This window comes from Paramormyrops kingsleyae, chromosome 9, assembly GCF_048594095.1.
Source record: "Paramormyrops kingsleyae isolate MSU_618 chromosome 9, PKINGS_0.4, whole genome shotgun sequence".
In the NCBI taxonomy this organism is placed as follows: Eukaryota; Metazoa; Chordata; class Actinopteri; order Osteoglossiformes; family Mormyridae; genus Paramormyrops; species Paramormyrops kingsleyae.
Window position 1 is genome coordinate 35,782,296 of NC_132805.1, and position 65,276 is coordinate 35,847,571.

The 65,276-nt window shown below is 43.7% G+C and overlaps 4 protein-coding genes and 1 long non-coding RNA gene across 12 annotated transcripts; 3 read left to right on the forward strand and 2 right to left on the reverse strand.

Annotated features, from left to right (window-relative positions):
* Positions 1-6,967: 6,967 nt before the first annotated feature.
* Positions 6,968-12,874, forward strand: LOC111843778 (thyrotropin-releasing hormone receptor-like). Of its 2 annotated transcripts, none has more exons than XM_023811632.2 (3): positions 6,968-7,225; positions 7,440-8,293; positions 9,431-12,874. In XM_023811632.2, exons 2-3 carry the CDS (start codon positions 7,508-7,510, stop codon positions 9,836-9,838), a joined length of 1,194 nt encoding a protein of 397 aa, XP_023667400.2. In that variant the 5' UTR covers positions 6,968-7,225; positions 7,440-7,507; the 3' UTR covers positions 9,839-12,874. The 2 variants fall into 2 exon arrangements, with proteins under 2 accessions (XP_023667400.2, XP_023667391.2); XM_023811623.2 differs by having other exon boundaries at positions 6,969-7,225; positions 7,343-8,293.
* A 1,347-nt stretch (positions 12,875-14,221) lies between these two features.
* LOC111843922 (uncharacterized) lies at positions 14,222-43,213 on the reverse strand. 3 transcript variants are annotated; one of them, XR_011993169.1, is made up of 5 exons: positions 43,142-43,213; positions 39,624-39,693; positions 39,342-39,434; positions 36,910-36,983; positions 14,222-14,599 (listed from the first exon to the last, which is right to left on the reverse strand). It is a non-coding gene; the product is annotated as an uncharacterized lncRNA (long non-coding RNA). The 3 variants fall into 3 exon arrangements; XR_011993167.1 differs by lacking the exon at positions 14,222-14,599 and adding an exon at positions 24,055-24,719; XR_011993168.1 differs by lacking the exon at positions 14,222-14,599 and adding an exon at positions 35,021-35,840.
* LOC111843909 (transcription and mRNA export factor ENY2) lies at positions 41,287-42,883 on the forward strand. 2 transcript variants are annotated; one of them, XM_023811898.2, is made up of 5 exons: positions 41,287-41,434; positions 41,875-41,949; positions 42,102-42,172; positions 42,308-42,382; positions 42,630-42,883. In XM_023811898.2, the coding sequence occupies exons 1-5, from the start codon at positions 41,409-41,411 to the stop codon at positions 42,704-42,706; spliced, it is 324 nt and encodes a 107-aa protein (XP_023667666.1). In that variant the 5' UTR covers positions 41,287-41,408; the 3' UTR covers positions 42,707-42,883. The 2 variants fall into 2 exon arrangements, with proteins under 2 accessions (XP_023667666.1, XP_023667674.1); XM_023811906.2 differs by lacking the exon at positions 41,287-41,434 and adding an exon at positions 41,444-41,645.
* A 335-nt stretch (positions 43,214-43,548) lies between the features above and the next one.
* Positions 43,549-50,159, forward strand: LOC111845988 (receptor-binding cancer antigen expressed on SiSo cells-like). 3 transcript variants are annotated; one of them, XM_023815794.2, is made up of 7 exons: positions 43,549-43,684; positions 44,463-44,557; positions 44,779-44,857; positions 45,267-45,428; positions 45,627-45,734; positions 46,598-46,689; positions 48,987-50,159. In XM_023815794.2, exons 2-7 carry the CDS (start codon positions 44,475-44,477, stop codon positions 49,102-49,104), a joined length of 642 nt encoding a protein of 213 aa, XP_023671562.2. In that variant the 5' UTR covers positions 43,549-43,684; positions 44,463-44,474; the 3' UTR covers positions 49,105-50,159. The 3 variants fall into 3 exon arrangements, with proteins under 3 accessions (XP_023671562.2, XP_023671554.2, XP_023671546.2); XM_023815786.2 differs by having other exon boundaries at positions 43,550-43,866; XM_023815778.2 differs by having other exon boundaries at positions 43,550-43,831.
* Positions 50,160-52,930: 2,771 nt separating this feature from the next.
* Positions 52,931-63,782, reverse strand: LOC111843024 (syntabulin-like). 2 transcript variants are annotated; one of them, XM_023810342.2, is made up of 8 exons: positions 63,521-63,782; positions 58,471-58,510; positions 58,052-58,208; positions 57,518-57,670; positions 56,630-56,723; positions 56,240-56,374; positions 54,354-54,497; positions 52,931-54,235 (listed from the first exon to the last, which is right to left on the reverse strand). In XM_023810342.2, the coding sequence occupies exons 2-8, from the start codon at positions 58,492-58,494 to the stop codon at positions 53,362-53,364; spliced, it is 1,581 nt and encodes a 526-aa protein (XP_023666110.2). In that variant the 5' UTR covers positions 58,495-58,510; positions 63,521-63,782; the 3' UTR covers positions 52,931-53,361. The 2 variants fall into 2 exon arrangements, with proteins under 2 accessions (XP_023666110.2, XP_023666037.2); XM_023810269.2 differs by lacking the exon at positions 63,521-63,782 and having other exon boundaries at positions 58,471-58,745.
* Positions 63,783-65,276: the final 1,494 nt, after the last annotated feature.

Genomic DNA, 65,276 nt, shown 5'->3' on the forward strand with positions numbered 1-65,276 from the left:
AATCTCATGTCCCCCATACCACAGGCAACCTGAACTTCATTACATTTCATGGTCAACATTGCATGCTTGAAGACAAGAGAAAGTTTAATGTTGTTTTACGTTGTTTTATGTGACAAACTCTAAATTTATTTTTTTTGTTTAATCTTGGACTAATTTGAACTAATGTAACCTAATCCAAAGTTTTTTAGTGACAGATATCTGGCAAATTCACTCACTAGAGCTTACATGCTTACTGGAATGAAAGGGAATGGACGGGCAGGCGGACGGATAGACAGAGAGACAGACAGACAGACAGACAGATAGATAGATAGATAGATAGATAGATAGATAGATAGATAGATAGATAAGATAATTCAGGTAATATTAAAAATATGATGAAGCATTAAGAAAACGAGCATTAACATTAATAATCTTCAGTATAAGACTTCATGAACGCTAGTTGGGAATGTGTATGAGAACCCAAAGCCATTCCTCAGATGGCGACTCATCCCACATTACAACATGGCACCCGCCCCCCCCCCCCCCCTGCTCCCCCCCGCCCACTACCCAGGACTACATCTTCTTTTTTTAAAACCTGTGATATCAACCTTTTCTGCATCCCCTTTCCAAAAACAGAATGCTGCTCCTTTCTCCAGCATCACATACTGAACAGAAGATGCATAAAGATGGCCTGCAGGGGGGGGGGGGCATGCCCATTTCCACAGCCCTTCTGCTCCCAATGGCTGACCTGCCATTATTCTGCTTCTGAGTCACTCACCAGGTGCTTCATTTTATAAATGAGGTACTTTTTAAAAATCCTAATCTAAATGGTAAGGTGTCCATTTGGTGGCTGCTGCCCAGTTCATCCTCTTCGCTCCCAGCTTCATACCATATGAACCAATAGCAGAATTCCAGTAGCCAAAACCCCAAAAAAATCTGCCAGAATTTTAGTTCTGAAGACATATTAGTTCTGTTTTTCGTAATTATAGCAATGATTATAACAATGACACATATTGCTTGGTGTAATACCATGTTATATTTCTTTTTTAACAAAGTGGGAACACTATATGACTACACTGGTTAGCTGTAGGGTTTGCTCCAGTCTGGGTGAGGAATAAATCGATCACACAGAGGAAATGAAACAGTTAACTAGGAGTAAGGGGTTTACCAGAGATGGGGGAGGGGGTACAAACAAAGAAGAGCCCATCTGGCTTTAGCGAGGGGGGGCACAGTGAGCAGGCAATGTATGAGCTTCAGGTCTCCAGATGGGTCAGAAGGTCAAGCTCAGTTGGAGTGGGGCTGGGGGGGGGCCTGAGAGATTCATCATTCTACAACGTTTCATTAATCAGGACATCCCATAAACAGGCTGCCAATGCATTACAGCTGCAGAAGACTCTCATATCGCTCATTGTACTTAAAATGGTCTGGGTTAGACTGCCACATGCAGAAGATATCAGCACAAAACTGACAAATGAAATGCAAATGACTACAGGTAGACTCTGGTATAGATGCTAGTGACACTAGTTTCCGTGGCAACATGACGTTCTGTCCCTGAGTAGCGAGAGTGCACGTGGAAGGGTGTGAGATGCGTCTTTCGGGAGGGTTCACATTCTGAGTGCTGAAGATGCCTCTATGCCACTTCCAGGTTCACTAGAAGATGTTGCATGTTAACATCAGCTCAGTAACACAGGAGCATCAGAAGCATTTTGAATGTGGGGGGGACACACTGGCGGGGGGTCTGGGGACCCTCCCCCAGAAATTTTTTAATGAATTAGATGCCTTTTCGTGCAAAACCCAGAGTGGTCTTTCAGTGGTATGTGTATTCTCATATCGGTCAAGTGGAATGGATTCTTTCGCAAAGCAATAGAAACAGCACTGGGTGAACTAATATTTTATGTTAATTGTGGGGGGGTCCAAACGAATAATTATGAAATGTGAGGGGAACACTTCCCCCTCAGATTTAATGGCGGCAACACCCAAGCAGTAACATGTCATGAAAAATGCTATTATATCAGATTTGAACGACCATTGGAACAGTTTAACAGCCTTATCATAACTCCAGTTATGAGACAAAGATATTACCAAGGATTTAGCGGCCTCTACACTGCCCCCTCCTGGATGAGCCAACCATGTTCTCAAGTCTAATAATATGCTGTAAACAGGGCCACGTATTTCCTTCCCACACAGCGCACCACCAACAGGTGACATAGGCGATCGCCTAGGGTGCCATTTGATAAGGGGCTGCAAAAGACTGAGTGAAAAATCAAGAGAAATACTTCTGGTTGCATTTTCATGATGTTACCGTTTTTTACAGTAGTTTTAATTTTTCGTTTACACTTTTCTCGTGAAACAGACGCGTGTTAGCTAGTTAGCAGTCAGTGCTACTGAAAAGATTTTAATGTAAATGATTTGACAAAATGTGTTAATTGCTGGTCTTTGGGGGGTGGGATACTCAGCAGAATGTGGCCTAGGGCACCAGAACACCCGATGGGGGGTTACGCAGCACTTCTATGGATCCAATGCTTGTATTTGTCAAGGTCTGTAGATATAATTAATATATTAAACTATATTCAACTTTAAGATTAAAACACATAGAAATTCATTCGTTATTAATAATGTCGTGGAATGGTATGAAATAACCCGTGCAATAGCCTCCACATCCAGAAGAGGGCAGTAATTCTGTTCTTGGGGATCGGCATCCTATACAACAGGAAACCTATGACGGAACTAATAATAATATGCTTAACGTCAAAGGCAGCTTGGGTTTTTGTGGGTTATTTGATTTAAATAATTGAATTCGACTTTCGAATCTTGCTAAAATACAGATATCGCAATTGAAATGATATATGGGGTTAAATATGGTTGGTTATCTAATTTATTTTTTAACGATTCGTTCTCTGATTCTTTATGAATGACCGGGCCCCGTGTTTGGGGCTGACGCTCGGGAACTCCGGGCTTCACGAACGCCGCAGCGGAGCCCAGAGGCGAAAGCACCCCTAGAAAAACGATAACATGCGATAGACAATGAAAGCGGCTCAGAGAACCTCTTTAGTCGTAGCTGGAGGAAATTAACGCATTAAAACTTTCAAAGTTTTAACAGCAGACAGGGCCACCTTCCGGCTGTGGCGGCTTCCTCGGGGAGCCTCATTCCTGCCGCTGGTTTAGGCCATATTCTAACGGCCCTGCCGACACGGTAATGCTGCGCTTAAATTATACTTTTAAAAAATTAGGCAGTTAGGTGGCGATGGAGTAATTAAATCCGCAGTGAGGGGGAGGCAGAGTCGATAATCTCATCCAGCGTGGGGCTGAACATTTTAGCTCCTTAAACTGTGGGGATGTTTTCAATAAAACGAAGTGAAATTAAGATTAGCATTCACTCTGTGGTTTTACGGGACCCCGGTGGTATTACGGCCCTGGCTGAATCTTATCATTTACTATATATACTTATTATTTACCTACTATTCTGTTGCAGTTAATGCATTATCAAATGGGTTGCATTAAGATACATACGTATTACGTCACGATTTGTGCGTAGCGGCCATTCTACCGGGGAATGTTGGCGACGTCCGTCGCACAGATGCATTAAGTCCTGTATTTCTTTTCAATATTAAAGAAAGTTTCATATAAACTAAATGTATAGCGAGTGCTCAGGACTATGAAAAGCTGCATTTTGTTAAGGCAAATGGGACAGGCATTTCTAAGTATCATTCTATCACACAGTTAACCATAAAGTGTAAATGCAGGCGCAATGAGGCGCAGTAACGCTTTATTAAATGATCATAATGCGTGAATTGCCAGCTTTGTCTTACAGTGGGGTGCCGAACATAAACTCAAAGAAACCGTTATTTAGATATACACTCAAAAAAATACAACGGGGACCATGCAGCGACTGCGACGCAGATGATATATGCAACGTCCAGTTCACCATGCAGTCGGTTCTCCCTTTTACACAAACTCAGTGGCGTTAAAAACTCCCACGTTTAGATGATAGAAATTAACTTTGTCCTTAGAAACGAAACTAGCCTGATTTATCGCCAATGAAGGCTTCCATATATGACACCACAAGATGCCACTGCATGCCTGAGCATGTACGTTGAAATTAACTTAATTTAGAATGCCACTAGCCTTAGGAGGCTAGCGAGTTCATTTACAAGTTCTAGAGCACAGCACTGCTGTTTGCTAATCGTCCTATACTGACATTCAGTCAGCAATATATGCCTATTTTACTGCATATACTAATAGGCAATTTGCGCCGGTCACCAAAGCAGCTTCTTTCCTTGGAATAATGCCAAGGATGGCGATATAGGCTGTATTTAAAAGTCTGTGCCACTTCTTGACAGTATCGTCGTTCAAGTTCTTTTGATCGATGGCTCTTAACCAAGTTTTCCGGCAGGTCTTCGGTCTCTTTGCCTTGATTTATACGATCCGAAGGTAAACAAAAGAAACTTAGATTCGGGGTTTTCTTGCTGCTGCACCCCGGGCCGCCGCCTCGTTTTCATTTATGCGTACCTTGGACAATGACGTCATCTTAATACGATCCCTAAATAAAGGGGGCCTAGCCTTGTGCCGTAATCCCCACGTTTCATGTAAATCTCCTAGTTGTTTCGACACGTTGCAGCGAGGTACGTTTATCCGACCCCGCTGTGACCATCCTGATGGACACCCCTTATTTGTTAAAGGCAGACTATAGTGGTGGTCATTGCTCTTCATTGCTGGAGCACGATTCTCATGAACAGTGCCGCTGGCAGGAGCCAAATGCAAAGACCACATCTAATGAGCTGATGCAAACAACAGATGTAGTGCATTTTCATTCAGATAGATACGTCTGGTCAGTTAAAAGGTTATGGGAACATATCACATATCAGAGTTAGACAGTTTTTTCCCCCTTATGACACTGTGCTGATGTCAGCTGTAATGACAGCAGAACTGGGGGGGATTGCGGTTCAGCCCTACACTGTCATGATGACAAAGCAAGTCCCCAGCTCCCCTGCAGCATTAATGAGACAGACCCCCAGAAAGGTCTGGCAGTGGTGACACCCTAAGGCGTCGCACTGAGACCCCCAGGGAGGCTGCCTGGGGTGGGTGGAGGGGCAGGGGACCCAGATCTCTGTGCTGTAGTGTGGAATGACAGAGGTGGTGCCAGGGAATGCTGAAGGGGCAACATGCACACTGATGCACCATGATCATGCAGCAGAAGGGGTCTTGTCTGGTGTTCTTTGAAAGTTTTAATGAACTACCAGTTGTACCCCATAGCTGTAGTTAAATGTACCTCTTAGTCTAATTTACGGTACAGACATGGACTTGGAGGAACATCCCAAGGTACCAACAACACTAATATACCGCCAATGGTACAAAAATGTTCCCCAGAGTCCATTTCTGTATATTTACCTAAAGGTAAGGGTACAGCCCCAGAGACAAGTCAAAATTATAAATTGGTTCTCTTTTTTCTGACAGTGTGTCCCTAAGCACTTGCTGTCTCCTCCCATACAAACACTTGCCTTTTTATGGCGTTTCCAGCTCAGTTTGGTGACTTTACTTGACCCTCCCGCTAATCTCCAGTTCACGGCTCTTCTTGTAACCTCATTGTCACCATATGATCCAGGAAGCCTTTTCCCTTCTGTGTCTGGTATTTGTATCTTTTATATTGCCACCTAAGTCAGTTCCATTGGTTTTCCACATTAGAATAAGTAGTGTGTATATTCTGTGTATGTAAATTAGTCTTAAATCATTTTGGAATTAATTAACCTTTTTTGAAATGGACCACCTTTTATTTGTTATCCTACCATTGTCCTTGCAAATGAAAGTATTTGAGAACCTAGCTTATTTTTAGCGTAATCATGTCAAACTATCCTTTGATAAACAGTACACTTATAATACTTTAACAAGTACCAACGGCTGTTATCTGCTAGAAACATTTTATGTAACCACCAGGGACACCTAAACAAAGCCTCGGCAGAGTTAAATAACATTACTCTTGTTTTTCCATACAAGCATAAACACTTCAAAACATTATCAGCAGCGAAAAGGGCGTTTAAATGTTTTGTATTGTGCTCTTGAAGATACGAAGCTGTATCATGCGATACGTGTTTCTGAAACATTTCATTCGAAAGCATAAACGCGGCATAAACACTTTGGTCAGTTTCTAAGGGCGATAAGTTGGTAATGAGGATCCATTTCAGATCCTGCCCTCCTATTATGTCAATATTAGTATTTTCTGGGGCTAAACCCGCAACAGCCTGCATTTTTTGACTTCCAGTATAATGAAACAGATTTGTATTCAATCATTCTCGTAGCATACACATCTAGCAGTTGGGATATTTGTACTGTCTGTTGAATCTGCCATGCATTAAGCAGGCGTGCTATTTTCAGCATCTGGGAATGAAGAATATCAGAATCCAGCTGAGATGTTCCTCCCCTTGGCTTTGTGTATGTGTAATGGCTCACACACCGTTAATCTTGACCTGTCACTGTCCTGTCTGTGAAAACGTTTCATACCACGTAGGTTCGCAGGTGCTGTGGTGGTTGTGCATGACGCAGGATAAACTTCAGCCCTTTCTGATCAGTGTTTGGTGTTTTTGCTTCTGTGCACTTGAGGCACCAATAGTATATCCAGTCGTGTAAATGGGCAAAAAATCCACCACCATTTAAATAAAACAATGTAAATTTAAACGAATAACATGCTGTGTATCAGGCACGTTTTCCACTTTATATACTTGGAAAAATAGTACACTAAGTGCTAATGTGATTACAGCTTCACGGCAAACGATCGATTTCCATGAATGTAACTATATGTAAATATGTAACCGCTACACAATGTTCAAAACACATGCATGCAAAATTGCTCGTTTTTATTTGTTAAGGGAAACTGTTTTAGTATATCAGCAGTAAAATCTGTTTCTTTTACGCAAAATTACTTTGCAGTAGCTTAATTAGTAGTAGTGTTAAACTGTCGGTCGAAGGTCTGTGCTGTGTATGTATGGGGATTTTGCGTGATGTGATTTCTCTCGGGACGTAGGTGATCCTTACTGATGCATGTCCCACGCCTCTGCGCGCTGGTTGCAACCCATCGCAACAAACAGCTGCTCAGGAGGGACCCCGAGGAGCTCCACTGGCAGCGTCTCTGCGCATTCAGCGCTGCTGCAGCACCGAGTCCGGCTGCGCGAACTTTATCCGCCGCCTCACTCCACTTTTAGTTGGGGATATTTATATGATGTGCACTGTTGATTTTTAAGGTGTCAAACGTGACGTAAGTAAAATTCTTACTTTTAAAAGCGGATCATATATGGTTTCTGTTTAAACTTGGATTTATATATTGTATTAAGTATTTTAGTGAAGTTTTTTTTATTACTATTATTGAACACAGCGAAACCAGGACCAAGGGTGCTCAGAATGACGAACGTATGTTTAACTTTTGTTTCTATTTGAAATGCTTCCTGGAAATTATATGTTTTTTAAAGAAGAAACGACGTGGGAAAATGGAACGTTATTTTTCATTGAAATTTTTCTGAAAGCACCGCGTGAGAAAGAAATGCAGAACATCACCGCAGCCGAAGGCAATCAGACATTCATGACCTGGACCGAGAACAGCACCGAATTCAAAGTGGTAAGCGTCCTCTTGGTAGCCCTGATCTGTGCTGTTGGCATCATAGGCAACATCATGGTGATCTTGGTGGTCCTCACTACCAAACACATGCGGACTCCCACTAACTGCTACCTGGTGAGCCTGGCCGTGGCTGACCTTATGGTGCTGACGACCGCCGGACTGCCCAATATCACTGAAAACCTGTACGGGGGGCACTGGATGTATGGCTACCTTGGCTGTCTCTGCATTACCTATTTCCAGTACCTGGGAATCAACGCTTCCTCCTGTTCCATCACCGCCTTCACGATCGAGAGGTACATTGCCATCTGTCACCCGATGAAAGCCCAGTTTCTGTGCACTCTCTCACGGGCCAAAAGGATCACTGTGGTCGTCTGGGCTCTTACTTCTCTTTACTGCGTCATGTGGTTTTATCTGGCCGACACTAAAGAATACTTTAATGGAAGTGTCACCATAGTTAAATGCGAGTACAAAATCCCGCGGAACCTGTACTTGCCCATATATTTTGCCGATTATGCGGTCTTTTACGTCTTTCCTTTGATTTTGGCCACTATTTTGTACGGGCTGATTGCAAGGATACTTTTCCTAAACCCACTCCCTTCGGATCCCAAGGAAAATGTCAAAAAGTGGAATAGAGAGTCATCCAAGAGAAACAAGATCACTTTGAAAAACTCAAACTGTTCCGGTAGCAATACGGCGGCCTCCCGTAGGCAGGTAAAGTGATGTTTTTAATAAACAATATTTGTTTAATGTGTTGGCTTGATGAATTAAACAGAATCATGTTCCATATAGGTAGCTTTTGCAATGCAGGTATATATGACAAAACTCTCATGCGAACGCCGAGGAAAATATGGTTATCGAAATAGGTCTATTCCCAGAAAAAATAACTGGAACATCTGCAATTGTAGGCTGGGTATATGGATTGTTTGTTGACCAAAGTCGCATTAAATATATCTGACCAGCAAAAAAGCCACTTTATACATTCCAAAATGTAAGCTTTAATAATTATTCATAATTTTTATAATATGTGTATCAATTAATAGCGACTTCCATTGATTGAACTGTGAGTGCTGTAGGGTACCTGAGCAAATACCTCTTACAAGATCATTCCTTTGAATGAGTATCTGCGAGGAGCTGAAGGAATGTATAAAACTCAGCGTGATTCAGCGTGTAGCACAACGCGGGAAGTGTCTTCATCATGATAACCAACGCTCCCCAAAGCATTAACGCCACCTTTAAACGATGTGATTTACACAGGTCTAATTGAACCGGAGTCTCAACACATAAATATTCACCGTCTCGTCGCCCATTTAATTTCGCCCATTTATAATATTGTGTTTTCTTATAATTATTGTTCGCCCTGTAATAGGAAACGCTTCGATGCGCCGCAGCTTTAATTCCCAGCTTGTCAGTTAAATTGTGTTTGTTGTTGGTGTTTAATGACAATAATTAAAAATCGATTCGTTTTATGGCAGCTACACTACTTGGCAGGAAAAAATTCTCTCCGATAACAGTGCTCCCGTTGGAGGTAAACGCTAAAATTGATTGCATTTGTTTGCTTAGCGGATGTGATTATCAAATGCACTTTTAAATCGTCATGATCGTTCAAACTGGCGCACAACGGTCATATTTCTGGATTCATACAAATTATGAGAGCCAAAAGAATTTTTGCACAGAACTGGCTTGTACCACAGCTCATAATTTTGTTTCATTTATTTTATTTTCTGGTAGCAACACATTAAGTGGCAGAAATTCACAATAAATGATGCATATCGGTCAAATAAACCTTGCTTTGATATATAAATATCATATTAAGTGTAGAATTAGCTTGAAGGTCATTGTGTGTTCCAGGTGACGAAGATGCTGGCGGTGGTGGTGGGCGTCTTCGCCCTGCTCTGGATGCCCTACCGCACACTGGTGGTGGTAAATTCCCTGCTGAAACATGCCTACCTGGATACCTGGTTCCTACTCTTTTGTCGAAGCTGCATCTACCTGAACAGCGCCATCAACCCGGTGATCTACAACGCCATGTCGCAGAAGTTCCGATCGGCCTTCCGCCGGCTGTGCGGCTGCGCGGGAGACGCCGTGGCCGCCGGCCATCGCTCGGAGAGGCCCACCGCCTGCAGCATGGCTCTCACCTACAGTGTCGTCAAGGAGATCTCCAACGACGACAGCCCCCATCGCCTTACCACTGACATGGAAGACATGGCAGCCAACAGCAGCTTCCTTCCCAGCAGGGATCCGGGCTGTGGTTTCTGAGCTGCCGAGGTCGTGTCTGACAAGGCCTGACCAGCATGCTCACGTGTGCGCTGATGCACCGTTGACTGTCTGTTGACCATTGTCACTGTTACAATGTGACCGCATGATGCACTTTGATTGGCTATGTATTTCTTTTAGACATACCTTAAAAGGGATTCTCCCACCTCTACATGTTAGAAACAGAGTACCGATTTGTACCTTTGCTTGCCACTGGGGCTGTACCCTCGAGGTTTTGCCAATTGTACCCTTAGCTGTGAGTAAATGTACCCTTTAGTCTAATTCATAGTACAGAAATTTGTATCCCCAAGGTACAAACAACATTAACGTACCATCAATGATACAAAAATGTTCCATTTCTGTGTATTAAATGGTACATTTACCATTGGGGGTGCAGCCCCAGTAACAAACAAAGGTACAAATTGGTACTCTTTTCTCTGACAGTGTAGGGTTGTGGGTTTGAACCCCACCTCCACTCCTTGCACGTTGCACGTTTTCACGTTTTCCTTGCGTTGGATGGGTTTTCTTCAGTAGCTTCAGTTTCCTCCCACAGTCCAAAGACATGCAGTCAGGCTAACTGGTGTCTCTAATCTTCCCCTTAGCTTGTAATCCTGAGTGTGTGTGTGTGTGTGTGTGTGTGTGTGGCTGCAATGGGCTAACACTCCTTCTGGACTGTACTCCTGCTCTTTGTACTGGGCTGTCTGGGACATAAAAAGTATATTTTTTCCATTAATCTTTGGTTTCAATTTGAAAATGTTGTAGTACTTGTTAATGGTACTGCTGCCTTGAAATTTTATTTAATTGGGTATGATGCTAGTTGTAATTGTATTCTGGATTATTATTCTGAGGACCAACATGGACACTGTGGTGACACCTACTGGTTGGGACAGGGTGGTACAGTGTAGACTATTCTCCTTTGGCATGTACACCCTGCCTCCAACAGGGGGCTCCTTGCTGCTGCGTGCGCCCTGTTCTTTACTGCCAGTATGTGGTGGCTACTGAGTGGGGAGCGTCATTGTGGAACTTGGTGCCGCTTCAGACAGAAACATCACAAAAGCAGTAAGAATAAGCTTGATATCCACTGTGTGAGAACAACCACCTATAAAGAGTCAGTTACTACAACTCACTTTGGCTGCAGGTGGAAGGTGGCGATCGTGAAGGTAACCCTACCAGCTGGAATGAGGCCGTCCCACATGCTTTGACGGTAACCTGAAGCTGGTATTAGCAGGCAGCAAAGGAAAAGTCAGCCATGTGTTCTTCTCCTACATTTTTATCATGGGTGGAATCTGGGAGGAATTTGCCTTCTGTTCTATGCTGGCTGTTTGCACCTTTGCATAAGTGGTTTGTTGGTATCCATAGACAAAATAATGGCTCCTATGTGCATTAACACAAAGGGTAAGCAAGATACATTTTTTTTGCAAATGGGTCTGTACAGTGCAAAGATCAAACTCCACTTATGGTTTTTATGCATTTCATACTCCAGAAGTTTGTAGACAGATTTCTACACTTATTAATCTACTCCTGTATTGCTTTTATCAAAGTGGGACAGCTGCTGTAGCTACCAAGACCAAGTCAGAAGTTTCATTACTGGGACTTGAACTCACAACATTCTGGTTCCACTCTTACTCAGCAGTCACTCACTGTGCTAACATGTGGAAGGTTCACTTCCTCACAGGCTCACGCTAAGATGTCAGTGGGTCAGTGTGAGAGGAAATGCAATTACCCTCACGCAGTGTCTGTGCTCAGACTGAAACAAGGGCCACATTGTTTTAACAAGGTCTGACAAGAGCAGCCGTCAAACTGGTCACTTAGAGATCACAGTGCTCAGAATGGAGCATTACATTGTGATCAGAAGTGTCCACATTTTCAGAGAGACTTACTGATCATCATGAATCTGACAGATTGGCAGCATCATGCTGTAATTCAATAACTTTGTTTTTGAATGTGTGTCATTTATCAACACACCAGGACAGCAGGCCAATTAAGAAACATTGATAAATTCACCAGTTCAATAATTCAGTAATTACAGCGCATCACATAAATGGGAACATATAGTGACAGCACTCCCTCCAACCAGAGTGACAGGGGCCCTAAAAAATTTGGAACAAAATTGGACCGGTTTGGGTCGGGAGCCCAATATGTTATGCTTTCTTGGGGCCCAAAATCTCTAGCAGCGCTATCTGGGGTATTTGGGTGTCCTTTCATACTTATTTTGTAAACTGATGCTCTGTGATTCTTCTTGCCATAGTGATTTACAAACCCAGGTTCAATGTGTCCTGTACACACATGAAAACAAACAATAGTATTTTCACGCAAAACCGCATCACCTGACAACGGCATCCATGTTTAGGAAAGCAGACCTGACTACGACCATACTCACTTTCGGACGGTATTTTAAGCTTTAAATTAAAAAAAAAGATCCTTCATATGATTACACAATAAACTATTCTACTACTATAATTTAAAAACAAAGCTCGTTCAGCAAATAATCGTTTTGATTTATTAATTGCATAGTTGATCTGTTTAATAGTTGATTTCATACATATCCTCAAAAATTTGGTAGTATTATACAACATTAGTTTTATATTGTTTTGTTTAGTCAATATCAACATTGATCATGACATTTTTCTTGGTATACTTGCACTGTAAACTGTATTTAAAATTTGTGATGTTAGATGTGTTTAGTGGCAAGCGGCAGTTCCGTCTAACTGTTGTCCAGTGGCTCTTTCAACACCTCAGTGTTTGCTTTTCGTTTTGCTCAAACTGCTCAAGGTGTTGGTCAGTTGTGGACTGTATGGTGAAAATCCTGACACTTAAGAAGACAAAAAAAAACATTGTGGCATAAATGCTGAGTTGTGAAAATAAATTATTACTGTCTGTTAAGGGCTGATTGTCATAGGTTATGGTGTCATATTGAGATTATTCAGCTGTAAGTGATGTTCTTGCGCCAGTTTTTTGTGCATTATAAATGGATATCATTTATTTGCTTTTGGAAGTATTACATAAATACTCTTCAATAAACTAGCTAGTTTGTAAGGAGCTTCCTGTTGTTTACATTGTGCTGCCAGAAGAAGGATTTTATAGCAAATGAAGACTAACCTGATTGCATCTGAGCATGCATTAGTGTTAATTTAATTCTTCCTGAGGATAAAAAGGATTAAAAAAATACCATTTTTGGGACTTTGCGGATTAGTTAAGATATTATTTTCTGTAGAATTATCATTGTGTATATACATTAGGTGTAGGCTAATTGTGCTTAAAGCAGTTCATTATGGGACAGTGCACAACATTAAGTGGCCATTTTTTGCATAATGGAAATAATAAAAGTTTATCTTCAGGGGCAGGGCTGGTGACCATTGCTTTAAAGCCTGGCTGATTTTTTTGTTCGCACAAGATACAAAAATATAATTTTTCAGGACCTCACAGGTACCATAGTTGACAAAGTTTTCGATCAGTTTCTGAAGCATTCGACTTTGATCACGATTTTTTTTAAGAATGCAGAACAGCTTTAAATCACATTCTTATTGGATATGAAATCCTTGTGTAGGGCTTATTATCCCGCTTCAGAAATGAATAGGACTAATGTAAACCATTAAGCAAACGCTCAAACCCCAAGATTTTAAAGTGTTATAATGATTAAATTACAGAAATAATGTGCATTGCGACACTATGCAGCTATCTGATCTAATTAATTCAGTTCCATATGTTGATTATAATTCCATCGGCGTGTGACACAAACAGACACTAAGAAAAAGTGAAACACCTTAAGGGCTGGAGAGGATGGTTGCTGGAAGAGAGCAACATGACTGACCTGTGTTCAGATCTGAGCCTTGATACAAGTATGACGTCCAGCCATCCAGGGCTGAGGACAAAAAAGATCTGGGCAGCGTCACTTACAAAATGATATTGGCCCTATTTAACCCCGGTAATATCTTTTCTGGGACTCAGGGCTTAATGCATGGGTGATTATGCATGGATGACATTTCGATTTGAATATAAAGTACTTCACTAACTTCAGTCTTCAGTAAACGAAGTACAGGAATAAAACCTGGCGTCTTGCTATTGGATATGTGCAACAGTGTACAGGACTGCGACATAGCTGTGTACACGAAACCTGTAAGCAATGCAAGTACAATTAGCATGGATTTACATTTTGAAAATGTTCTATTTTAAGACTCATGTATATTCAATGTTGATAAGACCAACAGTACCATGCCCTGGAATACCCATGAACAGTTTTCCTTTTTAATTTTGTGTGCACAATATCCTTGTGTACACAGTATACTTTAAATGTGCCATTTAACACATTTCTTTCAGTATTTTAAATTGCATTCTGTTGTCAGCATGTGAACTTGGTTTGGTTGAAAAATGTCCAGAAATGGTTATACAAGCCCATTTACAGCCATATTATATGGCCCTAGAATGAAAGGCTGTTTCACTTTCCTTTTTTTGGTGGGCTCACATGTTGATGAGCTCCGCTCTGATTGGCTGGTTTACAATGAGGCACTGCAATGGCTCACACAGAACCAACATCTCTATTTCGAGCTCTCAGATTAATTAAGTTGTGCCCATGTTTTGTTTATTTGCACCCCAAAAACCAGGAGCTGGAATCTTGGGACAGTATTCCCTGAGGGTCTTTGAAACAGATGGAAAGGATTGACATAAAGAAGCTCTTAATGCTTTAAATATTCTTTGAAATGTTGTCAAAACCATCATTTTGACGTGGCGTGTCCAGGACTTCAGCAGATCAGGTTGCTTTACAAACTGGAAGAGAGAACAAGGAAGGAATAGAGTACAGTGGCCACTTTGAGAGAACTTCACTTTAGTGCAAAACTCTTTAGAAAGAGTTTAGAAAGAGGAGGCATTTTCCATGAGAAGGAGAGTGCTGTTCCAGGCCTGAAATGTACAATAAACGGAAGGTTCTGGTTACCAGCTTGTCTGAGATACTCCCAAGATGTTTCAAAAATCGCCCAACATGGTTGCCATTGCGATAAAAGAGTTCACAAAAGCCCAGAGCATTTATACTCTTCAAAGAAACACTCAGAAAACAAATATACTTTTTCTGAATATAGGCTGAAAAGTGTGTAGGTTGATGTCCTCTAAAATGAAAAATCTGCCCTGTCTGCTATCCACAATCAAATTTCTCAACATTAAACTAAGTGCAGGTTTGGTTATTAAGTACTTTATAACTTTATATATTTATATACACATACACCCCCGCACCTCTCAGTTCTCCATCTGCCACACCAATCTGTGTGTAGTTCAGGGACAGTCGGCTGACTAGGTGGACAGCCTTGGAAAGCTGTCAGGAAGGGACAAGCACTGGAATGACAACCTGGATCCAAACCTGGCACTCCTGCTGGAGTCTGGGGTCCCGCTGCACCCCCAGGTACATTATACTGCTCCCTCTAAAAGCCAGAGAGCTTGGCAGGGCCATAACTAAAAAGGTTCCTGGCATCGCGACTGGCTCAGGACCTTGGTCTTAAAGGACACCCCCGTTCTGTGGAATGACTCCCTTCTTGTCAGCTGGCTTGTCTGTGCCCGTTGGATGCTCTTGTGATTACCATTAGCAGATGTTATTTTTTTTCTACACAAAAAACAAACAGATTTTTACGAAGAGCAAACCCAGAACACCCAGTCACTACCAACAGAAGGACCTTATGTCTTCCCTGCAAGCTGTTCTCAATTATGCCACAAGGGAAACTATATAATCTGTATCATGTCAAGCTCATTAACAAATGTCTTTATATTTTAAAATCCAAATCAATGCTGTATGTTTGGCCTGCGCTTTAACCTGACACCCAAATAGTTCTTCACCACAAAAAGAAACCTCATATAATTGAACACACAGGTTCATAGCTGAAACACTGATGTATAAGGTTTGTGGCTTTGTGGGCAGATTGGTAGCCCTGACAGTATTCTTTAGTCTGTATTTTACTTGATGGCCCAAATGGGCTCCATCAGATGTGAAGTCTCACAGATTTGGTTAGATTCTGCTTAGCATGCACATTGGGTGAGAGTCTGAATGGATGATATGCAAACACAACATAGAAATTCCAACAATTTACCTTGCCGGCCTAAAACCAGCGAAAAAATGCTGCGGAAAGGAAGAACAATGAAGGTGAAGCAAGAGAAAAGGTGGGCCCAACAGTCATCCTGACTACAGTCAGTACATCAAACCTGCAACGAAAGATGGTCCTACTTCTGAAGAAACTGCAACATACCATTTAAGGCCAAAAATAGGATATTTATCACCTCTGAACATGTGGCTGCTATGCAAATATCACAGCATGTGTGGGTCCTCAAATACTGTCCTCTGTCAATGGAAATCCAGCTTGAAGCATTTGGGCTATGCAGCCAGGAAGCATTTGGGCTATGCAGCCAGGAAGCATTTGGGCTATGCAGCCGACGGGCTACAGTACAGACAATGTGGAAGATGACATGTAGATAAAGGTCTTTGTGTGCCAACAGGTCACACTCCACAAATGAAAAACGCTAGAGCAGAACTAACCCCCCACCCCACAGCAACCCCCGCTGGCCATAAACTCAAATAAAAAGGCCAGAGTGTGACAGCTGTGCTACGTCCTGCCTGCACCCCCCATTCCCTCAAAGTAACAGCTAAGTGCTAATGGAGAGTGACAGTCAAGCAAAGGGAAAACTCATTTTAAAAGCCCCCCCCCCACATAGTGTCTCCATGGGGACAAGTGGAGCTGCCTGACCTTCTGCAGCCAGGGTGCTTCTTCTTAACCTTTTTAATTTCAACTTTAATTTCAAGATGATGCATCGATTTCCTAAGGCTTTAAGGGTCATATTGAAGACATGAAGCAGGATCTCTCAGTTTGCTGGGTTAACTTAAGCTAGAAGCAGTGTTAGGGAGGTTACTCACAAAAGCAATCCATTACAGACAGAGGTGGAAAGTTCAGGTCCAGAAAGTACAGATCCAGACCAAGGTTTTGTTTCAACCAACCAGTACAGTACTCTGTGACTGTGACTCTTTATGCTCAACTGGTTGGTTGAAACAAAACCTTGGTCTGGATTTGTACTTTCTGGACCTGAACTTTCCACCTCTGTCCTCAATGGATTACTTTTACGAGTATCTTCCCCAACACTGGCTAGAAGTCATATTTGTCCAATAGGAATGCTGCTTATCTAAACTCTTGTTGGACAATCATGATTTTTATCTTAAGTTAATCCAACCAGCTGACTAATCCTGTTCATGGAACACCTCCCAGAGAAACAAATAAATTATCAATCAGTAATCTTCTTCATCTACATGTAAACAAGCAGCTTTAGCACATGGATAGTGGGAACAAAAACACAATGTACTCGACGCGAGTGAACATATCATGTGAAGGATGGGACCTTGCATTGCTCTCATCCCCCCATATTAAGAAGGTTTAGGAGAGCAAATAGTCTGTAATGAGAGCGTCCCATTTAAGCATGAGGGCATGTTTCACTCAGGGAGAAAAACAAAACAAAAACAGACATTTCACTGCCGTGTTTTTTCCCCCTCAGGGTTCAAGCCACGTTTCATCCAAAGCTGGAAAAGACACTAATGCTCCTGTTTTATAATAATATGCATCTGCTGATAGTGATGAATTTTTGTGGGTCAGACACGCGCCAGATTGTGATTAATTCAGCAGCACGTTTCAGGGAACCATACTGAATCTGATGGAAAGTCGCTTTCCCTAATCAACATGAATACAGGTGCAGCTAATTAAAACATGCGGCGCAATGATACTGATATATATCACAGAATAGTAAGACAGATTCCATGGGGTGATAAACGAAGGTAATTAATCATCACCTAAGTTTGAGCAGTGACATCACATCTTTACACATTCAATCATATTTTATTAATAATAAAAACACAAAACATCTTAAAATGTGAGAGACTGCATTTCCACACTAATTATTTTATAAATGTTTTTCCTCATCTGAGGGGAGCTGAAGCCTAAGCATTTTCTTGTAAACATGTTGTGTTTTACAGTTTCATAACCGGAGAGCAATTCTGTGGAGAGCAAACTTTTCCTGCAGCTGGCAGTGTAATGATCAAGACCACGCTCTTCGATGGCAGTGAAATGATCAAGACCACGCTCTTTGACGGCAATGAAATGATCAAGACCACACTTTTCAACGGCAGTGTAATGATCAAGACCTCGCTCTTCATCAGCAGTGTAATGATCAAGACCACGCTCTTTGTTGGCAGTATAATTATCAAGACCATGCTCGTCTTCGGCAGTGTAATGATCAAGACCACACTCTTCCTCGGCGGTATAATGATCAAGGCCACGCTCTTTATCCTGAAGGCTGTTAGTTCTGCATTTGAGGAAGGACCCCAACATAACACTGCTCTAAATGAATTTGAACCATCTGGAGAGGTGCTGGATTTAGGGTCTTTGCTTTTTCTTCAGGATACTGAATTAAAGGCTTATCCTTGGATTATGGGGAGGTGCACTCCCCCAGATGTCCTCCCATCCTTGGCACAGAAGGCTTCATAACTGCCTACATGAACCAGATCTGTACAAAGAAGGGCTCTTCTCAAAGTACTTCATACATTTGGTGAACAGCAGAGCTGTAGATTTCTCACTGGCTAAAATATCTGGAGTCTTGGCCAGGATGTTAATACTCTCCTATTGTTTATAGTGTAGCACGTGGAGCGCATGTCCCAGCATGTCCCAGCATGCCCCAGCATGCCCCGCGTACAGTTGTAAATAGCCCTTCTATTGTTGTTTTTATTGTTAATGTTTATATTTCCTTATTGTTGCGTGTGTGTTTACCTGTGTCTTATGTGTACCCTGTCCGATCCTCATGTGTAATTAGCTTACGTAAATCCCCCACCGTGTGTGTATCTTACAGTTTCCTGTGTATAACTGGTTCGACTGTAGTCCTTTTCAGGACTACTAATAAAGAGCGTGTTCTCCCTGGCAAGCAAGTGTCCGTCTTTTTCTCTGCTCCCGCGATGTCTTGGTCCGCCCGACGCTACATTATTATTGCAACTCTTATTCTAAATGTTGCATTAGCCTGGCTAATGTTCTGATCGACCTGCTGATCTACCTGCTGTCTAGAGAAGATTTTCAGTTAAGTTAAGCGTCTTTCGACTGCCTTGCTAAACTCAAAGAAAGATTAACGATCGGAGTTAAATATATTTACACAGTGGAAAAAGATGTTACCATTGCTTAGTGTCAGAGAGGTCAAGCCCCCCCCCAAAAAAAAAACATTCCAAATTAGTGCCAGACGGCATAGTTGCACTCCATTTTCACCGTGTGCCTCACACCTGACAGTCCAGTGCAGAAGACGTCAGCATGTTTAATCAGAGTTAGGATCTAGCTGTTAGCCCGTGTGACCGCTGTTTGGTCCTGACCATGGCTGTCCTCAGTGCGAATGTTGCAGCTCTGTGGTAGTTTGATGTGGTCAGGAATGAAGCCAGACACCGGTTAATCTGCTAGGAAAATTACTCAACTCACAGCTGCATGCAAATGTCCAACTAAGCCCCCATTTGTAACAGACAAAATAACTGTGGCCTACTCATTCACACACCGAATCATGAACAGCCTCTGTTGAACACCCTCCCCAGAACGGTGTCTTAAGAACAGCCTCTCATGAGCAGCCTCTCATGAACAGCCTCACATGAGCAGCCTCTCATTAACAGCCTCTGACAGAAAGCCTTTCATGAACAAATCCTCATTAACAGCCTCTCATGAACACATCTCATGATCAGTGTCTCATGAACAGCATCTGGTGAGCAAATTTTCAGGAACAGCTGCAGAAGCATGAGAAAGACTCAAGGTGACAGATGTTATTTATTTGTGCTCCTTTCTTGTCTCATTAGTTCAACATATCAATCGTGATGTGCAAAGCTGCTTTCCCTTAGTTTATTAGTGAAATACCGAAATGTCCCCCTTCCGTATGTCCTGCTGTGGACTGGCATCCCATCCAGGGTGTCCCCCTGCCTCGTAGCTCATGCTACCTGGGTTAAGCTCCAGGCCCTCATCTTATTGATTAGGATAAGGAGTCGGAAGACGGATGAATGGATTAATAAATATTGACTATCATTTGGTTTTGTGAATTGATTTTTTTTTTATTATCTACAAAGAATTTTTGCCATTTTTATTTATGGGCACCTTACTGGAAACATTACAATGACGGTTCGTGCGTGTGTGTGTGTGTGTGTGTGTGTGTGTGTGTGTGTGTCTATGTGAGAAAGAGCAAGGGCAAGCGAGATACACCGTGATGGAAATTCTCTGTGAAGAGCGGCATTCAAATCAGAAGCAATAAGCAGTAGGTAACCCTGTGCCCCCTCCCCCCTCGACGAGCACACGAGTGTCAGCGTGGGCAAGGGGGGGTCAGGCCGTCACCGAGCTCCGGTGAGTCAGACCCAGGTGGTCTTTCAAGGCTCTTATCTGTCAGATGGCTTTTTCCCAGGAGGAATGAAATGGGCTAAACTGCATCAAGCCCATTGCTAATACAAACCCTAAAGGCAGAAAGTAAATGATTTGCAAAATGGCACCACATCCCAGAGAACGAATTACTGCTCTTCATCTGTTTTCTACTGCATTTTTTGTGCAATTTTCACCCCATTGCCAAAATCCCACAGGAGTTCACTGACCATCCCCGCTTAAGGATTCCAAGTATTTCCGAGGTTCCTTAACGATTCTCGCTCTCTCATCCATAATAGGACAACCCATCCCTAGCTGATCTGCTATTCTCCACAGGACTAGCTAGCTGGTTTCCCTCTCGATGCTGTTCTTGTTAACTTGCCTTCCAAGAATGAACTTCGGACACAATGAATCAAGGGATGCAACTGACACATCCTTGAAATTTGGGGTGGAGCAAAACCAACATCCAGGGATTTTTACTTTCCTCTGTACTTGTGTACAGAGTTTTGACATTTTGTGCCAGCAAACAGGAATTATGGGCATATGAGCATTACTTAGAGGTACAACCTGCCTTGCCGAATATGTACGAACTATGCAGAAGGCTGGGAGATGAATGAGAAGATGCTCGTTTTGTAAAATATTAGCTTAAAAGAATTAAGTTTGTTAAATTGAAATGTCTGAGGAAGAGATATTGGTACCACTTCACTTAAAGCTGTCATCTATTACACATCATAGATACCTTCATAATGCATTATAACGGTATCTATAGTGCATTATGGACGACAGTTTTAAGTAAAGTGTTACCAAAGAAAAAAATGACTGAGTGCTTAGATGTCTTCAGATCCCTTTAGTTATGCAGGTGAGACACATGCTTTGGCTGGTGTTGGTATCTGTGGCCACAAATGCCTGACATTTTCATTATCAACTCAGTGTGAAGCATTTCCATGATTATTAGGATTAGTATAGTATCGCTATCACTAATTTTATAATTACATTTCAAAGCTTCCATGCATGCCTGAATGGCAGTCTAGCGTAGTCTTTGTTAATTAGCAATAGCATGAATGCTAATTATTGAGATTACAACCTTGGAATTTGGATAAGTGTGGCAACAGTGAGAGCTTGATGGAAACTGTTTGAAACTTTTTATTAATTTGTTTGTTCTCGATACATTGGTACACTGAATGGCAGGATGAAGAACTTTTGTAAAACAGTGGTGGATTATAAATGTACAGACCCAGATCATCACAGGGCCTTTGCTGGGAATCAGGGGGGGCAGAATCCTGTAAAACCAGCCCCCAACCCCCCCCCCCCCAATCTCCCTACAGTCACTTCTGCCCTCAGCTGTAGGGGGGTTCAGCAGTCAGACTGAGCAAAACTACTGTCTGCTCAGTAAGCCCCTCTGAAGCCTGGGGGCGTGTAGGTGTTTCCCCCCTCCCAAGTATGGTGGCAAGGGGGGGAGAACTTAAATTAATTTGCTATTAAATATCAAATGGAAGAAAAGACAGGGGGGATTTTAAAACAATAAACAAACATATACTGACTGTATTGGGGTGGCTAACTTTGGTCAGCTGGTTAGAGTGAGATTTTCAATTTGAGACCAGTCTGCACATGGATTTACATGAATGCATGCAGTGTTATATCCTTGTAAACAGTCTGTAGGGTTTAACAATTAATAATTTATTGATCACAGTGGGGAAATTGTCTTTACACCTCCCTCAACTAGCTCTTTGTAGAGTATGCTGGCTGTGAAGAGCAGCCACCTGTGGGGGCGCCCAGGGAGCTGAGGGTTAAGGGCCTTGCTCAGGGACTCACAGTGGTTGGGTTTGAACCAATGACCTTCTGGTTACAGGCACACAGGCTTAGTCCACTGAGCTACATGCTGCCCCCTAATAAACTCTCCTAAGACTTTTGATGTAGCTAATTTTAGGTTTATAATGGAATCTCAGATTTGCCGTAAGATTTCCTGTGCAAGCATGAGAGTCTGACAGCCTGAGTGTTACACTTGAGAGTTGGCAGCCCTGCCGTATGCAGTGCATTCATATTTTAAATGCTTTTTTAAAGTATCCTTCATTCAGCTCTGAATTTCATAGAAAGCCTGAGCAAGGAGTGGACTCTGCTGAACAAACTCCCACATTTTATCTCTGGATAAAACTGGAACAAGGACACATCAGGGGAACGTTTTTTAAAGACCAGCAGCGATTCACAGTGACCCTCATCCCGTCTCCGTCACCCTGACGCAGCAGTTCCCCATTGGCTATATTATACAGGTAAGAGGAACATGCAACAGGAACGTATTTTACCAAAGCTTCAAATTTAAGGTCAGCAGTAACGTAGAAGGTCTAAATTTATCTCAAAAACTGAGTGACTTGGTGATTTGGGTTTAGCAACAGCTCTCTGCTATCAGAGATCAGCAAACAAAGGTTCCATGTCATGATTTTGGGTCTTGCTGTCCCTGGGAAAGCCTCTTATTCACAGGGCTGTCATATTGCATATGGCCTGATATTGTCGCTGTGCAATGAAAAAGACATGTCACGAAAAAGCCAAATTTCAGGCGCATGAAAAAATGCATTTTCTATGAAATTACTGTACTTCACAAAATAAACCAAAAATGATGCAACGAGAGACACCTCTAGCATCACTGATAGAAACATATCTTTACACATCCCTCAGTGAAGGATTAAGTGTTTTAAATTATATGGATTTTTGTTTGCAAGGAAGATATGTCAGACAACAAGATACAAACTAATCTCGTTTTATATTCACAATTAGCAATAATGTCAGAGTTCTAGCTATCCAGCTATAAACATTAAGTTGTTCAAATTAGCCAATATATGGATATGGTGATATTTGTATGTTCCACGGTATATAATGATCGCTTATGATATCTTTAAAAGGTATAGCACATAAACTATCTGAAATGATATACTATATGTATTAGAATTTTAGACATTCACTTGTTTTCTGCTTCTATGTACAATCAACAATACTTCGTCCAGAGGTATACTGAAACCACAATAATATATCCCATTCATCCATCCATCCATTCATCCACCTGTCTTCTAACTGTATATTCTGGAACCCAGGGCCAGAACACATCTGGGATGGGATGACAATGTTACCTCCTACCTTCACATTCATTTACTCTCAGAGGTAAAGGCTCGTGTCCCCAGCTAAAGGGCTCAATCGGCATCTCAGCGTTCGCTGCGGGTGGCGACACTCTCGGGGCAGGATGTTCTCTGTCACTTCGCTCGCAGAGCGTCAAACATCCATTAGAGGCTTTTGAACAACGGCGACACGACAGAATCCTGGAGCTGCTGGATCGATGGTGCCGGCCTGCCGGCTCGCTGCCTGTAGGACACTTTATTTGGCTGGTTTGGGGAAAGCTAAGTGTTTGTCCATCTACAGTGGTGACATTTTATTTGTTATTTATTGTTATTTCTCATTGGCTGTTATAATCAGTAATACTCTTGCATTTATAGTCTTACATTTATTTATTGTTTAGCATGAAGGAAAAAGTAAGAATTATATTTATACTATGTAAGCCTGAAAGTGAAGTTGAATGCTGAATCACTTTAAGGGGAAATATTTTGCACTACCCTGCCTGTTCAATGCTTAGAGAGAGAGAGCTGACTGGTAGACGTCACTATTTTCAGGTCTGGTTCATCTTATGTGAGTGGAGCAGATATGCAGACAGCACCTGATCCAACTGGAACATCTGCATGCTTGGCTAGTGTAGCGGTCAAGGATCTGAACCAAAATGGTTTGGGATTTAATCCAGGGATGCCTGCTGTACCCAAAAATGAGGAATCATAATTTACAGATCTTACACTGTCAGCCAGATCATGTTGGATAAAATTTGTCTTCTTTATTTAGCAATGCGTATATTGCAATTTAAAGCATGTTTATCTGTGTACACAGGAGGTTTCTGCATAGGCCGTGTGGGTGAATGCACCTTACAGTTAGATTGGAACTTTTCTCTGATTACCTGGTACTGTTTTCCCCTTGCTGGTATGTTGTGGTACTTGTGGAGATGCTCAAAATCCAAGTTCTTACTCAGGAATTTAATCGGTCTGTTGTTCTTACTCTACAGGGGAACACCATCATTATGGTGATCCCACAAAATGACATCCTCCCATGGCTGGTTGCTGACAATGGATGAATGTGCAGTGTAACACTGATTGTCACCTTGATACAGAAATGCACAGAACGTCCGTGGCCTTTCGATGAGGGGAGGGAGACAGGAGTCCAACCTTAATGTGTCCTTAAGACCACAGATGGCGACGTAAATGACCCATGAACGTGGCTTCCATCTACGCAGGTCTGGTTCCTTGAGGGTAGGACAGCTGCATCCAGGGACAGAGGACATCCTTCTAGGTCACACTGCATGTTGGGTGTCACGGCTTCAGCCAGTATGCTGAAGGTCAGAGGGCCTGTGTGCAGCAGTGGCCAGCCATGCAGTTACTCTCTGCACTGCAGAATGTCGATGGAACTGACCAGCCGTGATTCTGTAAATTGTAAACACAAAATTATCTGTGGACGACGTTCTGCTGTTAGTGCCCCACTGGTGAGATGGAGACCGTAATATAAACAGCTAAATTCCTCTCAGGAGAAGTTGCTGTCATGTTTGAGTCACACATGTTGTTGCTACAATGTACATTGGCTTTTGCATTGCAGTGCAATCCGCCATGTAATCGAGGAGCTTCCTCCAGTTAATTCCCATTTTCTTGGGCTGTGTGTGGAATTGACTTCCTGCACCCCTGTTCTCGCAGCCTATCCCGGGTGAGATCTGAAAGTCTTACAGACTGAAATTTCACTCTCAAAATGAATGTGTTATAATGTTTCTGCTGCTGCCACGTATCTTGGGGTGTCTCTTGCCTCCACCTTAATGTTGTCATCTTTGGTTTAATAAGACAATCTTCTTAATCAGCTGGTTCACTGATTAGCACTTCTTCGCAATCTGCAAGAATGTGATTGCAGGAAGCCCAGCATGACAGGGATGCAGTGTGATCTCACCAGGATCATCAACATATGTGCTCAGTCTCTGTTGTCTGACCTCCCCGGATATTGGGAAGATGGATGATGTTGGTTTTTAATCAATAATACACTCCACTGACTTCTCTCCATTCTGTACTGATGTTCTGTGTGGTTGTCTAATTTTGCATCAATGCAGCCTAATTAAATTTACATGTATTTCATTTTTTATCATACTGCATATTTCCTTAGTGCCTCAGCATTTTTTGATTTTTGAATAAATATTAGGAAGTTATACAGAGCGCACAGACTACACATGCTCAGTTAGCATTTTTTATGAAATGGGCAGTCTTCCTTTTGACCTTAAAACAGATGTCTCAAGTACCCAGCTGAAGATAACATCTGCCATACTTCTATCCATCCATCCATCCATCCATCCCTTTTCTATACCCACTTGTCCTGGGTCATGGGCATTGTTTTTCACTGAACACTTCTGTGAAACTTAGGTATCCACAAGGCGTACAGAGGATTATCCAGCTACATTTGCACAGGCAAAGCAGTCAAGAATATATACGACAAAAAGCTAGGAAAAAGATATAGGTTCATAGACAGTGAACACTTTAAATAAGCATCAGTAACTCTCAGAGACATCCTTGTGTAGGATGTCCCAGCCAAAAGAATAAATATTGCCCCATAAGTGATGATGCTGACCTGTGAAGGTAATTAACAGTTTTTTTAAGTACATTTTAGAATTTTGCTTCTCACAAACAAAAAATGTCCATACTTGTTATACTTTGCTTTTTGTCAATTGAAGGTTAAGATTCATGGATACTATATGTAAAGCTAATTCAGTCTTTTGAATATAAAAACAGGCTTTCCTTTTTATCTCTGGGTGAATTTCCTGTGTACAATCCCATAATTCATTTAGCATTACTGACTTTCTGGTTCTTGCAGCCGTGTCAATGCTTCCTGGAGGAAGAGAAAGATTGTGGCGCCAACATTGTCTGTTTCGCTCATACACAATACAGCCCCCCCCCCCCCCCCCCCCCCCACTTTTCTGGCTGCTTGGGGTTTGAATAGGGATCTAATGCTTTTAAAATGGAGGGCTTAATAGTGCCTAATTAACTGAACTACAGCCTTCAGTTTCACATCCCAAAAATGGTAGTTAGGAGCTTTGCAGATTAAGTCGTGCACTGGACACTTGAAGTTATCAAGTATTTCATAAATTGATGATACGTGGCGCAACACTTTGAGCAATGTTGCTGGGCAATTGGCAATCAGGTGAGGCAAAGGGCAACTCCGTCTGGATCTGGATGATCACGAAAAGTTGCCCACTGCCAATCATAGTTGATCAAATAGGAATTTGTTGCCCAATATGAATGGGAAAGTGCCTCAGCAACATTAGTCAGCCACATTGCCCAGCAACATTGCTAAAAAAGTTGCCCTGTGTATCTTCAGAGCTGAGGAACAACAAATAAACCAGTCCTGGATTTAGTGTTGCCATTTGTTTCAGAAGATATTTTATAGCCCAAGCAGCAGTACTGGATGCAATGAAATTACCCCATGAACATCCCATTGAATTGTACCATCAGCCACAAGACAGCTGTGTGATAAATCACTTTCTCGGGGGGATTAAATGGCTGTTGACTTGTTGCAGTCATTATCCCTCTGTTATCTTCATCCAGCAGGCACCTGTGCAGTTCTGTGCTGCAGGTTTGCAGACGACATGATAGTTTAAAGCCCTGGGATAGAAACGTGAGGGTGATTAAAGAAATCGGTGAGATGTGACAATCACCCATCGCTCTGCTTCCTCCCAGCAGACTGTCGGACCCACCGAGACCCCTCCAACCCCCACCTCGCCGCTGTTCTTCTGGAACTGACCATCAGAAGGTACAAGCCCCCCCTCCGTTTCAAGGTGCCGGTTCAGAGGGCTTGATGGCAATGAAGGAGCAGCATACAGCCAGGATGAACTGCTATTTTTAAAAACGAGTGCTTTCAAAAAGGTCAGAGTGTGACTTCCAGATAAAAAGGGGCCAGTTTTTACTGAGGGTACGCAAATTCAATTCTGGTGAGTGATGGGGGAGGGGGGGCGTGGCCATGCTCCTGTTCTGCTGGAGGCACACATGAAGAAGAATGCCCTCCGTGAGCAAAAGTAACCTCCATTACCTACATCCTGGACCTCAAGTGGCTCCCTTTCTGTGCTCGGCCTGTACTTCGCAGAACAGGACGTAAACAGAAGCCTCTTCTCTCTGCTTTCCCTGAAGGTTAAGTGAAGCAAAACTACCGAGCGCCATCCCACACCACCTGTGCTGTGGCCCACGGGCATCTGAATGTCCACATGGCCCCCGTGCCCACGGGCATCTGAATGTCCACATGGCCCCCATGCCCACGGGCATCTGAATGTCCACATGGCCCCCGTGCCCACGGGCATCTGAATGTCCACATGGCCCCCATGCCCACGGGCATCTGAATGTCCACATGGCCCCTGTGCCCACGGGCATCTGAATGCCCACATGGCCCCCGCGTCCCGGACATCTGAATGTCCACATGGCCCCCCTGTCCACGGGCATCTGAATGTCCACATGGCCCCCCTGTCCACGGGCATCTGAATGTCCACATGGCCCCCCTGTCCACGGGCATCTGAATGTCCACATGGCCCCCATGCCCATGGGCATCTGAATGTCCACATGGCCCCCGCGTCCCATCAACAAGGCTGCCCATCATCAACAATTACTGGTTGCAATTCTGGTCCATGATATGCTATGGCATTCTGTGAGGGTCACAAATGTTCCCGAGCCAGTTGTGGGACTGAAAGAGCATCAGATAAGGTACATCACCAATAAGATGAGAATCACGGATCAAAGCCCCCTTTTACATTGACTTCTCACATTTGATTAATCCTTAATCATGTGCTCACATGTCTGAAAGCACTGGGACATGAGGGTCAGCAACATCCTCACCCACTATGAGCTCTGCAGCCATTACTGTGGAGTATCCACAGTCCTTCATGAAGAAAATAAAGCACACACAGCCACTGCACACTTGCTATCCCCCTAAAGTGTTCAAGCTGTGGATTTAATCCATGTAATGCTGTGAAAGGAAATGACGACGTGGAGAGAGAAGAGTAATTGGCATTATTATACACCTGGCCATGAACAGCTGAAGACAAGGATGATTAGAAACCCAGCGACAATCAGCACCAGCATGTCCTGATTCTAAAGAAATGAAGAAGGGATTAATCTTATCACTTTTCCTCACCCTGGCTGTTTTATGTAAAATAAGACCTCCCACTGTCTCTTGGGGTGCACACATATTTCTCCTTCCTTGAGCTGAAACAGCTCAAGGAAGTTATAAACAGGTATTTCCTTCCTGTTTATAACCTGTTAAATTACCAAGGCCATTAACTCACAGTGTGCAAGATCACAAATGATTTTAACCTGTAAGCATGTTTGTTCTGTTATATTTCTCTGTAACTTGTTAAATAAGCGATAGGTCTTTTATCTACTGAATAGATATTATATATCTTTTAAGATTTTACAGCATTTTTGGCTGTTTGCTATAGTCTATATTTCTTGTTAATTAATTTAATCAGGCAAATGCTCTGAAATCCTCACCAGTGACCCAGAAAGCCTTCACAGGGGACGCTCCAAGTGTGACATTTAGTGTCAGTGGTGAGTGATCTTCCATAACGCGCACCAGCAAGACCCCATCAATTGTTCAGTTTTTGATTACTCCTTCATACTGGAGAGCAGGAGAGAGTCACACAAACAAGACTCTCCGTAGATATGCTTATCTACAGCGGAGAATGCTCACGGCTTGTTGATTAATGTGGCTGGAGTGACTTGGCGGGAGCCGAGCAGAGTGCCGAGGGGAACGCCTGTCGTCTGCGAGTGTTTACAATGACAATAATCAGGAAAATACCAAATACAGTCAAACCTCCCTTATCCGGGCAGAATGGCACCAAGGGATGCCCGTAAGACAGAAATTACTTAGAATTACATGAACAGTACAGTACAAGGTATATGTACATGTGTACACATACAAACTACATGATATTTATTAGGTGCAAGGCTTATCATAGAATGTTATTTCAGTCTGAGCTAGCAAATCATCCTGTTTTATTCTTGCAGTGGTCATCCAGTTTTTCACCAGCATCAAGTGAGCTGGATGATTCTTTCTTTACTCTTCCAAATATCGCCTACCGTAGACTCAGCCACTCCAAAATGGTCTGCAACAACTCTGTGTGATTTTCCTTTTCGTATCTCTGTAATGATATCGAGCTTCTTTTGGAGGGACATGACACTACGCTTCCTTTTTGAAGCCATGGATTTTGCACAGTTTTATGAGCTGCTGTATGTTCAGTTCTGCTCGCAGCTTTGTCTTCTAGCTTGCCCTCCATTCGACGTTCGCTCCGCCTCCACTTGCAGACTCCGCCCACAGCCTCGTCCTCAAGCTCGCCCTCCATTCAACGTTCGCTCTGCCTCCACGTGCAGACTCCGCCCACAACTATCTGTATGCGGTATTCGTCACTTCCGTCTTCCGAAGTGAAAAGCCGAACACAAGACGTCTCGGGAGCTCTGCTCATTTATTGATTATAGTGGTTGGTTTGCTTTTCTTTGATGGATATTACTGTGCATGATTTGTTTGGTTTATTGCATTTATGATTTTCGCTTTGCCCTTGTCTGTGCTTTCGCTTGGGTTTACTTGGCAGCCAGTCTGCATGGTTCTGAACACCACACCACCAGGCGCACTTTGGCGAGTCCCTACACACCCACTGCATCAGCAAGACAACACTGCAGTCTAATGAGATCCAGAACCCAAGGACACCTCACCCATCAGTGAAATGCAGTGCTGATAGGGTGTAACTGTCATGCTTAGTTCTTTGCCTGAAATGTCACCTGAATGAGAGAACAGGATGTAGCGCTTCCATGGCCTTTAATGGCCATCTTCAGAAAATGGAGTAGCTGCCTGGTTTTTAGCGCAACAGAAAAACATGCTGAAAATGAAAGTAGTGCTTAATATGCCCTTTCAGTGAGCAGACACAAAGACACTAACACTGGAAAACGTTAAGAGCAACAGCAAGGATTTAAGTAGGTCTGTATACGCTAAAACAACTAAGTTCCCAGAAAAAAGTCTGTTTCAGAGCTGAGTATTTTAAGTGAGAGTGTAGGGTAGGAGTGGTGGAAAATTTACCAGTAAGAGGCGGCACAGAAGTAGTGATTTTCTGCTCAGAAAAAGGTATGTTACTCTTCCTGTTAAATTAAATAAAAGATTTTCATTGTAAGACCCAGTGAAGTTATGCTGTTGGACCAAACACAGTGTACATACAAACTGTGAAATAATTAAAGTTGGTTTTCATAAGTATCAGGTGCACAACAAAACACTCATATAAAGAAACTAAATTCACCATTACCATAATGGTACATGACAGTTAAACTCTGATGATTTACCTCTGAGTAGCACGATCTACCAAACCGGTCTGGGAAGCAAACATTCCTCACAGACAAAAATTTAACAGCCATCATTCCTGCCAGGCTATATTTAAAATGTTACATATTAACTCACAGAATCTCGTGTTTAATACTCTCTGCCTCAGCTTCTCCAGTGAGTATCGATCCAGCAAGGAGAGCAGCTGTGTCACTCAGAAGCACAGAAGCCCCGCCCACAGGGACCCCCCCACCACCATTACCACTGCCAGTGGAACCTTCAGGTGCTCAGCTGTCCTTATCTGATAATACAGTGTCCCAGTGCCCCCCAACCCACCAAATAAAACAAAAAAGTACCCAGCCTTAGTCATAAAAATGGAAAATTAAAACTCAATCCTGCTCATCAGCCCCGGGGACTGGCTAATTACTTAAATGACAGATTATTTTTATCTCACATCAGTTAGATTTACTATCATTCCCTTTGTGATTAAATGACCTGGCTCGTGGGGGTGAGGGGGGGGGGGGGGTCTGTCATTCGCTAGGGACTAAATCCACCCCCCGACATGTTTGTGCCAGGTGAGAGGCTTGGAGGGTCACGTTTTGATTTTGGTTTTGGTGACGCAAAGGGCTGGAGCTGGGAGCAGCTGATATCTGCAAAGATATGGCTTATTGAGGGGACTTATTTGGACTGTGCCCTGGTGTTAACCTCAACACTGTTTGGTCATCAATCAAGCAGTGTCAGCTTTGCTCAGGGACAGCTCTGTTTGGGGACAGCTTTGCTCAGAGACAGCTCTGTTTGGGGACAGCTTTGCTCGGGGACAGCTCTGTTTGGGGACAGCTTTGCTCAGGGACAGCTCTGTTTGGGGACAGCTTTGCTCGGGGACAGCTCTGTTTGGGGACAGCTTTGCTCAGGGACAGCTCTGTTTGGGGACAGCTTTGCTCGGGGACAGCTCTGTTTGGGGACAGCTTTGCTCAGGGACAGCTCTGTTTGAGGACAGCTTTGCTCAGGGACAGCTTTGCTCAGGGACAGCTCTGTTTCAGGACAGCTTTGCTCAGGGACAGCTCTGTTTCAGGACAGCTTTGCTCAGGGACAGCTCTGTTTGGGGACAGCTTTGCACGGGGACAGCTCTGTTTGGGGACAGCTTTGCTCAGGGACAGCTCTGTTTGAGGACAGCTTTGCTCAGGGACAGCTCTGTTTGGGGACAGCTTTGCTCGGGGACAGCTCTGTTTGGGGACAGCTCTGTTTGGGGACAGCTTTGCCCGGGGGCAGCTCTGCTCCTCACCTGGGAGAGACCCTGCTGCTGGGTCCTTGGGTAAAGTGGCACAGCTCAATGTCCACTGTGAATGTGCGCCAGAGTGCATTGTGTGCTTGTAATCACTGAGGCACTTAGGATGAAACTGCATTCGGAGGCTCGGAAATTGGATATAATTTTGTGAGAGCTCTCCGTCGTCACCTGCCGTTCCCCAAAGGGTGGGGCCTTCACCCACATGCAGATTGTGTATAATGATACAATGACAGCGACCGTAATGGTTTGCAAATGGCCGATAATATGGGAATGCGTCCATCTGCTTCTTCAGCGTCTATTATATTTATGCTTACCTGGAATCTGCATTTTGGGTGGAATGGGTATATGTGCTCCTGCAAGCGCAGCACTGTAAACACTATGACTTACACCCACCTGTTAGTTATAACATTTCCTCCTTTCATAACACTTGCCAGAATTCAACCTGACCCTGCAGTCATCGTAAATCGCCTGACTCCTCACCACGCCTGACTTGTTCTCCTCCAGTGCTGGCCATCCCACGTGATCAAAATTACTCACGCACGTGAAAACACACTCACGCGATGACAGTCACCTCGCTGGCAGCATTTCCGACTTCACTATTCCACATGCCGCACAGAACCTCTGTGCTGTCGCTCGGACTAAGTGACCACAGTGGCCCGATCTCACGTGAGGAGTCTCCACCCCCGGAGAGCAGATAATCACAGAATGCAGGACTTGGACTGAGCACACCATCAGCTGCTGAGCATCGAAGACAACTGGATCCCATGAGTCTCTGTCTCCTTCAGTGTTGAACTGTATCTTGAAAACTGTGATGCATTCAGTGTACAGAGTTGCAGTTGTCTGAGTTGTAGTGATGGGTTTGTCTGTACACAGAATATCGCATATAGTTCAGGATGAATAGATTTTGAAATCTATTTCATTGTTGGAGCGAGGACAAACATGGCTATTTTTTATCATTGCCGTGACCCTTTTATCCGGTCAGCAGTTAGTGGCTTTGTCATAGTCTCCCTGTGGAGGGACATTTTGTCACGCAAAATGTTTCTCAGAATGAAACGTGTTTATAAAACCTGCTGCCTCCTGAGGGGTCAAATCTAAAAGAGCAAAGACAGCAAGCAGTCAGGCAGCAGGAGGCCCCGAGTCCTTTTCGCCACTGAGTAGAAGATCTCGCTTCCTAGAATAGTGTCGTCTAGTCCAGTGTTTCTCAATCCGGTCCTCAGGGACCCCAGCCGGTCCACATGTTCGCTCCCTCCCAGCTGTCTGGGAGTCCCCAAGCTGTCTGGGTTGAGAAACATTCTGCTAGTCTATACAATCTAATCCAATTTATTTTCTGCGACATGTCGGGGAGTCCACAGGTACGGCGACTGTCATTTAATGAAGCTGCTGAACTTGGAAATAGAGAGGCGGCCTGATCAGGTCGTTTCCCATAATGAGGTCTGCGATCTTCATTAAAGAGGAGGGTGTTTCTGTGACACATACAAGCAGCCTTTTGTTTCCCAGAGCTGCCGTCGTTTAGCTCGGATGGCACATGATCGCCAGCCAATGTCTGCAGTTCACACGCTCAACATCTCTCATGGTGCTGTGAGAGTCAGCAAGGCAGGTGGCCAATGGGAAGAATGGAAGAGGGTCGTAGATACTGGACATATAAGGAGGGAGGGCTGGAGTCACTGTTCACGGACATACATGTATATCTGCAGACACATGGCAGGTCTTCACAGGTACATTCACAATTATGCAAAGAAGTTTTTATCTGGAACATTTGAAGGAGTCAAGAGGTTGCTGTGGGGTAAGAGCTCACTCCATCATGGGGTCCTCTCCCGTGCGTCTGGACAACCTCAGACCCACTGGGAACTGTCAGGCTCCCAGTAAAAGCTCTTCATAGCATTCCACTGTCACAGGCTGTGTCAGGGCTCAGTAATGGCTCTGCACTTTTCCAAAACATCGGGCCGGATGGTAGACGCCAAGGTCAAGATCCAGAAATGATCAGATCAGGCTACTTTAAGGAGGTGTGGAGAATCAGTAATTCGGCACAGCGCTACACTTATGAGTAAATAACTATACTGACACTGTAGTCAAGCCTGACTTACATGCAGCAGCTGTTCCAAAGTGCTGGATAAAGATGTAAGTACGACATCATTGATTGACAGAAAGGAAGGTGAGGGAAACCGGAATGAAGAAAAGGCAGAAAGCAGAGGGAGGACGAGGAGAAACGGCCACGGGGGTGACGGGGTCTGCTGGACAGACCCTTGTGAGGACAGCCAGTGCAGTGTTAGTGGACTGACTAAGAGTACAACAGCAGTGCCTGTCCCGGGATTTGAACCCAGAGGATTGTGGACACGGTCTGTTCCTGCCCTGCTTCTGACAGGACATCTTCAACAGCACCTACAGTTTACCTGTCAAGAACAATTGCACTAAGTCTTTTCCATTATTTCTGGCATTATTATGCATTAAAAGGAAGGAACTTATATTTGTGTATCTGGGTGGCCATTAGGTAACCAAGATTAGTCAACAATAGAGGGGCTGTGCAAACCTCCGTAAGCCGGACCTTACTGCTATATATCACCCCTACATCCAATTCACCCTATTTGCTGTTTGACTACGTAAGTCAACAAGTCAAAATGGGCCGTGAGATAGCAGCCGCCGCGGGCTGGGCGTGGGAACGTGCAGCTGCTGTATGTCTTAGGCTCTTTAAACACGGACACCTCCCTCAATTGTGACCAGTTCATTGTTTTCTCACCTCATTGAGGCTGGCAGCAGATGTGACTTCACCAGCCCCCGGAACTCCCCCCCGAGCGTGCGATAGCCCGCACATGCACAGACATTTTTAGCTTTGCAGTGACAAGAAACACAGTTTTTTAAGTTTCAACAAGAATGTTGCTCAAGATGAGAAAACCCCATATCAAATAAAAGCGATGATGATACAACGGTCCTTAAAGACTGAAGGGATACTTGACTGGGGTGTTATATTTGATTAATAGTGCATAATTAATAGGGGTATTTACGCAAAAATTATTTTCCTAGAACAGTGGCATGTGGATTTTAATTGATTAATGAATACTTTGATATTAGTTGCATTTGGCATCACGTATTGTAAGGAGCACACCTGCCCACTAGAGGGCAGTATCTTTTGGCACAAACACTCTTGCCAGATGTGTCCCTGTTTTGGTAAGTTCTGGGTTCTATTAAAGCAGCTGGAGAAAATGTTAATATGCTTGGCCTTGGTTGAGTCTTGGCCCTGTTTGCAGAGTATGCTCTCAGACCATATTGTTGTTCGAGTGGCTTTAATGGAATGGCCCAAACATGGGTGAAATGTCTAGGTAAATGGTATCTGTTTATGCCTAAAGGTGGGTACCACCAGTCACATGACCTCTAGGGTGCTGTCCATCACATACACTTATTTCTAAGGCCTTATTTTAAGGCCTTACTTTTAAAAACACACAGCTTCTGTCTTCATTAAAACACACATTCTGAGGAAAACAAATCAGTCAAAAAATCAGAAATGTCAAGATAGCTTAAATCAGAAATGACAGATTTCTCAGGTCTAATTAAGAGTTCTAAAACATCCCAGCTCATGACCTTCAGACTAAGTCATCTAGAGACATTTGTCTGATGGTTATTTATTGTCCATTTAAGAAACAGAGTGCACAATTAATTCTTTAAGCTGGTCTTTTAGGGTTAGCTTACACAAAGGTGAAAGCTGTGCATCAGCTTCAGTCAGGAAAGACTTCAGAGAGTCTGGAAGTCGCCGGAAGGTGGAAGAGAGCAGGTCCGCCATGCAACCCGAAGACACTTTATGTCCCTTTTTCTGGGAGCTTCCAGTAAATTACACCCTGTTACTTTAGTAAATAGTAAGACGCTGAGAGCAAAGAAATTAATAAACTGTTTGTTTGCATGTCCTTTTGGATCTAGTAAATTTCTATTTGCAGGACATCCTTCTGTGTGGTTCCTATGGCAACACGGAGACAGATCATCAAGCTTTCATGTTCCAAGTGGACCACAGGGAAAGGGTTACAGCATGAGATAAACAGAAAGACAATGAAGCCATGGAAACACTAATGGATTAATAAACCTGGGCTGAGACGGGTTACAGGGGTTGACGTTAGACACAGACCTATTCTGCTCAGCTCCAGTTTGTGTGGAGTGGTGCTCTGAGGAATGTTGTGGCCTGAAGACTAGTGAAGCAGTAAATCCCAAAACAGGAAAAACAAAGGCAGATTCAACCAGCCAGTGAAATCACTGCAAAATTGCTGAATCATGTTGTTCCGATTTGATTATTTGATTATTTCAAGAAAAAAACGGATATTCAATCACTGGCCATTTTATTTAGGTACAGCTGTCTAGCAGTTACCTCCAAAACCATATCGACGATGGAGAACTTGTGTGTTTAGAGAAGCCTTTCTGCACAACACTGTTGACCCGTTACTTTTGCTCCCGAGCTCTTCCTGTTAGCTTTAACACTCCTGGCCCTTTCTCCTTTGACCTCACTCATTACATTCAATAACAAGCCATTCTCAGCCACAGAACTGCTAGTGCTGACTTTGCACCATTCTACAAACTCGAGGCGTGCCGGAAAACCCGTGAGAAAGTTCCTGAGATGCTGGAACCGCATCATCTGGTACCAAAAATCACATTTGAAATCATGCATCTAATGCTTAGCCAAACGGTGATTGAACATCCTGAGCCTTGTCTATATGTTGTATGTGTTTGGTTGCAGCTACACAATTTGCCGTCTGTAGGATGAGGCTATTTGCATTATGGGGCTGATGAAGCTAAGAAGCCGCTCACAGACTGCAGGTCTGATATAACTATAAATAAAGTTCAGCTAGCTAGAACATTCTAGTTCTATTTGGTATTTACATTTTTTAATATATATCATACTTTGACTGATCAATACAAAAGTTCCACACCTACTCTAATCCGCAAAATGAAATTCAGTTCTCGCTTCATTCTTGTTATCTCGGCACTGCAGTTGCCTGCTGTATTGTGCTTTAATGAGACATCACACCTCACCTCACCTCAGGTAGAATTCACCTCTGAAACCTTGCTGATCTTTGCTCATCTAGGTCATTTCTCTTGCTGTTTGTAGAACCTGAAATGAAGTGAAGAACATCACTGAGAGTGAAATCGACATCCGTAACACTTAAGAGATGTTAATGAAAACCAGAGGACTAATTACGATGAAGCACGACAGTTCGATTAAAAAATTTGCAGTTTCAGGGTACAGGAACAAGCAATCACTGATCGGACAAATGGATCCCAAGTTACGCATTGCTTAAAAAACAATTGGCTTAATAACTTAAATGTTATTGATTTTAAAACAATCACCAGGACATCAAGTGATCAGGTTCCATCACAGTGGAGTGAAGATGAATTCACCATCATGGTGACAGAGAACTGGAACAAACAGTCATCAGCAGTGTTAATCATAATGAAAAGTCTTCAGCCTTCTTTATTTAGCAGCTTTAAGAGGATCTCTCACCATAAAGAGATAAACCACCAGTCAGTCAGCTAGATTCCAAAACATGGATCTCATAGGACTGACCCCTTGATAAACCAACCTGTTTAGACAACTAATACTGTGGCAGGATGGGGTCTTGGGCTCGTTCAGAAGAGATTTTACCCACCCATTCAGCGTTCACTACAAGCGATACAGTACGATAAGACCATTGTGTCTGACAGGTATGTGTGTTTTTGGTTAGAACACCTGGAGAAGTTGTGCTGTTAAAATAGATAATCAAATAGATTTTTCTTTTTCTTTGTTCATTTGGTGTTAGTGATTTCTGGCTCACTATTGCACAAGTAGAGCAGCAGATCCAGGTTTGGAGGGTATTCTGTACATGGGCATGTGGAAATCGAACACTTAGAATGAAACGTGTAAGCCACTCAAGCAGAGGATCAACTGTGGAGGATCCTTGAGTAATTATGTGCAGCACAGGATATAGAAAACCATCAAAATTAGTGCTTTTGAGCTCTAAATTGATACTGCCTCAAAACGAAAGGTGATGTCACAGAAAGTGGCCCTGTGCGTAATGTGCTAAGAATCGACAGGTCAAAGGGACACACTGACATGTACAGCATTAAACAGGCAGATAATCCAAAGAGAACAGGAAGTTCCTCACTGAAGGATGAAGGTTCTGGGACGCAGATGGACAGGAAAAGGAAACAGTGGGATGAAAACATGGCTAGTAAATGCAAACTGGATCTGGATTAATATGCAAATAGGAGAACAACCTCCACACAATATTCCCCTCATGAAGCCGCAAAAAGCAGCCCGATATTGAATAGAGAAAAATCCTGTTTGATGGAGGATTACATGGATGTGACATTACATTAATCTGCAATATTAGCGACCATATAACACATTTCTTAAGTGGTTTAAAAATTTGATGGTAAGAGCAAGTTAGATTAAAATTAGAATATAGAGTATAATCAGTGTTGGGAAGGTTACTTTTGAAATATAATAGGTTACTGATTACTAGTTACCCTGTTAATAATGTAATAATTAATGTAACTATTTTGATTGCTTCATCAAAGTAATGTAACTTATTACATTTGATTACTTTTCTAACAAATTATTTTAAACTGGGAAATAAAGCAGAAAAGTCCCAACGCCTTTGCTGACCCGCGATGTCGGGAAATAAGCCGGAAGAAGGCATTTCTGCACAGCGAAAAGAGGCAAAGCAACTAAATGAATGTTATATTCTACATTAGGCTGTTTTTTCACTATAAAGAATATATTCAGATGTAACCCTTTGCAATCACCAATATTTTGAGTGGTAACTGTAATTTAATTACATACTGTTTCTCAGGAACTGTAACGTATTACAATTACATTTATTTTGTAATTTCATTACATAACGCTGTTACATGTAACTAGTTACTCCCCAACACTGAGTAATGTTATCTTTGTAGGACATTCTCCTTTGCAGAAAACTCTTAAATATACGCAACATTACTCCTGGAGCAATAAGTTTACGGGTATCTCTCTGACTCTAGGTCTCACACTGGTGCGTCGTCCCATTACGGGTATCTCTCTGACTCTAGGTCTCACACTGGTGCGTCGTCCCACTACTGGTATCTCTCTGACTCTAGGTCTCACACTAGTGTGTTGTCTCACCACTAGGTTGGGATAATCTTTGAACAGATGTCCTAGAACTAATGGACAGAGAGTCAAAGAGGCCAAATTGTTAAACCTCACAATAAATTCCAGTGTTTTCCCTGTATTGAAAGAATACCATCCATCAGAGGGCGGTGTGGCGTCGCAGTGTTTAGCACAGTTACACCTCTAGGACCAGGGTTCGAGTCTCTGCCATGGCTCTATGTGTGTAGAGTTTGCATGTTCTCACTGTGTCATTGTGGGGTTTCCTCCAGGGACTCTAGTCCCCCCCCACCCCCACCACCATCATGGTCCAATAACATGCTAAGGTGACTTAAGTTAACAAATTGCCTGTAGGAGTGACTGTGCCCTGCACTGGGTTGGCACCCCATCCTGGGTTGTTCCCAGCTTTGTGCCCATAGCCTCCAGGACAGGATCTGGACCCTGCAAGTGGGTACAGAAAAATGTCATCCATCTGTTTCTCATATTGTATGAAATATTATCAAATACATATTTATTTTCTTTTATTGACAGCACTCTCATTCCAAAACCTTATCTGAAAACACACATTTCATTTGTGATCATCATTCATTCCATTTTGAATTAGCGTAATCGGTGCCGCAGGTGGCAAACCTGTTGCGATCTGCCGTCTTTCTGTCGAGCGCCGTGACTGTGGGAAAAAGCACAGGCTGCGGTCTGGTCCCTGTTAAATGTGAGAAAGTAAACGATTAGTGGCACAGCGGCACAGAGCCGTAACTCCAGTCAGAGCGGAGGGCACTGAGTCACAACCTCAGAGCCAGTGATGTTCCCACGCCAGTGAGATGCCGATGCTGCACCAGCCCTCAAACGTGACTCTTCTGCTCCACATTGTCACTGAACATAGAACAGCTTCAAAGCAGCTGCAATTGTGCCCAACATAAGGGACAAATTGTGATTGGTTCATTTTAAATTTGTGTTAAAACAGAATCTGATTCATGGTGAAGCAAGGAACTTGGATAAACCACACATCTCTCGGCTCCCCAACTGTCTGGATTCACTTTGTTTTACAGGTCTTTACACATAGCGGGTAGCCCTAGGTATAGACCTATGAATAAATGCCACAGTACACTAGCTCGCCGCATCTAGGGCTTGTGAAATATGAGGTAAGTGCATATTCCCTTTCAGGGTGATGTCGCTGCATTTTATTGTGCTCCACGTGTGAGGAATAATCTCTCATTACCTCACAGGAGCCTTTCAGGCCTACATTCAAATCAGCACCTCCATTTCCATCAAGGACATGATCATCTGAAAAGGCAAAGCCAGAGAGACAAAATCCTCCTCTTTCATTTTTTTCCCCCCCTCAGGATTTATCCATAATCCAAGCTCTATTTTTTTTTACAGAGTAAGTGTCATGGCTAATGTACTATAATAGGCTTAATAAGATTCATCAAGGCACAGGTATCTAAGCATGTGGGTCTTAAAGTAATATCGTGAGACATGGCAGAGGTGACGTGGTGCCTCACTGGGTACCACTGTCTCTTCACACCAATAGCGAAGCCATAGCGTCGGCGGGCTGGCAGAAAATCCGGTGTGCCAGTGCCTTAACAATTCACCTGGTGACAAAATCACACCACAGGGTCAACTACACATTGTGAAAAGACCCAATGAACAAACAGAAAAAACAATCTATTTGCCTCTCAGCAGCACGTTCCCTTTGCGTACAGAAAGTACAGAAATTGACTCCCCAAGGTACAAACAACACTAGTCTAATGTACCCCCAATGGTACAAAAATGTTCCTCAGAGTCCATTTCTGTGTCATAAAATGTACATTTACCTACCTAAGGGTACTATTGGCAGACCCTTGAGTGTGACAAGCAAAGGTACAAATGGGTACTCTTTTTTTCTGACAATTAAATTTCATTATTAATAAAAAAATTTAATCAAGCAAACTTTACTTTTCCATATTAGAATTATGTCAAAAGGACATTACGAGGGATACATTCAATGAAAGTTGAAAGTTAGGCGGATGCACATTAGGTTATACGGTACCTACTTATATCAACTACCCTACTAATGCCGATAACCGAAATTATTCCGTGAACACTGCTTCCACCTCATGGCGGACCGTAATATTTCGCGCGTACATTTCCCTTTTAAACAGGGATGACACTTCCATAACTCTGACAGCGTGCAACATAATATTCCGGCAAAATTGTGTGAAAACTGATTTAATTTTGATTGGTTAATGTCCCACAAAAAAACTTGGCAAAAAATGTTGAAGGAAAAAAACACCCAGAGAACGTTATTTAAACATTAAGCTAATTATATATATATTTTTAAATAGTGAGCGGACCCCGCAGGTTGAAATTAGCTTATTTTATTTTACGCAGTTGCAGCGCATGTAGGAACCACTTGCTATATAGTAACACGGGACGCTTATGTGGTCGCAGCCGCGTGCGTTTCGGTGAGTGAAACACGCTGGGCGACGTTTATATGCGCAGGATTAGTGCTAAAATATAGCAGTTGTATGATTGCATACGGGTAGCGTGGTGTCTACAAACGTCATATATGTTTACATACTAAAATGCTTCAATTTTCAACCGCGCTATGCAGTAAATTGCTATAGCACAGCCGAGCTATCTAAGCATTCAGATGCATGGAAATGCAATGAAGCGGTGATCACTTCTCATTTATGCATAGAGTAGATGATGGAATTGGTGGTATTTGGAGAAATCGGTCGAAGATGGATCACTGCGGTTTTACTGTAGCTTGTTACACATTAATGCCGACGAGATACCTATTGTCTGCCGCAAATCACTGTACTGTCTTATGTTGTGGTGAATTGTAAGTGCTGGCGTGCTTTGGTCTGCGGCTTGCTCAGTCATTGTTTCCCCAATCTTCCAGGGTGAACATGAGTAAAGAGTCACAAATGAGAGCTGCTATTAATCAGAAATTAATAGAAATGGGCGAACGGGAGAGGTAGGTAAAAACATTAACACCCAGCTCGTGCCAGACTGCTGTGTAATAGTTTTGCAGCAGTTTGTGTAATTAAGTTTGAAGAGTGTAATATTCCAGGGAAGCCTCTTCAGTGTGTTACAGTTGTCATTGAATGGGTGGTGTGTTTTCTGTAGGCTGAAGGAGTTACTTCGAGCCAAACTTATAGAATGTGGATGGAAGGACCAGCTGAAAGCACACTGCAAAGGTAAGGGTCTTACTGGTTGAGGAAAACCATTTCATCAATCCAGCACCTCTCCCCTTTGTCCAGTGGTTAATTTAATTTAAGGTAGATAGATCTTTTCCTCTCTCAGAGCCAAAAATAAATGTTGTGCTATTGCAGATGTCATCAGAGAAAAGGGATTTGAACATGTCACAGTGGAGGACCTGGTTGCAGAAATTACACCAAAGGGAAGAGGTAGAGCAAACATATTAGTCTTAAAACTTGATTGTTTTCACTGTTTAACTGCATTTTTGGTACTCACAACAGTTTAAATGTCAAGAATGGAAACCTTGGACTTTGCATTTTGGTCATATTTGTACCGTCCATTCTGCACACGTCTCAGGAAAGTCTTTAAATGGAAATGGAATATGGGATAAGATGCCTTTAGTCCTCGTTCTAAGTACAGTTGCATTTTAGGTTGTGTCTTTGTGCTTCCTTACAGCTCTCGTGCCAGACAGTGTGAAGAAAGAACTTCTGCAGAGAATAAGGGCATTTCTAGCCCAGCATTCTGCGTTATGAAGGGAACTTCTCATTTTCATGCCACATTGCTGCATCTTAACCAAGACATGAGATTATCATCATGGCTCAGACCATTTTTGGTACCTTTTTTTTTAAAGTTATTTTTTCATAATCAGGCACCGGCTCTGGGATGTTCTAATGCAGGTTTATCAATAAATGTTTTTGCTTTCTCATTTTTGTCGGTGTTGTTTCTTAAATACTTTCATTTTTGTTATTTTTTATAAAATTGGAGTATTTGATACATGTATGTTATTTTGGATTATCGAGAGTATCAGTAACGCGGGTAGTGCTGTGGCGTGTAATATGGATACTCGGCGGTGACAATGAGGAGCTACACACAGCATGAATAAAACTTGCAGTTAGACATTTGTTGTGAATATATCCTTACTGACACAGGTTAGTATCGAAAGAATACAGTGGTATTGCTGGGCCTACCTACGCTGCCGATGGATGGGCGCGCGCCGTAAAACGTGCAAAGCTAATTCACGCATTATAGGGGTCTTCGGTAATGCCATTTAAACTTACCAAAGATGCTTTTGACCGTTATTACATGAATTTATAGGTTGCTTTCTGCACGTATCTTCTAGCAAAACCCATACTTAATACTTACCGAGTAGTGTTCTATAGTCTAAATAACTTGATTTTTTCACTTTGTAAATGTAATGCTATCGCTATATAAGAAATAAAACGCCGCAAATTCAAAATTTATAAACAATTTATATTAATTTATAAATTCTGGTTTATTTATATATATATAATATTTCTATTTCATTTTTATGTTTGATATTTTATACAACTCGGACTGTGGTAGAGACAGGCATTGCCTCGGACGTCTATAACTGGGTCCTGCCAGATGCGTTGCACTTCCTCGTCGGTACAAAGATGGAAGCCGAAATGCAATTGGAGAGTGGTGAAGCCTGAATTGGGAATGGCACAGTTTGATATTTTAACAAAATTGGATGCGATGGATATGTAACGGTGTGGATTTTAGATCTTTATGAAATACAGGCAGTAAATGTCGATACGATTCTCGGCGCGCTGAGTTAAGAGGGGCCCAGGCGGGTCCGGGCAGTTGCTTTAGCTCTGTAACCGAATGCAGAAAAAGGCACCAGTGCTGTTTGCCCGGTGAGTGTCACCCTGGCACAGACTGGCATGTGGAGGTAATCTGAGCAGTGTTTTGTCAGAAAGCCGAGCGGCTTGGAATTCTGGGAACTTGACAACGTATGAAACACGCATGGTCAGCTAACTAAAAGGCCTGGAGAAGTGAATCTGAATGATGCATGTTAATTTATTTGAGCTCATATGCATGCTGTACAGCTAAGTACTGTTCACCTAAGAATCATCCCGGTTTCATCTTACTGAAAAACGATTTTTTGCAGTACCGCACATATTCACCTTTGTTGTGCGACAAAGCATTCGTTTACAGACGATCTTTTTATACTGTGACAGACACGTTTTCATTTGCAAAGGGAATTGCACACAGGAACATGTAACGCTGGTTCATTTTTTTCTGAAGAATAATTTCCGTTTTGTTAAAATGTTGCTCTTTTATAAGACTGATTTATTGTTCCAGATGCTGGAAGGCACTCGAGTTTTTAGACTGCAGTGACCTATATATTCTTTTGTTAAATACGTTTTTAAACAAATAAAGTGAATGAGGTTTTCAGTTATGCCTATTTCAATTGTATTTATTTATTTAAATATTTAGTGTATTGTGGGTAGTCTAACAGACTGCTGTTTATTGTTCCTAACCCAGGTATAAGTCACAATGACAGTCGGCCAGTTCCGCCTCTTTAAGATCTGCACCTGCCTGGTGACGTTACTTTCATTTTTTAAAAGGCTCATTTGTCGGTAAGCGCACTTAAATGCACATGAATGTAGTAAATGAAAATATGTGGAACGACAAACCAATTTTGTGCTGTTACTAGTATTACTAGTGTTACTAGTAGGTACTAGTATCAGACGTTAAAAGTTTAGCTTTTGTCACCAGAATTTTTGTCTTAACTGTATCCCCGGTTTTAAGTTATCTGCGAAAATGTGAGCAGTATTTCTCCACGTTTATTTGTCTTTAGGTCAGGAAGGTCACGAAAACTAAGTGGTGATCAAATTACTCTGCCAACAACGGTGAGCCATTCTTCAGCTCCAAAGCCGGTAAGTGATCTTGTTAATAAGAGCTCTGGGATGAAGATCTTTAAATGAAACATTTAAGATTGTCAATGAAATGAATGCATCCTTAAATGAAATGCTTCAGAAGTGTTTCTGAGAAACTGAAATGGGACACCAGTAAGTAATTAGTAGTAAAAGCACCTGTATAAGTTATTGCAACATTGAAAATAAGAAGTAATACAACAGGAATTACTTTTTATTTTACCATTTATAACCAGCGTCAGCAAATAACCTTACAGAATACAGCAAAAATTAACCAAGCCATTTATTTTACGTGTTGAGGAGAAATATGTAAATTTACAGTTTGTGCCACAGAGGAATAATGGAACATTTAAGTGGAGCCCTATGGAAGGTGTCAGGTGTCAGGCGTCAGGTCATGTTCTCCTTCACGCAGTCAGAGGTTGAGGAATGGAGTTCCTGGGATGAAGAGGTCCCGACAAGCATCAAGATCGAGGGGGGGAACAGCAACATGCCCTCGCAGCCCAAAGATGCGGAGGAGGAGGAGGAGCCAGACTACTTCAAGGACATGGCGCCCACCATCAGAAAAACACAGAAAGTATGGCCCCCCCATCCCCTAACATTCTGTTTAGTTTATAACATATTTGATAAGCAGACATTTTTGTGTTTATTTTTCACTTCTAATAGATGCTTTCCATTATAGCTCTAACTGTTTGAGCTCATTATATTAAAAATGCACGTTTGATAATTAAGGTTCTCAAGGGTCCAATTTCAATTTTTATCTTCTTGCCTACAGATTGTCCTTAAGAAGAGGGAGCCTCTGAACTTGACAATTCCTGATACAAGCATAGGGTTTTCCAGCAGACTGGCTGTCAGTCATGATCTGTCCTTTATCCAGCCAACGGTGAGTGTCGTGTCACAACTCTGACCAGATTGCGTCAGCTGTGATGGTGGTGGGTTTATTTGGCAACGCTGTGCTCAGCTGAATTTGGCCAGATGGTAAAAATTGGCTGGCATTTTACCGAAGAGACAATCTATTCTCTCTCCCTCTGAAAAAGGCATGTAACCAAGAACATGGATTTGGGTGCAGACAGTAGGGCCGTGTCCCTACCTATAAAGTGGGAGTTCCAAGTGTGTTTAGGGCAGTAGGGGGGTTGGAACTAATTTGGTTCCTGCCAGTGTTGAAACTGAACCTACGTCATGAATGAAAGTGACGGACGTTGACTGTTAAGCACAAATAAACCTTCATAGGACCCAGTTGGACACTCCTGTCTTTTGTTCTAACAGAATGTTCAGTGTCTTCCAAGGCTCTCATAAGTGCCTAACAATCTCTAATCAGTAATACAGACTTCAATCCACTTTGGCAAAATCATTACATTAGGCAGGAGCTGACATGGTTGATTTGACTTGGGTCAGGGCAAGAGTGACCAACACAGAAATGGGAGATGTGCTGTGTACAGTAAGGGGACTGACTTCAGTACTGACCCTGACTATAATGTTCAGAAATATCTTTTTTTTTTAAACTTATCAGGTGGGTCAAGCCTCTGAATATACATAATAAATCAGAGGAGTTTAGGTCAAGGATCTTTTAACAGTAACGCATAGATTCCCAGTGTGACTCCAGTGTGACTCCAGTGTGAAGGGTTACACGTCTTATAGTGCCATTGGGAGCCTGGCACCATTCCCCAGCATGCATTGCGTGGCTGAGCTGAGATGGCATCCTCATGTGCACTGGGTAACTCCTGCTCTCATGTCTGGGATCGCTAGGCGGAGCTGGGGGACCTGGACACCTGGCAGGAGGACCACAACGCGTGGGAGGAGGAGTCCAGTGTTGCTTGGGAGGCTGAGGAGGTGCTGAGGTATGACCCCCTTTTTATAAATATGATCAGCAAAATATATAATATAATTAGGTTAATTGGTGCCCCTGTCTCATGCCCTGTGCTGCCTGGCAGAGCATTCGAGATTCTCCAGGACCTTGGCAGCATATGTGATTTAAAGATGGATGGATGGATGACTTGCTTTTTAATATTTAAAACATTGTATTGAGAGGTCAGTGCTGGAAAAGTAGTGTAGAATAGGCTCATGCTGTAGGGCAGCAGAGAACATAGAGTTATTTTGAAAGAACGAGGAAAAAAGCATTTTGCAGGCTAAGTTTAAACAAGGTATCAGAAACTGCCAGACTGCAGACACAAAACATTTTGTTTTGGGGAGGTTGGTATGTGCGATCTTTGTGTCCTCAAAGTGCTATTCCATTATTTGACAGTAGGTGGCACTGTGTCACTGCTTTTTGCACCGTTCACTATGTATATTTCCTGTCAGCAGACTTCCATGACCATAATCAGGGATGGAAATAACTGGTACGCATTCACCTTTAAAAACGATACATGCGATAATCGATTGTGGTAACAGTGTAAATGCGTAGTTATTTTATGTGCTTTTGCGCTGATATGAAAACAAAATATAATGCATTTTAATCTTTATATCTAACTCTACTTTATTTGTGGTATACAGGTTAAAATGGAAGGTATTTTCTTGTCTTAGCAGTGCAAATGCACATAAAATAAGTATGCATTTGCGCTTTTACAAACAATCAAACGGAGCACGTATCATTTTTAAAGGTGAATTCGTACTTGCGTACCAGATATGTCCATCCATCCTCTACCGCTTTTCCGGGTCGGGTCGCGGGGGCAGCAGTCTCAGCAGGGAAACCCAGACTTCCCTCTCCCCGGCCACTTCATCCAGCTCCTCCCCCTCGACTCATTTTTGGTGGATTTTTTTGGAACATTTGGTAAACAATATCAGGCACTGAGTTGATTGGAGCACGTCGTCCGCAGAGAACCTTGTTATAGAGAGTTGGGGTGTATTTGAAAAGGATCCTTTCATCATTTAATTTGAAGGGCTTCAGTCTCCCTGTTGTTCTGGGGGCCCCTTGGGGGCCCCTGGGATGCACTGCAGTCTGTGCCCCTGGCCAGAGGCTTTTGGGGGAAACATATTCTAGCACTTTAGAGGAAGGTGTTGAACATTCCAGCATGTTCTGCTAACTTCAACCATCATGTCTCCTTGAAGGCTGTGTCAGGTTTTGACTTTAAAGAGTGTTACTTGACATTAAACACAAGCTTACTGTCATCTGAAAAGCTTGTAATGAAGGAGTATGAATAATTTGCTGTGATTCAAGACATCAATGAAGCTGACTGTTCATTTAATGCAGTTGTGGTTCACTTCTGGTGCCTGACTAGGGCCCTTTGTTAGCATACTGAAATTTATGGAAATTAGTGCACAGAATGAGATTAAAGGTCCATATTTCAGTAAAAGCTGTGGTTAAGTGTTTTCTGAGAAATCCTGCATAAGCCAGCAGTAATTTATGTTTCCTGGCAGATTGATGAGCGAGTCCTCTCCGCTAGTGAGCTCTGAGGCAAGGCCATTGGCCGTCTCTGAGAGTGGGCGGGCCTTGCCTGGCCTGATGAGCGAGTCCTCTCCGCTAGTGAGCTCTGAGGCAAGGCCATTGGCCGTCTCCGAGAGTGGGCGGGCCTTGCCTGGCCTGCAGCTTCTGATCAGCTTCACTGATTCACTTCAGCTTGTTAGTGTTGGTGAGCAGAGTCTGAAAACAGGTGTTTAGCGGCTGATGATGAGTGAGAGCCGTTATCTCACTGAAAACTGATGCTTTCTTGCTGTACTGAATTCCCACTGGTGTCTGGACGGTCTGCTTGCTGACATTTATCCAATGTGGACATTTTATTCTTGCCAAACAGGGAGTTTGTTTAAACATTGGTGTTCCTACCACTATAGATGAGGCATATTGTGGGAATTGTTTCCAAAATTACTTTTTTTTTTTTTTTTTTATGCTAAATCCAACCTCTACTCCTCTTGCTTTTAAGTGAAATAAAATTATTTGCATCTGGCACTGAAAACAAAATCGAAGTCATTGCCCTTGTGGATTTTATCCTCCAAGCCTTTTATTACATACATTTTATATTTCAGTGACACATCAAGGTATTGCTGTTGTGAGTCGTGTCTAAAATTGTCCCAGGGAGAGATGCAGCACCATCGTCACGAGCCGTTTCCATGGAAAGCTCCCACAGTCCTTTGCAGTCTCGCTTTGAAACGTCTTTGAAAGCACTGGGCCGCATTCAGATGGGTGTTCTCCTGTTTCAAACAGGCAGCAGAAGCTGGCAGAGAGGGAGAGGCGAGCGATAGAGCAGCAGAAGAAGAAAGTGGAGAAGGAGGCCCAGAGACTGATGAAAAAAGAACAGAAGATGGCGATCAAGCTGTCGTAACGATTGCGGAGCTGGGGACGTGGCGTGAGGCAGGGAGGGGGCCACATCGCCTGTTAAATCCTGCTTTTTCACACACATTCTCTTAACACTATGCCCCCGCTTCCAGTGACCTACTTCAAGATCACCTTCGTACTGTTGATAGTGCTTTTTAATGTTCTTTTTTAAATGGCTCCTGTTTGGGAAGATGCCTCCTGACCGGCATCAACTTTTCCCAGGAAACCAGGAGGTAGTTTTTCAGGGTTTTTTTTTTTTGGATTTATGAGTAAAGAAGGTTGGGAGTGTTGCTTTTATGGGTCTTGCTGAACCGTTATTGCTGTTTAGCTGGAATGCTTTCAGTTTTATTTTTTCCGCTTAGATGCCTGTGATGTTGGTCAGGGACTGCACCTCTCACACACTGTAGTCTGTTAGGAGGCTTGGGGAGATGCTATAATCGCTGGGGGGTGGTAGGGGAAGATGGACACCAGCATTTTTCTGAAAAGCAAATGTGTTCGTCAACCAAAACAGCCACAACTGTCAGACGGGACATCAGAGTATTGGGTGGCCTTACGGCATTTGATTTTTAAACCAAGTGTTTCTTTCATTTTCATTTAATTATGATGATCAGTTTACTTGTATGTTTTTAATTTGCATATATGATTTATGGAGGCCATTCTGAAATACAGATCATCTTCATAATTATATCAAGAAAGAGGTGACTGAAAGTTCTGCAGTTATATGATGACCTCAAACCCGTTTGTCACGTCTGCCTTGGGAGCTGAATTGAATGGCGGCCTGCAAACAGCATCAGCTGTCAAGTAGAGGAATGAAATTATGACGTTTTTGGTTGAAAGTTCACCTGAGACTCCACTTGAAAGGCATTCAATGGTGGGGGCGGAGTATGAGGGAAAAACTGAGATTGGGATGGACTGTTGTCATGGAAACATCACATAATTTTGGTTCGATGAAATGCTTTTTTTTTTTTTAGTTGAACGACCTGCTGAATGCTAGATGAATGGTTTTTGAATGAAGCTTCTCTGTCATACAAAATAAAGGACTAAAGATCACAAAGTATCTGCTTTTTGAGAAGCCTCTTCACTGGGAATCTGTGGAATCGGCTTAATGGGAAATGACAGGATTGTGAAATCCATCCGCTTGGGAGTTTATGAGATGATGGCCTCTCTGATAACTCGGAGGCCTTCGTTTTTTTTTTCCTGCTTGTGAACGAGCGATCTGTGGATGGTCCTGCTCGCTGTTTGCAGTCTATAGCTGGTTTCTGAAAAACGTCACATGTTCTGCACAGGAGCAGACGCCCATAGCAGTGATCCAGACTGGCGTAGCACATTCGTCGTTGGCCAGAATGATTATGCAAAACCAGTCTGATGCTGCGACTCAGTGCTGGGAGCTGTGGTAAAACGCAGGATTCGCAGGGAACTGTGGTTTTAAAATGCCCTCAGCCAGCAGTATCCTACCCTTCAGCAAGAGCTTAACCCGCACCGCCCCACTGGAACACCTGAATGTATAAATAGGCAAAACATCTATTGGCTGAACCAGCAAGTACAGATATTCATGGAGAGGCGGGAGCAGGCCAGGGTGAGACAGATGATTGGTTGTGCAGTTGAGTGACTTTCTGCTCCACCACTCGCGATAGTGGCAAAAAGGTGGGCTGTGGCCGAGATGACTCATGATGTCGTTCTGCAAACCTCAGTCATCATCTGTATCCCCTACTGCCCAAACAGCCAGTCCATAAACAGCGCCTGTAATGTTCTGCGTCTGCTGGTGCTGGGGCACCAAAGGAGAATGCTGCTCTGGTTCTTTTCTGTCCGTGAATGGAACAAATATGCACGATGTTTCAAAAAGGGGTGAACAAGGTTATCCTGACAGCATATTAAATCTGAGCTTAGGCTCCTGTGACTGCAGTGTTTTGTACCAGAAATTCAATTCGGTAAATCTTTCACTGTCTGTCAAGGGAAATGTTAAAGAACTACTCTGAGTCTGACCTACTTAAAAGGGGATAGTCTCTCCCCCCCATCTGAGAGCACCGGAGCGGGGGCGGGGGTGGAGCGAGGGGATTTCACACCCTCAGAATTCAGTATTTGTGCCCCTTCGTATTCAAACGCACGAACCGATTTCAACGGATGCATCCCTTTGTTGAAATTCCATTTTAATTTCCTGTGGAAAAGGAATGAGACTCCGTCCTGATTGCATGCGCGAGTGTCCTGGGGGGCCGCGAGTGCCCTGGGGGGCTGCGAGTGCCGTCGCTGTTCGCATTTCCACTCTGGCTGTAGTCCGCATGGCATTACGGTGGTTATTACACATCAGCTGGTAATGGGATTCGGTGACACCCCTGCGGTCAGCTCCGGATATCTGGGGACCGACACTCGCCCTGACATCGAGTCTGAGGAAGCGGGGGGGGTGATGTAAACTCCACAATATGCTAACAACACTATGAGCATCACAGATCAGGGCAATTTAATCCCAAATACAAATACGATGGTCTAATGCACTCCTTAATCTTTTAAGATGATGTCGTTATTGTGGAAGGCTGTTTTATAAAGCATTCTCAGATCTGGACATTAAAATCTGGCTTACTTTATGCACAAACCACTAAACATATTCATAATTACCAGTATTTCACTCAGGTTTTCAGGTTGTTCTCTCTTTCATTGAAATGTTTGCACATTTTCCCCAGTTTGACATGTACTTTAAAATTAAATGTGCAATTTGAAATTCAATAGTCATGAAATAGGATTTTTTTTTTTTATATTTACTTCAATCCCATCCAGGATGCCCCACGGCCTCCCCCAGCCCCCCCAGCCCCCTAGTCCCTCTGCCCCCTTCCAGCCAGGATAAGTGGTTTGGAAAATCTCATAAAAAGGATCCAGAAAATACATTTCAGTCTCCAGGGCAATGTTGCACTACTGAGTTTGTTATAATTGCCCCAGGTCTTGTATGTCTGGGTCATTAAAGGTGTAACTCAATGTAATCGAAGCTGCATTTACAAGCTCAAAATAAATTTCTTGCATCTACATCCAGGATTCCTTTATTTCTAGTTTCTAGTGTATGGAGGACTAAAAGAACCTTGTCCGTTGTCTTTTGTTACAGATGTGTGACTGTAGGTTTTCAGCGAAAGAGAGAGGAGGGGGGGGGAGGGAAGAGGAACTTCAAAGTCAGGGGAGTCGAATGAATTCAGTTATGGACACTCAGTTTAGCCGGGTGCAGTGATCTGCCGGAGATAGAAAGCTGTGGATGCAGTGAGCTCACAGGGAGGGGGAGATCCTGGGCCAGTGTCTGCCGAAACACCAACCTGTCAATGGAAAGCACCGCTAAAGGCCTCTAATGCCGCTCCGCCGGCTCATTAGCATTGCTGCTTAGTGTCTTCAGAGAGTCATCGAGAACATTAGGCGAGACACGCCGTTCTGAATCCTGCAGAGAGGCTCAGACACTGCGATCTTAAATTGATTCTGGGGGCCTTTTTTCAGGCTCAGCATTCCCCGGTTCTCCTTGCCGGACTTAAGAAATCTGCAAGGCGTCTACTAATCAGATTCTCAAGCCTCAATGACCTACTTGCCTGTTTTTACAGTATGCGAGTCATTAGTGGAGCTCATGCAGAATCAGGACCTGCTGCAGTTTGCCAGCCACGTGAATTGCTACTTCACTTAATAAACTTCATGACGCACACAGCAAGCTGAATGTCCTTCATATCCTTACGAGGTCGATGTGTCACAGCAGCTATAAGTGTTTGCCCAAAAATACAGGAAAACGACATGGTGCAACTGGCACAATGAGTCAGGGTCTTCAGATTGAACTGGCTGGTTTTCTATAGAGACAGTAATAAAACAAGTCCTGATTGTTTGCACTTAATATATTCATGCTTTAATCAAACACAGGAACACAAGACAAATGCTGTTCCCATGTATAAAGACATTTTTACACATCAAAAGAGGTTACAGAAGTCACAAATAAAATTAAATTTCCCAGCTGTCCATATATAACATTTCAAATAATCACCCCTCCCAGAAAACTGAACAAAAACTCAATATACAGAATGACTTCCCAGATGCAACCTGACCATCTGCCCAGATGATCGGTTTAAAACAAAAAGAACGTCCTGCACACAAATCCCTCCCACATCATGTCGCCTCAGCTGTCCGCCTCTGTACACAGTGCAAATCGCAGGGGGATCCTTACAATACAGACGCACGTATAAGCACAGTGTACACAGCGGGTGTGCACCACGGTCCAGTACAGTGCACATATGCATCACCGGGGTGGTCCACCTCAGACCCCAGCCCCCATGTGACGTAGCGAGCGAAGGCTCACCATGCAGCAGCCGCGGATCAGAACCCCGATGTTGTACACTGGCTCGGTGCTGGCCCGGTGCGTGCAGTACAGCCAGGCCACTGTGGGCAACATGGGCACTGCCAGGGCCGCCAGGTCCACCAGGAAGCTGCTGCTCCAATAGCGCTTGCTGACCAGCACCTCTGCGTCCGATAGCCCCTCGCCGGGGGACCCCGTGTCAGGTAGGCCTTCAGGTTTGCGATCAGCCGGGGGCAGGGGTGCCGGCTCGACAGGCTCGGGGATGAGAGTTACACTGGCTTCCCGGAGCTTCAACAGGTGGAGCAGGAGGGCCTGGAGGTCAGGTGGCCCAGGGATAGGATCCGTCTGCACCGCCTTCTCCACCGAGGCAGGAGATGGACCGGGTTCGGGGACAGGGTCACCCCTGTCTGCCGGTCCCTCCAACTCAAAAGCCAAATCCTCACTAGGAACTTGCTCGGGGGTATCAGCCCAATCGACCCCCTCGTCACTGATATGCAGACCGCTGTCGGTCATCTCACGAGCTTCCTGTGCTGCCAGCCCAGTCGCACTGGGTGCAAGTGCCTCCTGGGGACGGCCGCTCTGAGCCACCTCCATGCTCCGGAGCAGCTCCTCCAGCTTGCGGTTCTGGATGTTAATGTCAATGAAATACTTCTGGATGCCCTTGTCCTTCTCTACCAGGCTGCTCCTCATGGTCTCCACCACCTGCCGCAGCTGCCTGATCTCCTTGCGTGCCTCCTTCAGGGCCAGCTGGGCCTCCACACGGTGGCACTCCTCCTCAATCCAGTCCTCCTGCATCCGGCTGAGCTGGGCCCGCAATTCCTCCACCTCCATCTCCCTGAGAAGATGATGATTTGAAGGTTTGGCCTCATGGATTTTCCCTCCCGAGACACTAAGAATTTCACTCAAGATACAAAAATACTCCCTGCTAATAATGTGAAGGTAATGGAACAGACCTCTCGCGAAATCTTATCTCCGACTCCTTCAGCTGACTTCGCAGGTGCCTGATCATGACCTCCTTCTGTTGCAGGGGTGTCAGGTACTGCTCAGGGCTGGGGGGCTTAATGCCATGGTTGTCCCCACATGAGTGGTAGCGCCTCCTTACAATGTGATGAGAAGTGTTTTTAGTTGACATTACTTAGTTTCAAAACATTGTTCACAATTGGAAGCAGGACAATGAGTAATGGAATCATTTTATTTAACTCTAGGAATTAAACTGCAAGGACAAAAATCTGTAGCATTACTCGCAGCATCTTTTTACATCAAAGGAAACACCCTATATAACATAATCTGTACATAACTATTCTCACCTCTACATACTCAACTGTACTAATTGTACATACTGCACTTGCTACTCTCTGCACTTCTGATTAGATGCTAAACTGCATTTCATTGCCCTGTATTTATACGTGTGAAGACAAAGTTGAATCTAATCTAATCTATATTATCGCTCTACAAAATAATCTTGAAATTCACACAACGTACGCAAAAGGCAAACTTCACTTACACCTGCAATCATTACAAATATCAGTATTTCGGTAATTAACCTGAACTGATAAAAACTTCAAAAGACACACAAATGACTGAAGATACCACGACATTTTTTATTATTTCTCTTTTAAGTAACTGACTGATTTTTGTTATTCAGTCACAGACACATTGAAGGTGGAAACCTTTCAGCAGCCACACATCAACGGAACTAAAGCTGCGTGTTCACTGTAAGCCCTGATGTGTGGAAGCGAGGAGCATGACATTTATCCCTAAGCAAGTCAGCCGATGCCACACGGAATGCATCTCCGACTCCTCTCCAGGATTCGACCATGACGACAAAGCAGATGGAACCTTCCGGAGACCACAGGGAGAGATAAAAACAGCAACCGCGAGACCTCGGGCAGGTTGCTGCGTCACCGGGGCCATCTGGCCACAGCTGAGAGCCGCCTCACTCAGGAAGTGGGTCCACCAGCACCATGACTCTCTGCACAAACGAGGACCGAGGCCCAAAGTGGGCAAATTGGCCAGAAACACAAAGAACCGGCACCAGTTCAGGGGAGGAACTCAGTCTCTCTCTGCCCAGCACTAACTAACTAGTCTTCTATTTCAACTGGGGGGGAAAGTCAGTTGAAAGCAAGCAAACATCCCCCCCTTAGCAGTAGAGCCTCAACTGTGCTAATCCAATTTGGGGTGGAGGGGGGTGACGACACTTCTGTGCAAACCAGCCCCCCCTCCATGACCCACAAAAAGCTACACAGCAACAGGGGCTTCCACGGTATCCTGGCAACCCAGGATGCTGTATCATCGTCGGCAGACACAGGAAGGAGCGGAAGGTAAACCACGCAATCCTCCGAGGACACGCAGGATTAACGCACGGCTGGCATCCAGCTGCTCCCCTGAGGGACCCAACCTTCACAGGGACGGCGCTCAAGAGATGAGCAGACAGGCCACACCCCTCACCGGACACATTCCCTCCCTCGCTGTGCTACAGTGTATAATCACTCTCAGGAAGAGACCAAAGCCAAACCCCCCCTCCTGGGAACAGTGTTGTAACGACAGCCTCCTGGTTTCCACAGCCCTTCACACAAGGACCTCAGAAGAGGACAGAAATGCGATACAGTAATGGAGATGCCAAAGGAGGCCTGTCGAGCATAAAATATTCATGTCATCCATCATTTTCTCAGCGTTCGATTAGGGAGAAGGCCAATACTTTCTGCTACTCAAGGCGAAGCATCATTTAGATGAGACTACCAAAACAATTCCTGCTTGTTTGACCTTGAAAACAACACCCCCCATTTCCACAATCCCCAGTGTGTGTCACTACCACAGTAACCCAGGAGCCAAGCAGTACCAGGCAGAAGAGCTTGCGTCGCTGCTGCTGTTGGGGACGGGAGAGCGTGGCGCCGCCCTGCAGGGGGCATACAGCGCCAGGTCTGCCAATGGCTGCTTGGGCTCAGGCCCAGTTCTCCTGCATGGGGCAGCACGGCTGCAAAGACAGGCGGGTCAGACATCAGACGCAGGCTCAGTACCGGTCGGCGACCCAAGGCAGAGTTCTGAGTCTGAATTCGACGTCTCGGGGAACAGATCACAGCTCTCTGGCTGTTTTCCACCATCAAAGAGCATACAGTGAGCTCAACACGACACAGGACTGACCAACATTTGGCTAAGATCTCAAATGGTTATTTTTAATACTCGTAAAAGGTTGTATTTGCATCAGTCCTACTGCGCCACACCGCCTTACCTGTGAGAGAAGGTGGGCCTCTTCGCCGCAGGGCTGCTGGTAAATGACGGCCTCAGCTTGCCACTGCCAGAGGGGCCGAGGTCTGTGTCGGCACCTAAAGAAAGGCCCATCAGAGGGGACCATGGGGACAGAGACATGAGGCGGCGCTTCCCCTCCGTCCACCTCAGCCAACTGGCAGCGAACTCGCGCCCCACATCGCCCTCCTCGTCGGAAACCAGCTCGTCTAGGTTCATGGCCCTCTAAAGGGATCCCAGAGCAGTTTTATGGGAGAAAAGGAATCCCCGAAAGCGCCGGTGAACGCGCACCTCCAGGCTGGCCTTCCTGTGCTCTGAGTGCCTTTTCAGCCTGTGATCAAGGGGCCCGTTTGGAGAGACGTCTCCATGGCATCAAGTTACACACCAAACAAAAGGCATGACCCGTCTGATAGCCGCCTGGCCGCATTAGCGCCTGCTCTACACTGCTGCGGAAGGAGCTTTTAGCTTCCCGTCTTTAGAAAGCAGAGAAGCAAGACGGCGAATTTACTTCAAATAGACTTTCTGTCCCACACTGGTGCTGGATGCTACAGGCAGCACAGGTTGTCGGTACAGCACCAGTATCAGTAAGCGTGACAAAGTGAGATACTCCACGGGGATGCATAGCTGCAAGCAACAACGGTGCCATCTGTAGGAGGCCTTTTCACCAGCAATAAAAACCATGTCTGCAAAACTGACAGACTATTTATACCATCCGGACTATTAAACAGGAGCAAAACTAACAGGTATCTGTAAATGCAAAGCAGGCGGCAAGTACCTGAAGTGTCAATGAGACAGCAGGTAGATGCCTGCATTCAAACAGCACAGCACCCCCCCATGGAAACGGCATCTAAGCTGACCGGCGTGGCCCCCTCACCTGCGCTCAGGACAGGGGGGCGGCTCTCCGCCATCTCGTGCACACGGACCCTCTTTCGGTTCCTCTTCTTGCGCTCGTTGCCCGCGTGTGACCTCGGGGGGGCGCTACCCACTGAAGGGGACGTTAGCTGGCTGCTGGGGCATCCTGTGTCGTCTGAAAGACAGGCAAAGTTGGGCCATAAGGTCTACCCCCCCGCCTTCTCTCTCTCTCTCTCTCTCTCTCCTTTTTTTTTTTTTTACTGTAAACACCTGTTTTGTTAAGTATAATTCGCTACAACAGCCTATTTTACCGACAGCCTGTGTTCAAAATTAGTAATAAGTAACCTCGGGAATTTAAAAATGAAGCACTTTGAAGCGTTCGAGTGTATCAGATGTACCAAAGTCAATTCGGGTAGTTCAGCGGTTCAAATTCACACGAATAGCCGGAGATAGAACGGGAGAGGAGACATATACGGGTAAAAAGCCTTTTAAGAAGGGAGAGAGATGGCCGAGGGGACCACTGACCCCATAATACAATTACACAGGAGATGCAAACCTGAAAATGAGCTGTTGGTACCCTTATTGGGGTCGGAACTGTGGCCAGGTATCGGCGTCTCCTCCGGGGAGAACAAGTTGTTCTTCGGGCGGAAAGGCCGCAGCACCGGCCGGGGGATGCGGCTGCGGGGACTACCCTTCGCAGGGGAGTGGTTGCCCTGTTGTGAAAGCATTTTTACAATAAATAATATAAGCACTTGAAGGAAGTGACCGAAGCTTCAGACACGTTTGCCGCCGTCGAGCTAGTTGGGTAAATCGGTACTGACGTGGATTTCACTATTCAAATATAAGTACTGTTTACTTGTGGGTGTGTTCAACTTAAACAGATAATACCGCACTAACACGATCACAACAAAAATGCCTGTGATCCCCGCCAGCTACGCCGTCTGAGGAACAGCAGGATGTGCGGACGAAGCCCACCTCGTATTCTTGGGAAGAGCGCATCACAGCCGACGTACACCTGTAAGGAGAAGAGCGCAGACTCAGAAGGTCCCAGACACGCCCCGCCCCAAACACAATTACCCAGTGTGCCCCGCCCCCACTCGTAATTACGCAGCATTCTCCGCCCCCAAACATAATTACACGCCACGCCTCACCCCAAATATAAATACGCGCTATGCCTCGCCCCAAACATAATTACGCACCAAGGTCACACCCCTAAACATAATTACGCACCACGCCTCACCCCCAAACATAATTAGGCACCACGCCCCACCCCCAAACATAATTAAGCACCACGCCCCGCCCCCAAACAGAATTAGGCACCACGCCCGGCCCCCAACCCTCCTTCTGTACCCTGCCTCATTAGGTGAAGGCTGTTGCTTGTTATGCTCCCGAAGGTTTCGCGTGTAATCGGGAGACCGAAGCGTTGGATTAATCCCGATGTAATGACTAGGAGGATCTGCTAAATGCTTCCGATACGCCTCCGGTAAAGTGGAGCTTTAAAATTAGCTCTCCTTTACAGGTGGCGTTAAATCGATTTCATTTCATCATAAAACAGCCGTGATTTATTATCAACCGAACACCCCCCCCCCCCCCCCCCCGCCCCTAGCTCTAACATGTTATCGTATTTTCCTTTTGGATAGATAAGGGTGAGTGAAGCCGTAAAGAAAGATTTTATCTTCCCTAAACACGTTATCGTTTCATATACCGTCTCTGGGTGCGGGTCTCGTTTTAACTGCTACTGTTCTCAATAAATGTTACTCAGTTTGAGTTTTATAGTAATAAGCACGATTCACTTTACTGCAGATACACAAAAAGTAACCTTATTGCCTGGTACCGTGGGTTCTGAATCGTTAAATTGATCCATAGCTGCTGAATAAAATACACTTAAACGAACCTGGCGTTTTGGTACTGATCATCGTGTACTCAGGGTAGCACTGTGTACCAACCACAAGCAATCTGAAAAGAAGTTAAGTGTTTCCACCGATCGTTTCACTTTAGATATCCCAAGTGTGAGATATACCGCATTTTTATCATTTGTTCAGCCTAGATAGATGTAATACCTGTAAATTTGATGTTCAACAATTGTCTTTTATTGATACGTCAAGAATATTTGCCGTACAATTGATTTTATTCACAATCGGCAGCTGTGCAACGTGTAAAATTCTTTGCTGCATGCTGGAAGCGTAAACCTGGCTTTTACACAAGTCCTCCACAGCCTTGATGTGCTGCTGAAAGTCGTCTGATTTCACCCACACACAATTCCCCTGCTCACTCTGAGAGGACGCTCAAGGCAAATGTTTTATTCATCAACGGCAACTGGATGGTGTATTTCTCCACATTATGAACTGAAGTGTTTCTACACACAGTGCACATGAAAATCTAAAATTCTAACGGTGTAAATTGAAGGTGCCGGTGTGGGGGTGAAACGGGCTCTATTTTCGTGGGTTAAAATAATCATAGAATTGCACTCAGTTAAAAGAATTAGTCTGTATTTATATATTTGAGGGTTACTACATATTAGTGGACAAAATATAATTAAAATTGCTGTTATTTGACTTCAGTTTGCTTTTTGTTACTGTCTGATTGTGAGTATAATAATAGTCTACAGAGCCATCCGGCTTTGCCTAGCAACAGACTTGGCAACAGAGCAATATATTGCATAGCCAATACTCACTAGATAAGCCAATTACACAGCCAGACTTCCCTTTGTTTTTATGAAAGTGATACTTGTTAGAGTGATCCAGCGGTATGCTGCAGGCTAACACGGGTGTGCGGCACGTCCCAGAACGTCGTGCAGTGGCTGCCTTGCTTTGCTAGTTCGCGTGTCACTGCACGCTTTTACGGGTGCCGGTTAGTGGTGATGGCTGGATGGAACCCTCCCAGATCAAAGGGAGCCTCAGCCCCAGCTCCCCACATATGCCAGTTTCTGAACAAGGTCAACAAAGATTTCCCAAAGAACATTACAGGTGAATTTGAATCAAGTCATTAATGGCATCATAGAAAACAGTGATGCACTATTTTAAAATACAGCATTTTTGGAGGGAAACATAGAAATAGAAACATAACAGATGGTTAAAATAGTCTGCAGGTCCATCCCAGCCATATAAAAGTCAGAATAGGGTATATGAGTGTTCCGGTAAATATGAGGCATTGTGGGCTTACAAAGCCCCCACTCCAGAGCCACATTCAGCTCTCAGCACTTTATTCACCAGTAGAAGCACATTAGATCAAAAGCCGCCGATAGCTTCAACATCACAGGAGCCCTGTGTTTGTGCCTTTGAGAGAGATCTGCATGGCTGGCATGAACAGGTGCGACCTGTAGGGGGCTACAATGTTCCTGAAAGCTGCACATTCATTATGATTGGTCAAGGCAGAGCCTGCAGTGGTTGAGTCTTAGCTTTTTCTCAAGCAGGAGACTGTCCCACTGTCAGTCTGTATCAGGAGTCTGACTGATGCATATACGGCGCTCAGTACAACCCCTTTGAAAAGTAAGATTTTAATCAATATCTCAAGGAACACAAGAACAATTTCCAAAATTTTGGTAAGACTGAGTTTTATAGAACATTTGCTTAACTAATGAACATGAAAGTAAGCTTAATAATATAACTTAGATTACAAAATCTTCAGTTTTACTCAAATCAGGTGACGCAAAAATGAATACACCCCACAACAAAAACTACTACATCTAGTATTTTGTATGACCCCCATGATTTTTAAGGACAGAACCAAGTCTTCTAGGCATGGAATGAACAAGTTGGTGACATATTACAACATCTATCTTTTTCCAGTCTTCAAGAATAACTTCTTTTAGAGCCTGGATGCTGGATGGAGAGTGACGCTCTTCAGAATTCCCCATAGACGTCCAATTGGGTTCATATCAGGAGACATACTTGGCCACTGAATCACTTTCACACTGTTCTTCTTCAGAAATGCAACAGTGGCCTTAGCTGTGTGTTTTGGATCATTGTCATGTCAGAAAAGTGCACGATGACCAAGGGCATGGAGTGATGGTAGCATCTTCTCTTTCAATATAGAGCAGTACCTCTGCGAATTCATGACACCATCAATGAAATGCAGCTCCCAGACCCCAGCAGCACTCATGCAGCCCCGCATAAGGACCCTGCCGCCACCATGTTCACTGTAGGCACCTTCAATCTTCTTTGAACTCCTCACTATACAGTTTTGAAGCCATCAGTTCCAGAAACATTTACCTTGGTCTCGTCACTCCAGAGTATAGAGTCTCAGTAGTCTTCATCTTTTTCAGCATGGGCCCTGGGAAGTTCTAGACGGGCTTTTTGTGTGTGGGCTTTAGGAGAGGCTTCCTTCGTGGGCGATAACCATGCATGCCATTCCTCCCCAAATTTACCTTTGCTGCTAAGACTTTCAGTGGGGTGTACTCATTTTGGCAATATGGTCTTGAATGAATCAGGACATTTGTGTGAGCAAATTAACAAATCTTGTTTGCAATCAATGGCCCACACCTGTGGGAGTACTTTGTAGTATAGTATCCCAACTTTGTAGTATAGTATCCCATAGAAAATGTTGATTCTGAAAGGAAACTAAAGGTTTCCTGACGAGTCTGTTGGGGTGTTACTCATTTATGCTGAGCACTGTATTTACTGAGAAGACACTTCGGTCTTTAGTAACGCAGGATTGAGAAAGCAGCGTGAGTTTAGGGGCCTTTACTCAGGGGGCCAACGTGAAACCAGTCTGTAAACTTCCTGCGAACTGATGACATTCCGATCACAAGCATGGCGTCCGTATCCGCTGTGCCACACTGCCCCCGTTGTCCTCAACTTCAACTGTTCATATCCAGTTTTAATTGCATGACAGCTGTGTATTGATATTTTTAATCAAGTTTGCCAATTTTGACTTTTCAAATAATTACATTTTGATTACCCTTTAAAATTCACTAGGCCTCTCGTCAGCGTTAGTGACACCATAGTATATTTCATCACCAATTGAACAACATACGTTTTTAATACCAGGGAAGTGAAGGATGTATGGACGGTTATGTAACCCCATCTGTCTTCATTCAAGCTCAGAACCAAACCCTCTGCAGGACGATGTTCAACAAACGCACAGCACGTGCGCGTGTGCCACAGGGAATGAAAGATCTGGTTCAGCACTAACAGTGAAGTACATGTACACCCGGGCGTGAAGTTCACAAGGAAAGATCGCTACACCAACTGATAAATAACCTAAGCGAACAGCGTTATTATCGTGATTAAAAAATATTTATAAGTGACATCTCTGGAGTCCCGCTTTGTCATGCTGGGATGTTGATTTGGAGCGCAGGCATAAATCGGGAACCGTTATCAGGAACAGTAATCGCTTATCACTCCCACGGAACGCCCCTCAGTAAGTCATATTATTGTAAACATCAGAAGCGTATTTTCAAGCCGTGAAATAAATATTTTCACGTTTGATTTGATCGTTTTTTTTTTTTACTATACGATGACAATATACAGGTGAAAACAGCAGAGCAGGTAAAGGCAGAATGCCAACGGTTATTATAGCCTACGTACGCAGACCATAAACAATAATGAAGAAGATCCCTGAAACTTGCCTTCGTCTTGTTACGCTGTGGATAAATATGATAGCACTGTAATAGTTTGCTACTCTGTATCGTATAACACCTCTTAAACGTTTGAGATGCGAGGTGATTTCAAAGGCAGACACTTGGAGATCCGTAAGCTATCGGCCTTTTGTTGTTGCTGATGCTTCTCCCAAGGGCCACAGGTACCCGCGGCTTTCAAACGCCGCCACACACATTGATAAAACCGAAAGAGAAAACAACCCAAAACACACGACTATTGCGACGCATCTACGGGGCGATCAATGTATGACGCGCTTCTTTTCACACACAGATTGTATCCAATGTATGCGATACACTTATTATCATTGATATTTTTTCTTAATATCGGTATTAAGCTATTTACCATAATTGTCGTATTCCCCACCCCCGCCCCCAGTTCCTGCTACACCCTAAACACGCCCGAATATTTTAAAGCCCCAGACTTGCCTTCCTGTTTGTTGTAAATTCCCGTTTAACGGTGTTTTCCAGTCCACTGGATCCAATTTTTAAAGTGCAGTCACACTTTAATGACTTTTTTGGATGCGTAGTGCACGGTAGGAGCGATGCTGACGAATCCGAGTCTGGAAGCTTCTCGTCTGTGCTGCGATGCCCTTGGTACAGCAAGCAAAAAAAATGTGCTGGGATGGGATCGGACGAGAAAGGGCTGCTCATCGCATCCCAGCGACCGTCAATGTGACTCATGTAATCAGTGCGTTATATAACCTCGGCGTTTAACTGTTCCCGCACCGTAGCTAAGTTGAAGCATCACGCAGTATTTTGTGAGCAGACACTGTACCGTATTTTACTGGACCTGCAATTGTAAAGTAGTAAAACCATCGTTCTCATTTTCTCCCCTAAATCTATTTCATGCACTTCTATTGATGATAAATATTTATAATAGGCTACGCTGCGCCAGCTAGTCAGTAATGGCGCAGGTGACTTTGTGTCAAATGAACAACAAAGTGCTGTAAACATAGGCAACTATAGGCAGTGCCTGGTCCAGATTATAATCACTAAGGGCGCATCTGAAATTAGTGCTGGAGCACGATCCCCGCAATCATGTCGCAGTCATTGACTTCCACATCAGGCTGCATATTATTAATTTCAGGGTGCTACGTACCCTTGTAAACTCGAATCTGACTGCAGCCCAGGTGTTTAAGCGCGAACGACCGTCAAAATAAAGACGTTACGATGGCCTTCATCACTGTCTTTAAACACAATCACACGGTGTTTATTTTGTGGCAGCCAGTGATTTTATTGATAATAAACACGAAAGCTGAAATGCAACACGGTATTCAAATATTCAAAATCCGTGTATGGATACATGCTCAAATGATTCCTGTACCTTTAATTGGGCGAAACAATATTCCGTAGATTTCTTGTTAATCTTCCACCTGTATGACTATTTTCTGTCCGAATGCAAGTTTAGTAATATGTTAAACATAGTATATGTAGGCATATTATTTGAAAATATTAAGAATAATGACTGGGAAAAGCGTGGATATCCATAACTATTGCAAGGCCTTATGGCGCTCGATCTCACTCTTTCGTTGGGTTGGAGTTAAACTGACATAATCTGGCCTTGGCTGCCACCTGGTGGAAGGAAACTTTTCTGGACGCACCGTGTAGCTGCGACATTGCCGAGTAACAGCCGGTTAAAACAATGAAGATTTTTGATTTTGTGCAATGACCATACACAAAATATCCCGTTTGATCTATGAGTGACGTTTAAATGAGCAAAAATGCATACGTAAATGTATATTCTGACAGTTTTTATTTTTTAGCAGAAGTGCTACAAGTGTGTTAGTGAATATAATTTTGAATAATTTAAGCCATATTAAGTTAACAGTAATTGATAGTAGTAATTTGCAAATTAAAACTACAGTCATTAAACAAACCAATTAGGTTTATTACACATATAAGATTTTGATCTTTTTCATTTTTGTTAATGTTAAAGGTAGACCTACACCAACATTGGCAAGTATCGAGTGTAATATTATTACAGAATAACACTCAGATAAATTAATAACTAACGAACTGAACTTGCAATGAGGAAAATATCTACGAGTTATAGATTTGGGAAAGACAATGACGTAATCCATTTCTCATCGCAATTGTAAACCGCTCAAATAGTGTCTGCAATTGGTATTTGAAGCGCATGCATGATTAACATTTTGAGCGCTACAGTTAAAACAATTCTGTT

What these genes read in the sequence shown, in the direction of transcription:
- LOC111843024 (XM_023810269.2), bottom strand. Translation starts at nt 58,626, where the DNA reads ATGTTTGGGGGCGGAGAATGCTGCGTAATTACGAGTGGGGGCGGGGCA. An exon ending in GCTCTTCCCAAGAATACGAG is followed by an intron (nt 58,209 to 58,470) that starts GTGGGCTTCGTC and finishes CTTTCACAACAG; the next exon opens with GGCAACCACTCCCCTGCGAA. An exon ending in GACGCAAGCTCTTCTGCCTG is followed by an intron (nt 54,498 to 56,239) that starts GTACTGCTTGGC and finishes TCACATTGTAAG; the next exon opens with GAGGCGCTACCACTCATGTG.
- LOC111843778 (XM_023811623.2), top strand. Translation starts at nt 7,406, where the DNA reads ATGCTTCCTGGAAATTATATGTTTTTTAAAGAAGAAACGACGTGGGAA. An exon ending in CGGCGGCCTCCCGTAGGCAG is followed by an intron (nt 8,294 to 9,430) that starts GTAAAGTGATGT and finishes TGTGTGTTCCAG; the next exon opens with GTGACGAAGATGCTGGCGGT.
- LOC111843909 (XM_023811898.2), top strand. Translation starts at nt 41,409, where the DNA reads ATGTGGTCGCAGCCGCGTGCGTTTCG. An exon ending in GAAATGGGCGAACGGGAGAG is followed by an intron (nt 41,950 to 42,101) that starts GTAGGTAAAAAC and finishes TGTTTTCTGTAG; the next exon opens with GCTGAAGGAGTTACTTCGAG. An exon ending in GCTGAAAGCACACTGCAAAG is followed by an intron (nt 42,173 to 42,307) that starts GTAAGGGTCTTA and finishes GTGCTATTGCAG; the next exon opens with ATGTCATCAGAGAAAAGGGA.
- LOC111845988 (XM_023815794.2), top strand. Translation starts at nt 44,475, where the DNA reads ATGACAGTCGGCCAGTTCCGCCTCTTTAAGATCTGCACCTGCCTGGTG. An exon ending in ATTCTTCAGCTCCAAAGCCG is followed by an intron (nt 44,858 to 45,266) that starts GTAAGTGATCTT and finishes TCCTTCACGCAG; the next exon opens with TCAGAGGTTGAGGAATGGAG. An exon ending in GAGGCTGAGGAGGTGCTGAG is followed by an intron (nt 46,690 to 48,986) that starts GTATGACCCCCT and finishes TGTTTCAAACAG; the next exon opens with GCAGCAGAAGCTGGCAGAGA.